The sequence below is a fragment of the Chiloscyllium punctatum genome, chromosome 31 (genome assembly GCF_047496795.1).
Source record: "Chiloscyllium punctatum isolate Juve2018m chromosome 31, sChiPun1.3, whole genome shotgun sequence".
Taxonomy (NCBI): Eukaryota; Metazoa; Chordata; class Chondrichthyes; order Orectolobiformes; family Hemiscylliidae; genus Chiloscyllium; species Chiloscyllium punctatum.
Window position 1 is genome coordinate 40,596,390 of NC_092769.1, and position 72,089 is coordinate 40,668,478.

Below are 72,089 nucleotides of genomic sequence, written 5' to 3' on the forward strand. Positions count from 1 at the left end.
GGTGAAACAGGGGAGAGGTGAGTGGGGTGTGAGAGAGTGGGGAGGGGATGAGAGACAGAGGGAGGGGTGCGAGAGAGAAAAGGAGGGGTGAGCAAGAGGGGGGAGGGGGCAAGAGAGAAAGGTGGGGTTAAAAGAGAGATGGGGCGAGAATGAGAGGGAGGCTGAGAGAGAGATGGAGGGTGTGAGAGTGAGAGGGAGGGGGTGAGAGAGAGACAGGGGGAGGGTGCGAGAGAGAGAGAGAGAGAGGGAGGGCGAGAAAGAAAGGGGGAGTGAGGCCAGAGAGAGACGGATGAGGCGAGAGAAAAAGAGGGAGGGGGCAAGAGAGAGAGGGAGGGGGACAGAGAGAAGGAGGGGCTAGAGGGAGGGGGTGAGAGAGCGAGACGGAGGGGGCGAGAGAGCGAGAGGGAGGGGGCGAGAGAGAGGGAGGGGGCGAGAGAGAGAGAGAGAGGGAGGGGGCGAGAGAGAGAGGGGGCGAGAGAGAGAAAGAGAGGGAGGGGGCGAGAGAGAGAGAGAGGGAAGGGGCGAGAGAGATAGAGAGGGAGGGGGCGAGAGAGAGAGTGGGAGGGGGCGAGAGAGAGAGAGAGAGAGAAGGGTGGAGGTGAGAGAGAGAGGGAGGGGGCGAGAGAGAGGGCGAGGTGTTGAGAGAAAGAGAAAGGGGGCGAGAGTGAGTGGGAGAGAGGCGAGAGAGAGAGGGAGAGAGGGGGTCAGAGAGGGAGAGAGTGGGAGGTGGCGAGGGAGAGGGATGGCTGCAAGAGAGAGAGGGGGAACGGGCGAGGGAGAGGGGGAGGTCGACTAGAGGCGGGGGCGAGAGAGAGAGAGAGGGAGGGGTCGAGATAGAGGGCGGGGGCGAGAGAGAGGCGGAGGGAGCGAGAGCGAGAGAGGGAGGGGGTGAGATTGTGAGAGGGAGGGGGCGAGAGCGCGAGAAGGAGGGGGTCAGAGATGGGGAGAGAGAGAGAGGGAGGGATGGCGAGAGTGAGAGACACGGGCCAAAAGAGAGAGGGAGGGGGTGAGAGAGAGAGAGAGGGAGGGTGCGAGAGCGAGAGTGGGAGGTGGCAAGAGAGAGAGTGGGGGGTGAGACAGGGGAGAGGTGAGCGGGGTGTGAGAGAGAGAGAAGGAGGGGACGAGAGAGAGAGGGAGGGGTGCGAAAGAGAAAAGGAGGGGGTGAGAGAGAGCGGGGGAGGGGCGAGAGAGAAAGGTGGGGGGTAAGAGAGATAGGGGGCGAGAATGAGAGGGGGGCTGAGAGAGAGATGGAGGGAGCGAGAGAGAGTGGGAGGGGGTGTGAGAGAGGGAGGAGGCAATACAGATTGCAGGAGGTGGCGAGAGAGAGAGGGAGGGGGTGAGAGAGAGGGAAGTGGGTGAGAGAGGGGGGATGGAGGGGGCAAGAGAGAGGGAAGGTGCGAGAGAGAGAGGGAGTGAGGTGAGGGAGAGAGTGAGGGTGTGAGAGAGAGAGACAGAGAGAGACAGAGAGAGACAGAGACAGAGAGAGAGAGAGGTGTTTAAAGAAAGAGAAAGGGGGCGAGAGTGAGTGAGTGGGGGACGAGAGAGATGAGGGGAGGAGGGGCGAGAGAGAGACAGAGAGAGAGGGGCAAAAGAGAGAGGGAGGGGGCGAGAGAGCGAGAGGAAGGGGTGAGAGAGATGAGGGGAGGAGGGGCGAGAGAGAGATAGAGAGAGGGGGCAAAAGAGAGAGGGAGGGGGCGAGAGAGCGAGAGGGAGAGGGAGAGAGAGAGGGAGTGAGGCGAGAGAGACAGGGATGAGGCGAGAGAAAGAGGGAGACAGTGAGAGAAAGAGGGAGGGAGCAAGAGAGAGAGGGAAGGGGGAGAGATAGAGTGAGGGGTGAGAGAGAGGGAGGGGGCAAGAGAGCGAGAGGAAGGGGGTGAGAGAGAGAGGGAGGGTGAGAGAGTGAGAGAGGGAGGGTGCGAGAGAGAGAGAGATGCAGGGGGCGAGAGAGAGAGAAAGGGAGGGGATGAGAGAGAGAGGGGGAGTGGGTGAGAGATAGAGGGGGAGGGGGCAAGAAAGAGAGGGAGGGGGCAAGAGAAAGAGAGGGAGCGGGTGTGAGAGGGAGAAGGAGGGGGTGAGAGAGAGAGAGGGAGGGAAGCGAGAGAGAGAGGGAGGTGACGAGAGAGAGACAGGGAGGGGGCGAGAGAGAGAGAGAGAGGGAGGTGACGAGAGAGAGACAGGGAGGGGGCGAGAGAGAGAGAGGGGGAGGGGGCGAGAGAGAGAGGGGGAGGGGCGAGAGAGAAAGGTGGGGGTGAGAGAGAGAGAGTGGGGGTGAGAATGACAGGTGGGGTAAGAGAGAGAGGGAGGGGGTCGAGAGAGAGATGGAGGGTGCGAGTCTCAGAGGGAGGGGGTGAGAGAGAGACGGGGGAGGGTGCGAGAGAGAGAGAGAGAGAGGGAGGGCGAGAAAGAGAGGGGGAGTGAGGCTAGAGAGAGACTGATGAGGCGAGAGAAAAAGAGGGAGGGGGCAAGAGAGAGAGGGAGGGGGACAGAGAGAAGGAGGGGCTAGAGGGAGGGGGCGAGAGAGTGAGAGAGAGGGAGGGGCCGAGAGAGAGGGAGGGGGCGAGAGAGAGGGAGGGGGCGAGAGAGAGAGAGAGGGAGGGGCCGAGAGAGAGAGAGAGGGGGCGAGAGAGAGAAAGAGAGGGAGGGGGCGAGAGAGAGTGAGAGGGAGGGGGCGAGAGAGATAGAGAGGGAGGGGGCGAGAGAGAGAGAGGGAGGGGGGCGAGAGGGACAGAGTCGGGCCGAGAGACAGAGAAGGGATGGATTGAGAGAGAGAGGGAGTGGGTGAGGGAGAGAAAGTGTGAGGGAGTGAGGGGCGAGAGAGAGGGTGAGGGGGCTAGAGAGAGAGGGAGGTGGCAAGAGAGAGGGCATGGGGGCTAGAGAGAGAGGGAGGTGGCAAGAGGGGGGCAGGGGTGGTGAGAAAGAGAGAGGAGGGGTGAGAGAGGGGGCAGGAGGAGGCGAGAGAGAGAGAGAGATGGAGGGGGCGAGAGAGAGAGAGATGGAGGTGGAGGGAGAGAGAGAGAGATGGAGGGGGCGAGAGAGAGAGAGAGATGGAGGGGGCGAGAGAGAGAGAGAGAGATGGAGGGGGCGGGGCGAGAGAGAGAGAGAGATGGAGGGGGCGAGAGAGAGCGAGAGAGAGGGAGGGGGCGAGAGAGAGAGAGAGATGGAGGGGGCGAGAGAGAGAGAGAGAGATGGAGGGGGCGAGAGAGAGAGAGAGAGAGAGATGGAGGTGGCGAGAGAGAGATCGAGGTGGCGAGAGAGAGATAAATGGAGGGGGCAAGAGAGAGAGAGATGGAGGGGGTGAGAGAGAGAGAGATGGAGGGGGCAAGAGAGAGAGAGATGGAGGCGGCGAGAGAGAGAGAGATGAAGGGGGCGAGAGAGAGAGATGGGGGGGGCGAGAGAGAGAGAGATGGAGGGGGCGAGAGAGAGAGAGAGATGGAGGGGGCGAGAGAGAGAGAGATGGAGGGGGCGAGAGAGAGAGAGAGATGGAGGGGGCGAGAGAGAGAGAGAGAGATGGAGGGGGCGAGAGAGAGAGAGATGGAGTGGGCGAGAGAGAGAGAGATGGAGGGGGCGAGAGAGAGAGAGATGGAGGGGGCGAGAGAGGGGGGATGGTGGCGCCAAGAGAGAGGGACTGTGCAAGAGAGAGAGGGAGTGAGGCGAGAGAGAGAGGGACGGTGCGAGAGAGAGAGAGAAAGACAGACAGACTGAAAGAGAGAAAGAGAGAGAGAAAGAGAGAGAGAAAGAGAGAAAGAAAGAGAGAAAGAGAGAAAGAAAGAAAGAGAGAAAGAGAGAAAGAAAGAAAGAGAGAAAGAGAGAAAGAAAGAAAGAAAGAAAGAAAGAGAGAGAGAGAAAGAACGAAAGAAAGGAAGAAAGGAAGAAAGAAAGAAAGAAAGAAAGAACGAAAGAAAAAAAGAAAGAAAGAAAGAAAGAAAGAAAGAAAGAAAGAAAGAAAGAAAGAAAGAAAGAAAGAAAGAAAAGAAAGAAAGAGCTAGAGAGAGAGGGAAGGGGGGCGAGAGGGACAGAGTCGGGCCGAGAGACAGAGAAGGGAGGGATGGAGAGAGAGAGGGAGTGGGTGAGAGAGAGAGAGTGTGAGGGGGTGAGGGGGCTAGAGAGAGGGTGAGGGGGCTAGAGAGAGAGGGAGGTGGCAAGAGAGAGGGGCAGGGGGTCTAGAGTGAGAGGGAGGTGGCAAGAGGGGGGCAGGGGGGGTGAGAGAGAGAGAGGAGGGTCGAGAGAGGGGGCAGGAGGGGGCGAGAGAGAGAGAGATGGAGGGGGCTAGAGAGAGAGATTGAGGGGTCGAGAGAGAGAGAGATGGAGGGGGTGTGAGAGAGAGAGAGAGAGAGAGATGGAGGGGGTGAGAGAGAGAGATGAAGGGGATGAGAGAGAGAGAGATGGAGGGGGCGAGAGAGAGAGAGAGAGAGAGAGAAAGATGGAGGGGGCGAGAGAGAGAAAGAGAGAAAGATGGAGGGTGCGAGAGAGAGAGAGGGATACAGGGGGGCGAGAGAGAGAGAGATGGAGGGGGCGAGAGAGAGAGAGAGAGATGGAGGGGGCGAGAGAGAGAGAGAGAGATGGAGGTGGCGAGAGAGAGAGAGATGGAGGGGGCGAGAGAGAGAGAGAGAGATGGAGGGGGCGAGAGAGAGAGAGAGAGAGATGGAGGGGGCGAGAGAGAGAGAGAGAGATGGAGGGGACGAGAGAGAGAGAGAGGGAGAGGGAGAGGGCGAGAGAGAGAGAGAGAGAGAGATGGAGGGGGCGAGAGAGAGAGAGAGATGGAGGGGGCAAGAGAGAGAGATGGAGGGGGCGAGAGAGAGAGAGAGAGATGGAGGGGGCGAGAGAGAGAGAGAGAGATGGAGGGGGCGAGAGAGAGAGAAATGGAGGGGGCAAGAGAGAGAGAGAAAGATGGAGGGGGCGAGAGAGAGAGAGATGGAGGAGGCGAAAGAGAGAGAGAGAGAAAGATGGAGGGGGCGAGAGAGAGAGAGACAGAAAGATGGAGGGAGTGAGAGAGAGAGAGATGGAGGGGGCGGGAGAGAGAGAGAGAGATGGAGGGGGTGAGAGAGAGAGAGATGGAGGTGGCGAGAGAGAGAGATGGAGGGGGCGAGAGAGAGAGAGAGAGAGAGAAAGATGGAGGGGCGAGAGAGAGAGAGAGAGAAAGATGGAGGGGGCGAGAGAGAGAGAGATGGAGGGGGCGAGAGAGAGAGAGATGGAGGGGGTGAGAGAGAGAGAGAAAGATGGAGGGGGCGAGAGAGAGAGAGATGGAGGAGGCGAAAGAGAGAGAGAGAGAAAAATGGAGGGGGCGAGAGAGAGAGAGACAGAAAGATGGAGGGAGCGAGAGAGAGAGAGATGGAGGGGGCGGAAGAGAGGGAGAGAGATGGAGGGGGTGAGAGAGAGAGAGATGGAGGGGGCGAGAGAGAGAGAGAGAGAGAGAGAAAGATGGAGGGGGCGAGAGAGAGAGAGAGAAAGATGGAGGGGGCGAGAGAGAGAGAGAGAGATGGAGGGGGCGAGAGAGAGAGAGATGGAGGGGGTGAGAGAGAGAGAGGGAGAGAGGGAGGGGGCGAGAGAGAGAGAGAGCGATGGAGGGGGCGAGAGAGAGAGAGAGATGGAGGGGCGAGAGAGAGAGAGATGGAGGGGGCGATAGAGAGAGAGATGGAGGGGGCGAGAGAGAGAGAGAGCTGGAGGGCGCGAGAGAGAGAGAATGAAAGATGGAGGGGGCTAGAGAGAGAGAGAGATGGAGGGGGCGAGAGAGAGAGAGAGATGGAGGGAGCGAGAGAGAGAGAGATGGAGGGGGCGAGAGAGAGAGAGAGAGATGAAGGGGGTGAGAGAGAGAGAGAGATGGAGGGGGTGAGAGAGAGAGAGATGGAGGGGGCGAGAGAGAGAGAGAGATGGAGGAGGTGAGAGAGGGGGGATGGTGGGGGCAAGAGAGAGAGACGGTGCAAGAGAGAGAGGGAGTGAGGCGAGGGAGAGAGGGAGGGTGCGAGAGAGGGAGAGAGATGGAGGGGGCGAGAGAGAGAGATGAAGAGGGCGAGAGAGAGAGAAATGGAGGGGGCGAGAGAGAGAGAGAGATGGAGGTGGCGAGAGAGAAAGAGAGAGATGGAGGAGGTGAGAGAGAGAGAGAGAGATAGAGGGGGTGAGAGAGAGAGAGAGATGGAGGGGGCGAGAGAGAGAGAGAGATGGAGGGGGCGAGAGAGAGAGAGATGGAGGGGGCGAGAGAGAGAGAGAGAGAGAGAGAGGGAGGGGGCGAGAGGGGGAGGGGGAGGGGGAGGGGGCGAGAGATCGAGAGGGAGTGGGCGAGAGAGAGAGAGCGGGTCGGGGCGAGAGAGAGAGGGAGGGTGCGAGGGAGAGAAGGATGGGGCGAGAGAGAGAGAGGGAGGGGGCGAGAGAGAGGCTGTGAGAGAGGGGGGCGAGAGAGTGAGAGGGAGAGGCGGGCGAGAAAGAGACAGGGAGTGGGCGAGAGAGAGAGGGTGTGGGCAAGAGAGAAAGAGAAAGTGGGAGAGAGACGGAGGAGGCGAGACAGAGTGGGAGGCGGCGAGAGAGAGAGAGGGAGGGGGTGGCGAAAAGAGAGAGGGGGTGTTGAGAGAGAGGAGGGCGAGTGAGATGAGGGCGACTGAGGGTGCCAGCGAGACAGAGCAAGAGACACAGAGAGATGAGCAAAGGGGGCGAGCAAGAGAGAGAGTGGGAGAACGAGGTGGCGAGAGAGAGAGAGAGAGAGAGGTGCCAGAGAGACAGAGAGAGGTGGCAAGAGAGAGAGTGAGAGACAGCGAGAGTGCACGCGCGCGCGAGAGAGAGGATTGGTATAGAGAGAGAGAGAGAGAGAGAGAGAAAGGGGCAGGATAGAGAGAGAGGGCTACAAAGAAAGAGAGGGGAGTGTGAGAATGAGAGAGAGAGCGGGAGCGAGAGAGAAGCGATAGCGAGATGGAGAGACGGGACGAGCGAAAGGTAGAGCAATGAGAGAGGAGGCGAGAGACAGAGGGAAGGCCCAGAGAGGCAAAGACAGAGAGGTGAGAGAGGAAGAGAGGATGCAAGAGCAATGAGGCAAGAGCGAATGAGGGAGAGAGGTGGTGAGAGAGAGAGAGAGAGAGAGAGAGAGGTGCCAAAGAAAGAGAGGGGCAAGAGAGAGAGAGGGGCGGGAGAGAGAGGGATAGAGTGGGGAGAGAGAGAAAGGAGTGAGACGGAGAGGGGGAGAGAGAGAGAGAGAGAGGTGTCAAAGAAAGAGTGGGGCAAGTGAGAGAGAGGGGCGGGAGAGTGAGGGATAGAGTGGGGAGAGAGAGAAAGGAGTGAGACGGAGAGGGGGAGAGAGAGAGAGACATGGGGGGGGCGTGATATAGAGAGAGGGAGAGAGTGACCGAGAGTGAGTGAGACAGAGAGAACGAGCGAGAGAGATTGAGAGAAAGAGGGAGAGAGTTGCACGAAAGAGGGAAAGAGGGGGCAAATATGAGAGAGAGAGAGTGAGAGAGCGAGGGTAAGAGAGAGGGAGAGAGGGTGTGGGAGAGAGGGTGGGGGAGAGAGTGATTGAGAAAGAGCAAGGGAGGGGTTATAGAGGGGCGACAGAGAGAGCGAGAGAGAGTGAAAGGAGCGAGACGGAGAGGTGATAGAGAGAAGGATAGAGAGAGAGCGAGAGAGGTGAGTGATGGTGAAGGGGGAACAAAGAGAGAGAAATAGAGAGAGACAGGGGTGAAAGTGGGTGTAAGAGAGAGAGGGCGACAGTGATGGGGTGAGTGAGAAGAGAAAGGGGGTGTGGGGGGGAAGGAGAGCGAGAGAGAGAAGGAATGAGAGAGAGAGAGAGATGGGGAGAGCGAGAGGGCAAGAGAAAGAGGGGGCGAGTGAGAGACAGAGGGATGAGAGACAGAGGGATGAGAGACAGAGGGTGTGAGAGAGGGAGGGATGGAACGGTGGCCCGGGGGGGAGGGCCGGGGTGGCGGAGTGAGAGGGGGTGAATGGGAGGGAAGGGTGGCCCGGGGGGAGCAAGGTGGGGGGTGAGGGAGGGTGTGGGGGGGTGCGAGAGGGGGGTGGGGGGCGAGGGGGGCGAGAGGGGTGGGAGAGGGTTTGGGGTTAAGAGGGGTTTGCTGGGGGCGCGCGAGAGGATGGGGGAGGGGGTGGGAGGGGAGGAGTGAGTGGGAAAGGGGGGAGAGAGGGAAGGAGAGTGCTGGCTGTGTCATTTCATCAGCTATGAAACACATTAAGACCGGCGAAGGCCCTCATCCTGATGATTTTCTGTTCAGGACTCCAGTCACTAACTTGCTGCCAGGTTCTGATAATAACCAAAAACACAACAGGAATTACACTTGCAGAGAATAAGGGTGCCGTGGTTGCATCAACATCAGAGCACAAGGAGGCTATTTAGCTCCGTGAGCCTATTCCACCATTCACCCAAATCATGGTAATCTTCCTCATCATAACACATCCCTGTCTTTGTCCCATAATCCTTCAGCATTTTCATTCAAAATCTACCAATCTCAGATTTAAAATTTGCAAATGATTTCCAATCAATCGCTGTTTGTGGAACTTTATCAAACTTTATCCATTTCTGTGAAGAAAAGTGTTCCCTGATATCACACCTCAATGATCTGACTCTAACAGTTTATCTGTTTAATCTTTCTTCTTAAATTAAGCCTTGGAATCCAAGTATCACATCAGTAAATCTACACTGCACTTCCACTCAGAGTGATACTCTCGTTAAGCCGTGGTGCCCAGCCCTGACAGCTTGGTCTAACTAGGTTCGGATTTGCTGAAGCATGACTTCTAATCCTTTGGTATCTCGTCTTCTGTCGAGATCAATGTCAACATTCTACCAGCCCCTTGGTCACGTTTCTGAACCTGTTTGTGACATTTTCATGAACGAAACAGCTGGATCAATCCCATCAAGTTTCTTTGGAGTCCACTGTCTCTATTTTCACAATCAAGAAATATCCTATTTTGATCCAACCTCTCACTTGACGACACAAACTTATCTGTCGTTTTTTTTCATTTACTGAATCTATCAATATTACTTTATAATGCTATGCTTCCATCTACCTACACGTGGAATCGCAGTAATCTGCAGAGTGGCCCCAAATTTTGAATGTGGCTTTCCTTTCATTATAAATAGTGAATAATTAGGGCTCCAACATCGATCCGTGCAGGATATCACTAAACATATCCTTCCAATGAGAATATCTCTTATTATCTGCACAAATGTCTCTTGTTCAAATCAAGTTCCTCTGCAAGGTCATCTTTTGCATCTTATTACCTTTAATGGAGAGTAGAAAGGTGTAAATTTAGGGACATTCTTTGCAGTCAAATTTGCCTTGTGTTTATCTGATTGGGGGAGCAATGAATCCCATTAAATTTTAATCTTTGTCTTCATGACATGGTAACTCAATCACAAAGATTAATAATGTTAAATACTTATTCTCCTTCCTGATTGATAAACTCTGGGCACATTGTTACCAAGTGGTACTCGCTTTTTTTTTCAAAAACACAGGCCCCTGCCAACTGTTGGCTCACACCCGTTACACCATATGGTCCTCGTCCTCTCCATCTGAATCTCATGGCAAGGTACCTCGAACATGGAGAGGAGCAACTATTCCAAGCACTGAGCTCCCAGTAATTGGTACCACCATTCACCCTAATCCATAGGAGAAGCCGATTGGTCCCGCACTATGTCCTCATCTGAATCATCCTGCTGGCTGTGTTTCTTCCCCATATTAAAGTGGTGATGGCTCTCTGATGGCAGAAGGGAATGGACGGATTTCTCTTCAATCTCATCTTTCGTCATTGACTTGTCGAACTCATGGGAGTACTCAGTGGCAACAGAAGCAGAGTCTGGAGGGACAATAAATGATTGACATTGTTCTTTGTTATTTTCCATTGCTCACTGAAAGGTTTAGAACTTGAACTTGAAGTTAGGGGCTGAGCTAGAATCCTTGGATTAATTATCTGCTCAAGGAGCAGAGTTGGGTTACAATAATTGATTCAACACAACTTCGATATTGAATCAGACATTGTTTAAGTTTCCTTATGCACAACCACAGATCCAAGGGAAACACAAGGAAGTTGGATTGAATAGCTTAAGCACATGACTGAATAAAGGAATCTTGAAATTAATCAGTGCAGGACATGTGCCTATTTGACCCACATATCCTTTGGGTAGGGAAGGAGTGCTCACGTCGCAAAAGGTTTGATTGATTCAAATCATCTAACTGAAGAGACACATTTCCCTGCTTAAGTCATGACATCAGTGGAAGGACAAAACAATATTTCTGCTTAAAGAATTCACCTTTCTCACCAGGTAATGAAGGCACACTGTCTCTGCGGATCGAGTCGTTGGTCACTGTTTGAACCACCTCCTCAATAGAGCTATTTCCCTTTTGTGTGACCAGAGGTTCTGCTTTTCTCCAAGAATGGTAAGGGTGAGCTGCCTTGTTTACTGCTGCCACTGCTGCTCCTATAGAAATGTCACAGAACAACACAGATGCATAGTTTCAGGACACAAAAACAGGTTCTCAGTATTTGTGATTTACACAGACTTCCTTCTCAACCTAAACCCATCAACATAGTTTTCTTCGATTTCTTAAATTCCAAGCTCCTCCTTGAATTCATCTCTTATTTGCTTCAATTATTCCTGATGAAGTAAGTTCTACATTCAAACCCCTTTTTGGTAAAGACTTTGTCGCCCTCTGCAAATGCCCCATTAGATTTAATAGTGATTACAATTATATCCCCAGATCCATGGATTCTGTCATTCACAAGCAGAAACATCTTTTCCATGTCTACTCGATCAAACGTAACTGGACCATGTCACTCTTTTTCAATGAGACAAGACTGCCCAATCTTACTTGATGAATTCAAACTCAGTTTGGATATAATTCCAGTAACTATTCTTTACCTTCCCAGATCCGAACTGTGTGCAGTGCTCCAAGGGTGACCTGTCCATGGTCCTACACATATCGAACACATTTCCATTCTGTCGCCCCAGAAATAAACCCATGACCTACTTCTCCATCTAACCTCACAAACCGGTGCCATTTGCTGCCAGTGACTCATTCCTATCTCCAGATCCCTCTGCCCTATTTAAGGTCATATTTCCAAAGAGGAAGTTGTCTCTTTAGTCTTTTGACCACAGTGTACTACCTCACACATGGGTGGAGGTTAATCTTCCACAGCTTTGACTGCAATATTCCCTTAACCAAATCTTCCCAACAGTAAATCTTCCTAAAAACAAAACTCCAATATATTAATGTACTTAATCTCATCAACTATTTCTTATTTGAAAAGCACTAATGTCCAGCTCAGTTTTGAACCAACATCCTCTGCCACAGTTATTAAAATGTCACAAGCTGAACTACAACCACTATTTTCATTCATATTCATTGCAGCCCAAGAATCAGAGGTGGTATCATTGAGGGTCTATAAAATGGTCAAGGGATTGACCAAGTAGATGCAGAGAAGATGATTCAATCTAAAATGAGTTGTCGTAAGTTTACAATAAAAGGAAAGTTGGAGGAAATACTTCTGTCAGAGGATGGTGAATCTTGAGAACTCACTTCCTCAGAACAATGTGGATTCTGGGACATGAAGTAAATTTAAATAAGAGACACACAGGTTTTTAATTAGTAATGGGTTGAAGAGTTAAGGAGAGCTGGCAGGAAAGTGATGTTCAGGCCAAGATTAGATTAACCATGTCTGTATCAAATGGCAGAGCAGGTACAAGGGGCTGGATTAATAATCCTGCTCCTAATTATGATGCTCTAATGTTCTTATTTCAAAAGGAGGAAGTAAGAGGAATGGACTAATACAAGGTGTTTAATGGGCATGGTATTGGAAAGACTGTGGTGAGAGGCTGTTTGATTTGGTGAGGTGAGGCACAATATCTCTACTGTAGTGTCAGCAGACCAGCTGGGCCCAGCACAGAGTAAAGACCGTGAAGCCTCCTTTGCAGCATCTTTCCCCACCTATCCGTTTCTAGCCTCTACCTTATTCCACCCTCCCTAGCTTTCAGCCTGAAGCTCCTTCACTAAAAACCTTGCAGCCTCTTTCTTCAAACCCACCATCACCGAATCCCCCACCATCAACATTCTGGGGGTTTACTATTGACTAGAAATTGAAGTGGACTTTCCATATAACTACGGTAAGTAAACCACCCTCCAAATCTCTGAAGCCTGTCCACCATCTACAAGAATCAACTCAGGAGTGCAATAGGATATTCACTACTTGGCTAGGTTTGGGTGCAGCTCCAAGAACACTCAAGAAGCTTGACAGTGTCAAGGAAAAGCAGACTGCTTGATTGGAACCACATTCACTCCCTCCTCCACTGATGCCCAGAGCAGCACTATGTACTATCGACACGATACATTACATCAATTCATAACACTTCAATAGCATCTTCTAAACCTATGACCAATACCAAATAAAAGGAAAAGGGAAGCAGTTTCATGGGAACATCACCTCTTGCAGGTTCCCTTCCAAGCCACTACCATCTGGAGTTGAAAATCTTTCAGCAGTCTGAAGTGTCATTGAGCCAAAATTCTGGAATTCCCTCCCAACAGCACTACCAATAGGTCTACAACCCACACGGACTGCAGTGATTCAAAAAGGGAGCTCACAACCATCTTCTCAAGGGCATTAGAATGAGGCAATAAATGTTCGCACAGCCAGTGACATCCACATTCCATAAATTCATTAATTCCTTAATGCCTCCTCCTTCCTTCCACAACACCCCACCCATAGACAGCTGCGCTGTGCAAACACAAAGCCTTGAGGAGCATGTGGTTACCCACAAGGAGGCCCAAGCTACATTCAAGCTGTGCTCAGACAGGGGTGGTCCTGAACGAACAATCATCCCCAGTGATTCACACACCGTAGTCAACAGTGAAACTATCAGTTGCCAACGTTTTCACAAAGAGATTGGTTGGGACATGGGATGAACGGCCAGAGGAAGTGGTAGATGCAAGTACAATTACAACATTTTAAAGACATTTGGAGAGGTACATGAATAGGAAAGGTTGAGGAATATGAGCCAAATGCAGGCAAACTGCACTGGCATAGTTTGGGAAATTTGGTTGACATGGATGAGTTGGACCGAAGGGTTCATTTCCATGTTGATGACTATGATTCTATTCTTTTCAACCACAGTGGCATTTTGCAATTGTCCGAAACTATGGTGTAATTGAAAAAGTTAATGGAGGCTTTAGACACCAGGGCCACAGTACTCTGTAGGTAAGGTGCTGAGTAGTAGCTGCAATTTAGTGGACATTTAATAAACAACATAATGAAGAAGTATAGAAGGAAATAACAACAGATGGTGGAATCTGTCCTGAAAACAGCAAATGCTGGAGCTGACAGCAGGTCAGAAAGCATCCATGGAGACCAAGCAAGTTAACGATGTGTCTCAATGACTCGATCAGAGATCTGATGAAGAGTCATCTGGACTCAAAATGTTAGCTTGCTCTCTCCAGCAATTTTTTTAAAAAGAACTTCATGGGATGAGGATGTCATTGGCTCAGCAGCATTCATTGTTCATCTCTAATTGCCCAATGGGCTGTTAACAGTCAAGCTCATTGCTGTGTGTCTGGAGTCACATGTAGGACAAGCTAGGTAAGGATGGTAGCTTCTTACTTCAAGCACGTTAGTGAACCAGATGGGTTTTCCGTAACCCGACAAAGGATTCATGGTCATGAGATTCTTAATTCCAGATATTCACTGAATTCAAATTCCACCATTTCATGTGACATAATTCGAACCTGGTTCTCCAGAATGTTACCTGGATCTTTGGATAAACAGTCTAGCAGTAATACCACTCAGCCATCGGCTCCCTCCTGTGATCTTCAGTATTTGTTGTTTTCAGTTCTGAAGAAATAGGTTATGCATTAATTTTGAACTCTGTAAAAGCATCCACAGTGAACACAAAAAGCCCATCTCCAGTCATGATGTTTGAGTCTGGATGACTCAGTCAGACTGGCTAATGAAGCGGAGTTACGCATTTTAATATCTGGCAGTTTCTCCACAGGTCCGTCTGGCGTTGGGCTGCTCTCATTCCTTCTGCGATGAAACAAACAAAGAAATGACATTCGATACTCTCCACTAAGTGTCGAAATTCAATTGCACCGCAACCAAAGTAATTTATTTTAATTCAAAAATATTTCAGTGAAAGAAATTCCAGCAAGCTCACCACCTCCTGTCTCAGTTTAATGGGAAATGGGATCAATTCTGTAGCGCCTACTGTCCCAGTGGAAAAGGCCACTAGTTTAAGCCCCTGAACAGGTTATCAGCTGATCTGAGTTTTCAATCTTGTTCTTTGACAGATTGCAACATGTTTTGCACAAGGGGGCATGCAGATAGGACAAACTTCAATTATATTCAACACAAGAAAAGGCAATTCCATTTAAATGAGGCAGATTAATTGAGATCAGGCCTCAGGTGAGGATACAAAACAGTCATGTTTGGAATTTCCAGAGACCATCAACATTGTCCATTCAACTACTGAAGTTTGTCTCAGTATTGCTTTCGCAATCAACCTATTTCAATGCATTATGACACCTCTGGAACAGGTGGGACAGTTCCAGGCCTTCTGGCTCAAAGTTGGAGACACTACCACAGCATCACAAGAACACTGTGTTTTAGGCTGAGTAACTGGTGGGTTAATTTGTCCAATTATCTTACTAATCAGAAGATACTGTTACAATCCTAATGCTGGAAAATAAGCAAGGTATTAATGGGAGCAAAGATGTTACAACAGTCTCTCTGACAAGGGACAAAATATCTTCCATCTGTTGTTTTGTTCATCCTTCGATAGTTTGAAATTTTTAAACCTTCTGGTCTACCATCATCTTTGCAGTTTTGTACATCTTTTCTTTCAATTTGATTTCACTCATAATTCCCTCAGCTATGCACCACTGTTCATCGTGCATTTCTTTGACAAGTTAATATATATTGTTGAGAATAATAAAATAACTGAATATATTCTTCTGCTTTAACATTCTAACTATAGTCCCATTCCAGTTGAGGGAACTACTACCTTATCCCCTTGTGACTGCCTTTAAGTTTAGATACTAAATGAAGAACCAAATTCCTCACCCTAAAGCTAAATTCTATCATGCTGTATTGCATCTGACCAGAAAGGTCTTTTACTCTGAGCTCATTAATCAATCATATTATCAGGTCTAAAATAGCTGTTCCATGATTGGTTCCAGAGCATCTGTTCTGTAAAATTGCACAGAGCAGTCGACCTCAAACTGCTTCAGAAGGTAATGTTAGCTGAGTGTACAATACTATTTTAACTAACAGAGAACCCTCTGAATACCAGGAATCTGTTCGATCCCCAAAATCCCTACGTTGTGGAAACAGGCCCTTCAGCCGAACAAATCCACACCAACCCTCCAAAGAGTATCCCAACCAAACCTATTCCTCAATGTTTACCCCTGATTAATGCACCGAAACTGTGCATCGCTGGACACTATGTCAATTTAGCATGACCAATTCACCTAACCTGCAGTTCTTCGGATTGTGGGTTTGCAGCCCTGGTTCGCAGTTGCTTCGTGAAGTCTGAATGTTGTTGCCTCTATTAGTCCAACAGCACTGTCACTGACACAGGAGCTGTTCCCCCAGATCGGTTTGTAGCAGTCAGAGATCCTGCTACAACCTGCACACATGCCAACCCAGTCATCTCAATCAGAAAGAATTAGTACAGCGCAGATTGGAAGACAACTTGGATCACATTGTGCTTTTGAAATCGGAGGCCCCTCTTCAACCCATCACAACTGTGCTACCTTTTTAAAATAGGTATTTGGCTAGATCCCTGCTCTCACAATAATACAAACAATTTCTTTTTGCAAGTATTCAAATTAATTTTGGAAATTAACAGCGAATCAGCTGTCACTTCCTTTGCAGCTGATCTCAGATCTTCTTTGAAACAGCAAAACCCAATGAGAACATTAAGGCATCCAATGTTTAAAAAAAATCACATGCTCAGTCACTGTAATATGATGAGTTTTGTTTTACATAATTCTTAGCAAAAGTTAATTTGAAGCAAAAAGGAGAACGCGAAGAGAAAGGTGAACCGCCCGTGGGTAACAAAGGCAGTCAAGAGCAGTACCCACAAGGAAAAGAATGACATAGCCGCGGATGACTAAAAAGGGAGAAAACTGATCATGTAATTAAATTGACAAGAAACAAAAATGAATGACAAGAGTTGTACAGGTATATAAAAATTGAGTATCTAACGTCAGCATCGAACCCTTGGAGGTTCTGACTGTGGAATTGATCATGGGTACAAGGAAACAGCAGATAATTTAAACCTATATTTTACATTGATCTTCATGAAGGAGGATACCGTTATCATCCTAAAGGTAGCAAATAAGCAAGTTAATCATGAGTAGAAAAATGTTATAACAGTTTTGTCACAGGGGACAAAGTATTGACCAACTAATAGGACTAATGGCAGACAGGACCTAATGGCCTGGATCAAACACTTTTAGGGCAACTGACTGCAGAGATATTCAAGGCATCAATTGGAATATTCCAGAATCAGGGGATACAGGAAAAATCCAGTGGATTGATGCACCTGTTCAAGAAGGGAAGGGAGACAGAAATCAGGAAACTATAGTTAGTTTAATGTCTGTGTTTGTAATATGGCAGAGTCGAATATTAAAGTAATAAATAGCAGGACATTTAGAAAAGCTTATCATTTAACATTGTAGACTGGGTTTTGTGAAAGAGACACTATGACAAATTTGCAACAGTTCATTTAGGAGATAACAAGCAGGGCTGATAAAGGGCAATCCAATGATGTTCTGTATTTGGGTTTTAAAAAATGCATATGATAAGGTGCTACAGCAAAGTTAATTGCATAATACAGGAGCTCACTGTGTCAGGGGTAACCTATTTGCATGGAGTGAGGATTGGTTAACCACACTGGCTGTTGCTGAGACCTCACTTGGAGTACTGTACACAATGTTAGTTCCCATATTTAATAAGGGATAAACCAGTATTGGAGACAATTCAAAAAAAATTCAGCTAGCCGCTTCAAGGATGAAAAGGTTGACCTATCAAGAATAGCTAAACAGGTTAGGTCATTATTCAATAGAATCTCGACAAACAGATTACATACAGTGTGGAAACAGGCACTTTGGCCCAACAAGTCCACACCGATCTGACGAAGCACAACCCACCCAGATCCATTCCCCAACATTCACCCCTTCACCTAACACTACAGGCAATTTAGCATTGCCAATTCACCTAACCTGCACTTTTTTTGGATTGTGGGAGGATACCGGAGCACCCGGAGGAAACCCACGCAGACAACGTGCAAACTCCACATAGAGAGTCACCTGAGGCAGGAATTAAACCCAGGTCTTTGGCACTGTGAGATATCAGTGCTAACCACTGTGCCACCCACATAATATAAGGGGTGATCTTATGGAAACAAGGTTCTGAGGAGCTTGACAGGGTAGATGTTGACTCGATCTTCTAGCACCAATGAAGTCTCAAACTAAACATTACATAAGGGAACATTCATTTTGTAAAAAATGTAAAGAATTTTTTTCTCTCAGTGAATGGCTAGAATTTTCTAGCCCAAAAAATTGTGAAAGTTAAATGTGGAAGGGGAATGGATCTGGTTGGGTTAGTCATGAGGGTCAGTGTGACTTGTTGGGCTGAAGGGCCTGTTTCCACACAGTAGGGAATTTATGATTCTGTCTCAAATTATTCTAAAAGAGGCCAGATAGATTTTTGAAATATTGAGCAGTTGAGGGATATGCGGATCAAGCATAAAAGAGGTGTTGAGGTCTGGGTTGGCCCAGCCATGATCTGATAGAATGGGGGAACAAGCCGAAGGGAATGAATGCCCTATTCCTGTTCTGATTCCTTGAGGCTCCATTTCATGCTTTTTTTATCTCCAAAGAAGAGTGTGATACAATGTGCTGAAGATCTCAGATGTTGTGAAAATGGTGTGTTTATGTACTGGTTCAGATGGCATTGACTCATCAATCACAGCTATACAGTCATGAGTAGGAAGGGAATTCCCTCCATGAATAAAGGAAATCTACTGCAGAGCTCACACAAAGGGATCCTTCCCCTCAGTAAACTCTCCATCACATTACCCAACATATCAGCGAAAGCAGGACGCACAGTGCATGCTCCAGCCAACAAAGGGACCAGGGGTGATTGATGTCAGCACCGGACCAATGAAAGGACGGTGGGCGGAACTGGAGGACCAGGGGAGGTTGGTCCTCCAACCAATCAAAGTGAACTAGGGGCAGAACTAGACTAAACCACGTGGTTACCCTCGCGCGCAGCGGAGAGTCGCTGTGATGAATTTTCCGGAAGTTATGGAGCGAAAGGATACGGTAAGGAAAGAAACAAATAAACAGAGGGAAACGGGAGAAAAACTGTATTGCTATGAGGGGAGAGGTTTTACAAGCATGTTGTGCACGTCGGAAAACACAAATTTGAACTTCCCAGTCCCGTGTTTGTAGTAAAAGGGAAATTGCCTCAGCGCGGCTGCAGGCCTGAGTGAGCACCGCCATCTTTATTCGGGGCAACGATTCACTGGACACGTGCGCAGCCGCCATCTTTGTAGGGGGCAAGGTGCAGCCAGGCGCATGTGCAGCCTTTCTCTGGTACAGAGTCATTGGGCAGGATTTACACAGAGTACATTCAAACTCAGAGTAATGAATGTTTATTTCTGGATTTGTTTCGTCATTCATTTAAAGGACTTGCTATTGTAACTGAGTTTGCAGGTCAATCAAAATTGGAGGTATTGTGCATAGGGAAGAAGGTTACCTCAGGTTACAGTGAAATATTGATCAGATATGGATTAATTTAGATTAATGTGAGGTGCTGCATTTTGGAAAAGCAAGTCAAGGCAGGACTTATACTCTAGGGGAAAGTGAAGACTGCAGATGCTGGAGATCAGAGCTCAAAAATGTGTTGCTGGAAAATCACAGCAGGTCAAGCAGCATCTAAAGATCAGGAGAATCGACATTGCGGGCATGAGCCCTTCTTCAGGATTCCTGAAGAATGGCTCATGCCCGAAATGTCGATTATCCCGATCTTTGGATGCTACCTGACCTGCTGTGCTTTTCCAGCAATACGTTTTTCAGCCCAGGACTTATGCACTGAATGGAAAGGCCCTGGAGACGTTTGCAGAACAAAGAGACCTTGGACTGCAGGTTCACAGTACTTCCAAGTCAAGTTGCAGGTAGATAGGATGATGAAGAAGGTGTTCAGTGTATTTTCCTTTATTGGCTAGAGCATTGAATATAGGATGTGGGAGGTCATGTTGCTGTACAGGACATTCATTAGGCCACTTTTGGAATATTGTGTGCAATTCTGGCCTGCCTCCTATCAGAAGGGTGCTGTGAAACTTGAAAGGTTTCAAAAAAGACTTACAAGGATGTTGTTAGGGTTGGAGGATTTGAGCTACAGGATGAGGCATAAAAGGCTGGGGCTGTTTTTCCTGGAGTGCCATAGGCTGAGCGGTGATGTTATGGAGATTTATACAATCATGAGGAGCATGAACAAGGTAAATGAACAAGGTGTTTTCCCTGGAGTAGTGGTGTCCAAAAGTAGAGGACATTGCTTTAGGGTTAACGGGGCAAAAATTCAAAGGGGGCTAAAGAACAACTCTTTCATGCAGTGGGTGGAATGAGCTGCCAGAGGAAGTGGTGGAGGCTAGTACAATTAAAACTTGTTGAAGGCATCTAAATAGACACATGATATGATTAGGAAGCGTTTACAGGGATATGGGCCAAGTGCTGGCAAATGGGAATAGACTCGGTTCGGATACCGGGTTGGCATGAATGAGTTAAACCGAAGGGTCTGTGTCGGTGCAATACGTCTCTATGACTGTGGGATCATAACAGCTTCTACAGCTCTACTTCATCTCTGGGCTCCCTTATGAGCACTTTGTCAATATCTAGCTTGCTCAGTATCAAACAATGGGTGTATTTTTGGTCTGTTTCGTATTTTAAGATTACTTTTACAGACATTTTTGTAAGTTAATTTTTCTCTGCCGCCCAGCCCCTGACCATGTGCTGCTTATTAATTTTCTTTCTGGAAAATCTTTGACACTCAAGAATTCTTTTTTCCAATAAGCAAGTGTATTTTCCTTCCATTTCGGACTATCAAATTCTGCACCATTTTCATTCCCTGTAATCTGTTTTGCACTGCCTGAAACATCAACTGTGTTTCTCCTTCCACAGATACCAGTGATTAATGCCAAAGTCCTGTTGCTTGTGGAGAGGGTGATGTTTGACTTTCTTGTACAGCTGCAGTTTGTGTGGTGAAGGTACTCCCACAATGTGGTTAGGTAAGAGATATTACAGAGTATTCATTACAGCAACAGTGATGATTTGAAGGTAATGTCCAAATCAAGAACAGTTTGTAGTTTTATCATCATGCTTATAATTTCACAAAAATATTATTGGGAACTTTAGACATAAGGTCAGAGACTGATGGTATTAGGTCAGGTGACCAAAAGCATTGCCAAATAAGCAGGCTTTGAGGAATGTCTTAAAGGAGGAAAGCAGACCTGTGAGGTTTTGGCTGCGAATTTCAGAAAATGATGCTTTGGCAACTGTAAAAGCAGCCACACAGGTGAAGTAATGAATTAATAGATCATTGGGAGTCTCGAACAGAATGGGTTGTCGAGGTCTTCACGGAGGTCTGATGCGGCAAGCTAGGGATGATCACAATCAGGAATTAAATCAAGGGTCAGAATTTTAAATTGAGGGATGTGGGCCGGATGCTGGCAGGTGGGACGGAATTGGGTTGGAATATCTGGTTGGCATGGACGGGTTGGATTGAAGGGTCTGATTCCATTCTGTACATCTCTGTGGCTCTATGTTGTTGATTATGAATAGGAGCCTTGTGATGGATCAACAAGTTTTGGTACGAGGGAGTACTTGGGCAGCAGAGATTTAGTTTTTCTTAAGATTACAGGGAGATTGAATGTGGGAAGCTGGCCAGGAGTGTGTTTGGATACTGACGTCTGGAGATAACACAAGGTGGATGACAGTATATGAGCTGAGACAAGGGTAGAATCAGCTAGAAATAGTGATCTTGGAGTGGGACTGGGCTGTCACCCTCACCTCACCTCTGGGATTCAGCTGGTTGTCAGGTTGTGAATCAGGGCCGTAACACAATCGGGAGCTGAGTGACCCTGGTGGAGCCTAAAATGAGTGTCACTCAGCTGGCTATTGCTGTGCAGATGCTGCTTGATACCCCTTTTGATGACATCTTCCATCACTTTACTGCTGATCGAGTGTGGACTGATAGATGGAAATTGCTTGGGTTGCATTGCCCTGTGTTTTTGTGCTGAACATCCCTGGGCAAGGTTCCACATTGTCGCTAGATGCCAGGGCTGGAGCGGTCCTTAGCTTGGTGGGTGGCAAGTTCTGGAGCTCAAACCATCAGTATTATTGCCAGAATATTGGTAGGGCCCGTAGCCTTTGCACTACTTAACCATTTCTTGATGTTATTCACACTGAATCAAACTGGCTTAAAACTCACATCTGTGATGTTGGAAATCACTGGAGAAGGCTGAGATGGATCATCCCACTTTGCACTTCTGGCTGAAGATTGCTGCAAATGCTGTCATCTTATCTGGTGCGTGGGCGTGTGAGACCCCTTCACCAGTAAGGGTGGGGATATCTGTGATGTTTCCTCCAGTGAGTTGTTTAATTGTCCATCACCGTTCACAACTGGGTGTGGCAGAACTGCAGAGCTCCGATCTGATCTATTGGTTGTGGGATCGTTTAGCTCTGTTGCTTGCTGCTGATGCTGTTTGACATGAAATAGCTTCAGGAAATGGTTTAAGTAGAATCCAAAGAGATCAAACAAATATATCACAGACAAAAGATTAACTGGACCAGAGAATAGGACCCCTTAAAGATTAACGAGGCTGTCTATGGAACCACCAGGGGTGGGAAAGATATGGAAATATTTCACGTCATTTTTACTGGAGAAAGATATGGAAGCTCGAGAGTTTGGAGAAATAAACAGAGAGAACTTGAAAAGTATCCATGTTACAGTGGAGGTGTTACTGGATGTCTTGAATCGCATCAAGTTGAATAAAGCCCTGGGACCTGATCAGATGTATCCCGGAACTTTCTGGAAATCTAGGGAAGTGATTGTTGGGCCTCTCCTGAGGTATTTGTATCATTGATAGCGACAGATGAGGTGCCATTATTTTAAAAAGGTGGTAAGGAGAGGCCATGGAACAAGAAAATAGTGAGCCTGAAGTCAGTGGCAGGCAAGTTGTTGGAAAGGATTCTGAGGGACAGGATATCCATCTATCTGGAAAAGTAAGGAATAATCATTGACTGTTCTCAATGTGGCTTTGTACGTGCACAATAGTGTCTCACTAACTTGACTGAATGTTTTGAAGTGACAAAGAAAATTGATTAAACCAGGCTGTGAACGTTGTTTATATGGACATTCGACAAGGTTCCACAAAGCAGACTGGTTAGCAGGGTTACATAACATGGAATGAAGGGGAACAAGCCATTTGGGTACGAAACTGGCTTGATGGTAGGAGACAGAGGGTGATGATGGAGATTTGCTTTGTGGACTGGAGGACTGTGAGCAGCAGTGTGCTACAAGGATCAATTATTGGGTCCTTATATAAATGACTTGGATGTGAATATATGAGATATGGTTAGTAGCTTTACACAAGACACCAAAATTGGAGGTGTAGTGGACAGCGAAGAAGGTTAGTTCAGAATACAACAGGATCTTGATCAGATGGGCCAGTGGAGCAAGGAATGGCAGATAGAGTTCAATTGAGATAAATGTTAGCTGTTGGATTTTGGAAAGACAAATCAGGGCAGGACCTATACACTTACTGGTAAGGTCCTGGGAAGTGTTGCTGAACAAAGAGACCTTGGAGTGCAGGTTCATAGTTCCTTGAAAGTAGAGTCACAGGTAGGTAAGGGAGTGAATGCAGCGTTTGTTATGCTCTCCGTCATGTTGTTGCTGTACAGGACATTGATTAAGGCTCTTCTGGAATTCTGTTTTCAGTTCCAATCTCCCTGTTCCAGGAATGATGTTGTGAAACTTGAAACATTTCAGAAAATGTTTGCAAGGACTTTGCCAGAGTTGGACAGTTTGAGGGCAGTGCATGTTTGGAGTGAGCTGCCAAGGGAAGGAGAGTACAATTACAACATTTAAAATACATTGATTAAGCCACTTCTCGAATTCTGTTTTCAGTTTGATTTTCCCTGTTCTGGGAAGGATGTTGTGAAACGTGAAAAGGTTCGGACAAGATTTACAAAAACGTTGCCAGGTTTGGAGGATTTGGGCTACAGGGAGAGGCTGAATAGGTTGGGGTTAATTTCCCTGGAGAGTCCAAGACTGAGAGGTGACTTCATGGAGATTTATAAAATCACGAGGGGCATGGATAAGGTGAGCAGACGGGGTTCTTTTTCCTGAGGTTAGATGGGTCCAAAACTGGAGCACATGGTTGAGAGGGCAACGATTAAAAGGAATCTAAGGGCAACGTTTGCAAGCTGAGTGTGGTGTGTGTATGGAATGAGCTGCCAGATGAAGTAGTGGAGGCTGATAAAATCACAACATTTAAAAGGCATCCGATTGGGTACGTGAACAGGAAGGGTTTTGATGGATACAGGCCAATAGCTGGCAAATGGGACTCCAGTAGTTTAGGATTCCTAGTTGGCATGGATGAATTGGACCGAAGTTCTGTTTCTGTGCTGTATATGTCTATGACATTAATAAACTAAGATGCATTCCTCTTTTGTGGAGAGCAAGCTGAAGCACAGATAATTGTCCTTGGAGCTGAGAAGGTGAAGCAGTGATTTTGACCTGGTGCAGATTTGGTTCCAAGGTCTTGAATTTGAGGAGAGAGAGGAATTGTTAACACTGTCATAACTTTTAGTAACTACTTTCAAGTAATTGTCAAATAATACAAAGTGAAAATGTGAACATTATTGTACTCAGTAAGTTCTAAGCATCTGGAACAGTCTGAATGACACAGATTCAGCAGGTATTCTGAAAGAGACTTGGAATTTTAATTTTTAAGGAAAGATTTGGGGGGCTGTGGGCAAATAGGAGGGGATTTGGGACAGATTTGCAGCATCTCCAGAGGGAGAGAGTACAGCCCCAATGGGCTGAATAGCCCCCAGGCCCTGTGCTCTGTGGTACTGCCCCATTCACTGTGAATGATGAAGCTCATCCCAGGGCAGAGAGAGGGATTAGCCCTCCACTCTCATCACAATGGGGCCCGGCTGATTGACGGCAGCTCCAGACCAATGGGAGGAGAGTCTGTGTGGTCCTGCAGCCAATGGGAGTGAATGAGGGGTGTGGCCAGCAAGATGACACAGGTCCATGAGCTGTGCAGGTGCCGTGTCACTGGGTGGGGTTGGGAGAGACAGCAGAGACTGGGACAGAGGCTGTTGGACCTGAATTACAAACTCCCGGTAAATTAAAACCAAAAAACTGTGGAAGATGTAAATCAGAAAAAACAACCAGGAGGTTCTGGAAAAGCTCAGCAGGTCTGGCAGTATCTGTGATGAGAAATCAGAGTTAACATTTCAGATCCGGTGTCCCTTCCTCAGAACTGATACTGAGAGAAAAAAATGTTGGTTTATATGCAGAGGGAAGGGTTTAGGGGAGGATGTAAGGATTAAAGGATAGGTGGGAATAGAGCGAGAAGAAGGGTTGGATAAAGGAGTGGATAACGATCTAGCTGGGGGAGGGCTACTAGCTGTTAGTGGCTAACCATAGGTAGTGTGTAATGACAGGCTGTGAGAACAAGGACTGGTGTGTGGGGTAGGGGGGCTAGGACATGGGGTTGCTAAACTACTGTTAGCCACTAACTGTCTCCGTCGTAAGCTGTTCTCCACAGACATCACTCCATGATTGGAGCTGCAGAGGACAGAGTTGCAGATGGGCGGCACGGTGGCATTGTGGTTAGCACTGCTGCCTCACAGCGCCAGATACCCGGGTTCTATTCCCACCTCAGGCAACTGTCTGTGTCGAGTTTGCACATTCTCCCAGTGTCTGCGTGGGTTTCCTCCGGGTGCTCCGGTTTCCTCCCACAGTCCAAAAATGTACAGGTTGGTGAATTGGCCATGCTAAATTGCCCGTCGTGTTAGATGTAGGGGAATTGGTCTGGTTGGGTTGCTCTTTAGACGGTTTGTCTGATCTAAAAATCTCTTAAATATCCTTCCCAACCCCCTCTATACTCCTCAAAGATGTATCTTAAAGTTGTTCTCTTTAATCAACATTTCCAGCATTCGTGAAGCACTTTAGGAGATTTGTCAGTGTGAAAGGCTCCATACAATGCAGGTCGTTGTTGTTAATGTCTGACATTAGGAGAAACAGGAATGAACACTCTCTCTCTTATACCTGATAAACAGCAGCAAAAGCAGGAAGCACTGAGCATGCTCCAGCCCACAAAGGGCCTCTGGTGATTGATCTCAGTGCAGGACCAATAAAAGGATGGGGACGGGGCTGAAAGACAAGGTAGTGCCGGTTGGTCTGAGTGAATGAGGGGCGTGGCTACACTCAACCACGTGATAAGCCTCTCGATTAGTGGTGCTGGAAGAGCACAGCAGTTCAGGCAGCATCCAAGGAGCAGCAAAATCGACGTTTCGGGCAAAAGCCCTTCATCAGGAATAAAGTGATACCACGTGATAAGCTTCACTGGCAGCACTGTGATGTTGTGATCAAGGCATTGGAAATGTGTGAAGGTGCAGGGCATGGTTAAGGAAAGACATATTGATCAGGAAGAGAAGGAAATTTTAATGGAACGGGCTGAGACGTTTTACAGAACTTAGTGCACATCGGAAAACACAAATTTGAAAATCCCAGGCCTGTGTTTGTGGCAAACGGGAAAATGCTTCAAATGGTGAAAGGTGTGAGTGATCGCCGCCATCTTTATTGGGGGCAGTGATCCACGGGACATGTGTGTGGCTGCCAACTTTGAGAGGGGCAAGCTGTAGGGGGACGCATGCACAGCCTTCCTTGGCAGGGAGTGATAGGGCAGGATTTACACAGTGTCAGAGTCAGGATGTTTTCAATGTCAAAGAGTGTGATGCTAGAAAAGCACAGCAGGTCAGGCAGCAGCCGATTGGTGGGAAGGAAGTTGGAAACGTAGGACAGGTCAAAAGGGCAGTGCCGAGTTGGAAGGCTGGATCTGGGATAAGGTGGGTGGAGTGGAAATGAGGAAACTGGTGAATTCCACATTGATCCCATGTGATTGGAGGATCTGAACACAGATGATGAGGCGTTCTTCATCCAGGCATCAGATGCCTGGGATTTGGCGGTGGAGGTGGCCCAGGACCTGCATATCTTTGGTGGAGCGGGAAGGGAGTTAAAGTCTTTGGGCACAGGCTGTTTGGCTTGTTTAGTGTTTTACTGTTACTTTCACAGACCTTTTGTAAGTTAATTTTCCTCTGCTGCCCAACCCCTGACAATGTGCTGCTCTCTCAACGGACTAAATTTTCCACAGTATCTTTGCCAGTGAATAAATCTTTTTTTCAACAAAAGAGTGCATTTTCCTTCCATTTCTGACCATCAAATTCTGCAACATTCTCACTTCCTGTAATGCATTTAGCACTCCCTGAAATATCAACTATGTGTTTCTCTCTCCACAGACACCAGTGATTAATGCCAAAGCCCCATTGCCTGTGGAGAGGGTGATGTTTGACTTCCTTGTACAGCTGCAGTTGGTGTGGTGACTTGGGTAAGAGATGTTACAGATTATTCACTCAGTGACAGTGAAGAGTTGACAATGTGTGTGCAAATCAACAACGGTTTGTATTTTTATCATTTTTATAATTTCACAGAAATTGAGAATTTCTGACATAAGGCCACAGATGGGGATATTAGGTCAGGTGATCAAAAGTATTGCCAAATAAGCAGGTTTTCAGGAATAGATTAAAGGAGGAAAGCAAGTCTGAGAGGGTCAGGGTGCGAATTCCAGACTTTGTTCCCTTGACCGTGTCGAAACAGCCAGACTGGTGAAGCAATACATAAATGCATCTTTGGGAGTCTGAAAGAAAATGAGTTGTCGAGGTCTCTCAGGTTGTGTGGTTCAGGGAGACAGGGATGTTCACAGCCAGGAATTACATCAAGGGTGAGAATTTTAAATTGTTGCTTGGAAGGAGCCTTTTGATGAATCAACAAGTTTTGGTACAAGTGAGCACTCGGGCAGGAGGGTTTTCGATACTCTTGAGATTATATGTAAGTTGAATGTGGGAGGCTGGCCAGGACTGTGTTTGGATAACGTAGTCTGGAGATAACACAAGGATGGACGAGTATTTCAGTAAATGAGCTGAGACTAGGGTGGAGTTGGGTGATGTCACTGATGTAGAAATAGCAGTTTTGGAGTCGGGCCCCTCCTCATCACTCCCCCTCCCCAATTCACAAATATTGTTCGTTGTCCTGTCTGTCTTTTCTGGTTATGTCCTTCTCTCCAATTCTGCTAAGAACTAATACTTGACCTCAAGGTTGTTGGAAAATCCTGCTCCATCTCCATACTCCCTTTCCTTTCTGAATTCCTCATATGTGGTGTCCATCCAGGATCTATCTTTGTCCCCTCCTGTATCTCACCTACATACTGCCAGGAGGTGACATCGTATCGGTTTCCCATGTACACTGACGATGCCCAGCTCTCTCTCCCTATCATCCCTCTCCATTGCTCCTCTGTTACTCATTCATCAAACTGCTTACCACTCGATTGGCTGCAATTTCCTCCACTGAAACACTGCAATGGTTAAACCCATTGCCTTCAGTTGCTATTACAAATTCCCTTCCCTTACTGCTCAGCCCCTCCCTCTCACTGGGAAATGCCTGAGGCAGAACTTAACAATATTGCTCTCATGTTCTGACCCCAAGGTAACCTTCTGATCAGACATCTACACAATTGCAAACACCTGGAACTCCAATCTCTAAAATGTTGCTTTTCTCCACCTCACCCCAGCTCCATTGCTACTGAAACCCCTTACCCATGTCTGTGTTGCATTAAAGTTGACAAATCTAAAACAGAACCCTTGATTCTGCAACTGACCCAGAATCTGGTTCTAGGTTCCCTCATGATGGGACACATCCTCTCAGTATTTACCCTGACATACCCCTTAATAAGCCTATGTTTCAATAAGATCGCCTCTCATTCTCCCCCAAATCCAATGAGTCCAGTCCCAACTTCTTCAGCCTTTTCTTAAAAGATAGTCCCTGCAAACCAGGGATCATCCCAGTAAATCTTCTCTGAATGCTTCTGATGAAGTGATGTATTTCCTTAAATAAAGGGACCAAAATTTCTCTCATTACTCCATATGTGGTCTCACTCGCATATATAAAGTGGCTCTCAGGTATATACTCCAAACTCTTATACTGCAAATCCCCTGAAATCAGGAATAATATTCCATTCCCCTTCCTGATGACCTGTTGTAACTGTGTGCTAGCTTTCTGTGTTTCCTGCACAGTTACCCCCTGGGTCCCTTTTGTGTTGCAGCTTTCTACAGTTTCCACCATTTAAATAGTCCTCTGTTCTTTTATTACCTCCTCCAAAATGAACAACTTCACATTATCCCAAGTTATGCTCCATTTACCAACTTGTCCACTTCTCCGAATCCATCTCTGTAAACCGTTTATAATCCTTTTGGAATTTTACTGTTCTACATTTTCTAGGAGACTCCCCCCTCATTCTTCTAAACCTTTCCAGGGAGCACCAGGCAGTGGGAAGCATGCTGAGTTGCTGTCTTTTCAGAGAGACTCTTTGGAATGACTGGGAGGATCTTGCTGCCCTTTGGTCAGAATGGAGACAACTTGCCCATCGAGCTGCATGAGCCTTTCACCCCCCCCCCCCCCCCCCCCCATGTCTTATTGATGAGGCACAGCGGCAGAACGGAAGGAAAGAAAAGGAAGGAAATCCTGCTCTCCAAATCTCACTGACTCTTGGAACATTCTGTCCCATGTGTCAAAGATCTGCCCTGTTCAGTCACATGAAGTCCCAAGTTGGAAAATCATAGAAACCCACACAGATTTCCCCCTGAACTGACTACTGACCTCCACTAGGGGTAATATGTACAGTCATCCTGGACCAGGAGGAGGGGATGGTGTGAGTTTCTAACCTGAACTGACAGTGACAGATTTTATAAATTTGTATTACAGGATACTACAGGTGGATATTCAGATGGCAATCTCAGTAACTGTAATGCCAAACTCTGATTGAATTACTCCATTCATCAGGACCTCAGGACCTGGATATTTGCACTGTGTGTGAGTATTTTGTTCCAGCTCAATTCCATTTTCTGCATAAAAATTCTCCTTTGAATCAAACCGTCCTGTCAATAGATCTCCCCAAAATCTTAAATATGTGTCCAGTAATCCTTTTATGATGAGTTGATGAGTGCAAGGTTTAACATCCTGTTGTATATGTTTTGTAAGCACTTGTCTCTCAGCTCCCCTCAATTTCCTTTGCTACAACGAGAACACCTCAGTTTCCCCAAACCCCTGATTCCCCAGTGTCTGTTTGCTCTCTATAAGGTACACATCAGGATCATGTTGGAACATTCTCCACTTGCCTTCATCAGTGCAGCCCTCAACAGTATTAAAGAAAGCGAACATCCTCCAGGACAAAGCACTGTGCCTGAGTGGTGTCCCATCCACCACCTTCAGCATTCCCTCTCTCCACCTCCGATGCACAGTGGCATCACTGTGTAAAAGGTAAAGTCAGCATTGTCCTACCAGACCATAGGGCTGCTCTCTCATTAGGGAGAGATGTCTGGTGGTGGTTTAACCTGAAGGTTACCACAGCCCAGGCAAGGGGAGAGGTTGAGAACAAGAGTCCATCTATTGTAGATGGATATTCTTGATATGTATTAACAACACCCATGTCCCTGCAACTAAAATCCCCCATTCCTTGAACCATCCTGGTAACTCTCCTGTGCCCCCTCTCAGGGACCCTGCCATCCTTCCCAATGTGTGGGCGACCTCTGGTTTGCACAGACCCAGCTGCTCTGTGTTCCTGTGGGTGATGTCATCATCGAGCAACACTTGCACTAAACCTCACTGTCTGTGAGGGTGGGAGACACAAATCCCGAAATCATTTGAGATGTATTTAGTGTGCACTTGCTATGCCATGATAGATGACACTTTTCCACATGTACTGGAAAATAGAGGAGGATAATAGTATGGTGGTAGTTTTCAGTCGTAGTTTTCTTTCTCTCAGATTCGATGGACCACCAGAGCGTTTTTCTGTTCTGTAGACCGCTGAGATGTTTATTATAGGAATATGACAGGCTCCATTGGACATCAGGTCAGAAACGGTGATACTAGAATAGATGACACATGATTGGTCGATTTTCTTGGGAGGAAAGTGAGACGCAGAGATTTAAGAGGAAATTCAGAAGCTCAGCGCAGGAATTGTAAAGGGCAATCATCAAGTGAGAAATAAACATTGGGCATCCTGAAAGCTGGAAATAAAGAAAGGCACATATAGCAGAGCTTTGAGAGACTGGAGGGGATTAGACAGGGGGAGGATAATGAAGCTGGAGGAGATGCAAGTTGGAAAGGATTGTGAGGATGGAGGATGTTACAGAGATAGAGATATTTGTGATAGAGGTTTTTGAATTTTGAGGCTGGAGTGGAATTATAGAGATGAGGAATATTTGTAAGGCTGGATGAGATGGCACTGATAGGGAGAGTTCCAAACATAGAGGAATTTACAGAGGTAATGAGTCATAAAGTTACACAGCATCGACACAGAACATGTGGTCCAACCAATCCGTGTCGACCATAAATTCGAACTGAACTAATCGCACCTGCCTCCACTTGGTCCAAGTCCATCCTAGCATTCCCTGTTGATATACGGGTCCAAATGTTTTTTTCCTATTAGAATCCCATTCCCCTACCCTTTTGCTCTACATTTACCCCGACTAATTCACTCAACCGAATCATTCCTGAACACTATGGGCAATTGAGCACGGTCAGGTCACCTCCCCTGTACATCTGTGGATTGTGGGAGGAAACGGCAGCACCTGGAGGAACCCACACTGTCATGGGGAAGAATATGCAAACTCCACATGGACAGTCACCCAATACAGGAATTGAGCCTGTGTCCCTGGTGTTGAGAGGTAGCAGTGCTAACCGTTGAGCCACTGTGCCACCCTGAAATTGTAATTGCATTCACATCTACCACGTCCTCTGCAAGTTTATTCCACATGTGAACCACTCTTGTGCAAAAACAAAAAATAACATCGGAACTTCTTTTTAAAGCCTTACTTTTTAATTTGAGAAAAGGATGTCCCCAATCTTGAATCGCAACCCCTCCTGGAAAGGGCACCTGCTGTTCACATTACCAAAACTCTTCAGGATTTTATAAACCTCTAATAAGTTCACCCCTCAGCCTCCTGTGCTCCAGTGAAAAAGGACCCAACCTATCCAGACTCTGCTTATAATTCAATCCCTCCGTTCCCATCACCATCCTGGTAAATCTCTTCTGAACCTGCTCCGATTTAATAATATCCTTCCTATAACAGCACAAGCAGAACTGGGCACAGTATTCCAGAAGAGGCCTCCCCAACATCCTGTACAACCTCAACATAATGTCCCAACGCCTATATTCAAAGATCTGAGCAATGAAGGCAAATGTGCTAAACCCCTTCTGAACCACCCTGTCTGCATGTGACACATAGTTCAAAGATCTGAACCCCTCGGTCTCTTTGTTCCATATCACTATCCGAGGCCCAACTTTTAATCAGTCTAAGTCCAGCCTTCGTTTGTTTTACCAAGATGTAATATTTTGCATTTATTCCAATCCAAAAATCACAAACATCCTTCGAGTATAGAGGCAAGAATGTTACAGAGATGTTACAGGTGCATGGTTCTCTGAAAGTTGATTCACAGGTAGACAGGACAATGACGAAAGCTTTTGACACACTGGCCTTCAGCAGTGCATATCACTGAGTATCGAAATCAGGGAATTACGTTACAGTTAATAGGATGCTGGTGAGGCCATACTGGTAGCGTAATGTTCAGTTTTCCTTTCAATTTGCTATAGGAAGTGTGTTATTAAATTGGAAAGACGGCTGAAGACATATACAAGGATGTTACTGTCTCAATAGTCTGAGTTATAGGGAGAGTTTGGACAAGCTGGGATATTTTACTTTAGCCTGTATGAGGTTGAGGGGGATCTGACAGAAGTGTATAAGATCATGACAGGCATGGACCGAATGAATGTACTCAGTCTTTTTTCCCAGGGTTTGGCAATCACAGACTAGAGGGCATCAGTTTAAGGACAGAGGGGAAAGAGGGGAAAATCAGGAAGGCAAAAAGGGGACAGGAGACCGCTTTGGCGAATAGGGAAAGGGTTTTTACAAATACATTAAGAGCAAATGGGTCACTAGAGAGAGAATAGGCCACCTCAAAGATCAGCAAGGCAGCCTCTGTGTGAAGACACAGGAGATGGAGTTGTTGGGGGGGATACTAAACAAGGGGCATCAGTGTTTACTGTGGAGAAGGACAGATTTGTGGGGGTTGTCAAGATTAGAGATCGTGAGGGTGGGTGATGAGATGGGAGGCAATTGGAGGATGTTACAGAGATGCTTGTGATACCACAGATAGTGATGGTTCTGAGGCGAGAGAGGATTTCTAGAGATAAGGAAGAGTTTAGTCTGGATGAGGTGACAGTGATCTGGGGAGTTGTGAGCATGGAGGAATTCAGAGATAGCGAGAGTTTGAGTCCTAAAATGATACAGAACAGAGACAGACCCTGTGGTTAAACCAGTCCGTGTTGACCATAATTCCCAACTAATCTAATCGCACCTGCCTCCGCTTGGTCCACATTCATCCAAATATTTCCTATTTATGGACTTGTCTAAATGTCTTTTAAACATTGTAATTGTATTCACAGCTGCCTCTTTTTCTGGGAGTTCACTTCACACATGTAAAGGTAAAAATAAATCACCAATTTATTTTTTAAACCTTTCTCCTCTATTTTCAAATTGTATGCACCCAGGTCTTGAATCCCCCCCTCCCCCTTATCTACACGCTTCATGGTTTTATAATCCTTTAAGGTCATCCCTCAACCTCCTACGCTGTAGTGAAAAAACATCCCAGCCTATCCAGCTTCTCCTTGTGACACAATCCCTCCATTCATGGCAACATCCCGGTTAGTCTCTTCCGAATCCGCTCCAATTTAATAATATCCTTCCTATCACAGCACAACCAGAACTGGACACAGTATTCTAGAAGAGGCCTCCCCAGCATCCTGTACAGCCTCAACCTAAATTCCCAACTCTGGTACTCAGAGGTCTGAGCAATGGAGATAAGTGTGCTAACCACCTTCTTAACCACCCTGTCTACATGTGACACAGACTAAGAAGACCTGTACCTCTCAGTCTCTTTGTTCCATATCACTACTCAAAGCCTTACTTTTAATTAGTGTAAGTCCTGCCCTCGTTTGTTTTATCAAGATGCAATATTTTGCATCAGTATTTACTGTGGAGAAGGACACGGGAGATGTAGAATGTGGGGAAATAAATGGTGACATCTTGAAAAATGTCCATACTACAGAGTACGGGATGTCTGGAAACGCATAAAGGATGGATCAATCCCCAGGCTTTGATCAGTTGTACCCTAAAATTCTGTGGGAAGCGAGGGAAGTGATTTCTGGGCCTCTTGCTGAGATTTTTGTATTATTGATAGTCACAGCTGAGGTGCCAGAAGACTGCGGGTTGGTTAATACGGCGCTACTATTTAACGAAGGCAGTTTGGACAAGCCCAGGAACTACAGATGCTGTGCTAGACTAGGTGTTGGAGGGAGCCCTGAGCGACAGGATTTGCGTGTATTTGGAAAAGCACAGACTGATTAGGGATAGTCAGCATAACTTTCTGCATGGGAAATCATGTGTCACATACTCGATCTGGTTTTTAAGAAGTAACAAAGAGGATTGATGAGAGAAGAGTAGTAGATGCGATCTATATGGACTTCAGTAAGGTGTTCGACAAGGTTCCCCATGGGAGACTGGTTATCAAGGTTAGATCTCACGGAAGTAGCCATTTGGATATAGAACTGGCTCAAAGGCAGAAGACAGAGGGTGGTGGTGATGGATGATTATTTTTCAGACTGGAGGCCTGTGACTAGTGGAGTGCCACAAGGATCGTGCTGGGTCCACTACTTCTCATCATTTATATAAATGAATTAGATGTGAACACGGGAGGTATAGATAGTAAGTTTGTAGATGGCACCAAACTTGGAGGTGTAGAGGACAGTGAAGAAGGTTACCTCAGATTTCAATGGGATTTTGATCAAATAGGCAAATGGGCTGAGGAGTGGCAGATGGAGTTCAATTCAGATCAGTGCGAGGTGCTGCATTTTGGAAAAGCAAAGCTTAGTAGGACTGATACACATCATGGTCAGGTCCTGGGGAGTGTTGCTGAACAAAGAGACCTTGTTGTGCAGGTTCATAGCTCCTTGAAAGTAAAGGCGCAAGTAGATAGGATAGTGAAGGTGTTTGGTATGATTTCGTTGATTAGTCAGAGTATTGACTAAGAGAGTTGGGAGGTCATGTTGCGGCTGTTCAGGACATTGGTTTGGCCACTCTTGCAATATTGTGCGCAATTCTGTTCTCCACCTATCACAAAGATGTTGTGTAACTTGAAAGGTTCACAAAAGATTTATAAGGATGTTGCTAGGGTTGGAGAATTTGAGATATAGGGATAGGCTGTACAGGCTGGGGCTGTTTTCCCTGGAGCGTCAGAGGCTGAGGAGTGATCTCAGAGGTTTATAAAATCATGAGCATGGATCAGATAGATAGACAAGGGATTTTCACTGGAGTGGGGGAGTCTAGAACTGGAGGGTATAGATTTAGCGTGAGGGAAAAGATATAAAAGGGACCTAAGGGGCAACTTTTTCATGCGACGGTGTTGTGTTTATGGAATGAGCTGCCAGAGGGAGTTGTGAAGGCTGGTACAATTGCAACATTTATTCGGCATCTGGATGAGTATATGAATAGGAAGGGTTTAGAGGGATATTGACCAAGTGCTGGCAAATGGGACGAGATTAGGTTCGGAAAACTGGTCGGTATGGACGAGTTTGACTGAAGGGTCTGTTTCCATGCTGTATGTCTGTGACTCACAGCCGGGGATCAGCTCAGTGGGTTTCAGTCTCTTCAAAGGTAAATCTTACTCTGTTTTACTTTTTCAAATCTGCAACATTCAGTAGGGTGAGTGTTTACTAGTTTAAGTGCCTCTGTTATGATCTTTTGGTTGAATGTTTTAAATGTAAAATACAGGTACTAATGTATTCGAGAGTAGTCTTTTGTAAAGCTGTAAGACTCTGCCTTTTTCTGGGTCTACAGATTAAGGTGCAGAGATGGCCATTCGTACAGTGATGTGCACTTCCTGGAGGAGAGTAGGGGGAGTTTGAATGATCCTGAGGATAGCCTACAGGAAGTGATGCAAATCCTCTTGGATCACATGGATCAGATGGAGCGGTGCTTAATGGTAATGAAGAATTTACAAAAGTCAGGATGTGTGATAGGTGGCAGTTTCAGGCCGAAAAACTGCCGATACAGTCAGGTAGATGGGTTACCTCTCGGAAAGGTAGGAGAGGGAGGTAGGTAGAGAAGGAGTCTCCTGTGGCTATCCCCATCTGAAACAAGTATACTATTATGGATAATGTAGGTGGTCATAGACTCTCAGGGGAATTTTGCACTGACAGCCAAGTTACTGCTACTGAGACTGGCTCAACTATAATGAGAGGTATATCAGATTCCAAACGCTCAAGGATGATAAGGGACTCTGTAGTTGGGCACAGACTGCCCTTTCTGTAGCTGACAGACATCAGAATGGGGTGGTACCTCCCTGGTGCCAGGATCAAGGATGTTTAGGACAGGTAGCAGAATATTCTCAAAGGGAAGAATGACCAGTGAGAGGTCATTGTACATTGGTACCAATGACATAGGAAGGGGAAGAGATGAAGTCCTGATGAGAGAATATAGCAAATTAGCCTGGAATATAAAAAAGTAGGTCCTCGACCATAATATCTGCATTACTTCTGGTGCTACATGCTAGTGAGAGTAGGAATAGCAGGATGGAGGAGATGAATGATTGGCTATGGAGCTGGTGTAGGGCAGAAGGATTCACATCTTTTGATCATCGTAAGCTCCTCTGGAGTAGAGTTGACCTGCATAAGAAGGATGGATTGTACCTGAATTAGAAAGTGTCTAATATCCAGGCAGGGAGATTTGCTCGTGCTACTCAGGTGGCATTAATCCAGTGAGGGTAAACCCAAAGAGATAGTGAGAAAAGAGGTAAGTCTGAGGCTGGTACAGTTCAGAAGTCAGACAGTCAAGACAGGCAAGGGCAAGGCACAGAACCAGGTGGAACTGACAAGTTACACTGCATTTACTTCAATGCAAGAGGCCTGACAGGGAAGGCAGATGGGCTCAGGGTATGGTTTTGAATGTGGCACTGGGATATCATGAGTATTACAGAAACGTTGCTCAGAGATGGGTAGGACTGGCAGTGTAATGTTCCAGGGTATCGATGCAAGAGGAAGGATAGAAAGGGGGACATGAGAGGAGGCGGAGTGGCCTTTTTGTTTAGAGGTAGCATTACAGTTGTGCTGAGGGAGGATATTCCTGGGAGTACGTCCAGTGAAGTTATTTTGGTGGAACTGGGAAATAAGAAAGGGATCATCACCTTGTTGTTACTATCTGCGTGGGTTTCGTCTATTTGCTCTGGTTTCCTCCCATTATCTAAAGATATGCAGGTTGTGTGGATATTCCAGGCTGAATTGCCCATATTGTTCAGGGATGTGCACGCTAGGTGGATTAGCCATGGGGAATGCAGTGGTAAGGTAGGAGTCTCTGAGGGTCCGTGTGGTTGTGATGAGCTGAATGGCCTACTTCCACGCTGTCAGGGTTCTTTGATAATTCTACTAGTTTTAAAATAGTTACAGAAAATAATAGACCAGATCTAAATGGTGTTCTAAATTGGACAAAGGCGAATTTTGACAGTACAAGACAGTACAAGGTATTCCTTTGCTATTCCCAGGCTGGAAAGTGGGAACATAAGAACATAAAGAGGAGCAGGAGTAGGCTACATGGCCCCTCAAGCCTGCTCTTCCATTTAATAAGATCAGGGCTGATCTTTTCATGGCCTCTGCTCCACTTTCCTGTTCTCTCACCATAACCCTTAATTCCTTTCCTGTTCACAAATCTACCTTTTGACCTAACGATAGTCAAGTCGATAACCTAAACTGCTGCACTCAGCAGCAAATTCCACAGATTCACAGATTTAGCTGAAGAAGTCCATCCTGAACTCAGTCCTAAATCTGATACCCCCTTATTTTGATGCTCTGCTCCCTAGTTTAAGCGACCCCTAGCGGAAATCACCTCCCTGCTTCTATCTTATCTACTCCGTTCATAATTTTATTTTTTTTCCCATCCAACCTCCCATATTTCGAAATTCCAATGAGCATACTACCAGTTTCCTCAATCTCTCTGCATACGCCAACCCTCTGAAATCCTGACTGAAACTAGTGACCCTCCTCTACACTCCCTCCTGTGTCAGTACATCTTTGCTAATGTAAGGGGACCAAACCTGTACACAGTACTCCAGGTGTAGCCTCCCCAGCACCCTGTACAGCTGCAGCATAACCATCCCTCTAGCAATGAAGGACAATATTCCCTTCACTGTCTTAATTACCTGCTGTACCTGAAAACCAACTTGCTGTGATTCGTGCATAAGGACACCCAGCTCCCTCTGCACAGCAGCATGCTGCAAGTTTTCACCATTTCATCATCAGTTTGCTGTTAGTCTGACCAAAATGGATGACTTCACGTTTCCCAATCTTGTCCTTCATCTGCCAGATCCTTACCCACTCACATAGCCTATCTGTATCCCTGTGCAGACTTACAGTGGCCTCGGCACACATTGCTCTACCACTCATCTTAGTGAAGTCTACCTTTCATGAATCGATGCTGTGTCTGCTCAATGAGATAATTTCTATCCACATAGCTCACTATTTCTTCCTTAAGAGATCGGGCATTTTCCCCACCAAAGAAGTTATGCTAACAGGTCCATTTTAAAATATTCGCATCACATTTGTAGCTTGCCAATCTGTCAGATCTGTCCCAGAGTCCAGCAAATTTTAGTGAATTATCACGAGTGCATTTGCTATTTACCCACTGCCATCTGTTAACGTCCCCTGGGATGCACTCCATCACGGCTAGGAGACCCATCTACCTTTCGGCTGTTATCTTTCCCAACACCACCTCTTTACTGAGAATGATTGCTTCTTTGTCCTCATCTGCCATTGCGTCCATAGGCCTGCAACAACGAGAGTACACAGACAGTATGTTCCTGTTAAGGCCTTAATAGGTAGTGTAGGGAATGCTGCCTGTCGAGAGAAATTGAGAGTCTCGTCAAGAAAATGAAGGAGCGATACGGCAGGTGCAGACAGCTGGGTTTGTGTAAATTCCTGGAGGAGTATAGGGGCAGTCGGAGTCTCCTCGAGGGAAACCAGGAGAGCAAAAACGGGACATGAGAGAGCTTTGGGAAATAGGTTCCCAGAGAATCCAGAGATTCCAGAAATACACTAAGGATAAACGAGTAACCAGGCAGAGAATAGGGACCCTCAAAGATCAAGAAAAAGGTCCTATTTGTCCGAGATAAGTATATACCTGTCAGGCAGGGCGGAAGCTGTAGAGTGCAGGAGCTGTGGTTTACAAAGGAAATGGAATCTCTCTTCAAAAGGAAGAAGGCGGCTTATGTTAGGATGAGATGTGAAGCGTCTGTTAGGGCGCTTGAGGGTTACAAAATAGCCAGCAAAGTCCTAAAGAAAGAGCTCAGAAGTGCCAGGAGGACACATGAGAAATTGTTGGCGGATAGAAACAGGGTAAACCCTAAGGCTTTCTATAGGTATTTAAAGAATGACGAATAAGATTAGGGCCAATCAAGGATAGTAGTGGGGAGTTGTGTGTAGAGTCAGAGGAGATAGGGGAAGCACTAAATGAATATTTTTCAACAGTATTCCCTTTAGAAAATGACAATGTTGTTGAGATTACTGAGATACAGGCTACTAGACTAGGTGGGATTAAGGCTCATGAGGAAGAGGTATTAGAAATCTTGCAGAGTGTGAAAATAGATAAAACCCATTTGGCCCAGTGAACTTATCCCAGGATCCTCTGGGAAGCCAAGGTAGAGATTGCCGAGCCTTGGCATTGATCTTTAAATCATCATTGTCTACAGGAATAGTGCCAGAAGACTGGAGGATAGCACATGTGGTTCCCCTGTTCAAGAAGGGGAGTAGAGACAACCCTGGTAATTATAGACTAGTGAGCCTTACATCAGTTGTTGGTAAAGTGTTGGAAAAGGTTATAAGAGATATGATCCAGAAAAGAATAATTTGATTAGGGATAGTCAGCACGGTTTTGTGAAGGGTAGGTCGTGCCTCACAAACCTTATTGAGTTCTTTGAGAAGGTGACCAAACAGATAGGTGAGAGTAAACCGGTTGATGTGGTGTATATGGATTTCAGCAACGCGTTCGATAAGGTTCCCCACAGTAGACTATTGTACAAAATGCGGAAGGATGGGATTGTGGGAGATAAAGCAGTTTGGATCAGTAATTGGCTCGCTGAAAGCAGACAGTGGTGATTGATGGGAAACGTTCATCCTGGAGTCCAGTTGCCAGTAGTGTACCGCAAGGGTCGGCGTTGGGTCCACTGTTGTTCGTCATTTTCATAAACTACCTGGATGAGGGCGTAGAAGGATGGATTAGTAAATTTGCAGACAACACGAAGGTTGGTGGAGTTGTGGATAGTGACGAAGGATGTTGTACGTTACAGAGAGACTTAGATAAGCTGCAGAACTGGGCTGAGAGGTGGCAAATGGAGTTTAATGCGGACAAGTGTGAGGTGATTCACTTTGGTCAGAGTAACTGGAATGCAAAGTACTGGGCTAATGGTATGATTCTTGGTAGTGTAGATGAGCAGAGAGATCTCAGTGTCCAGGTACACATTTCCTTGAAAGTTGCCACCAGGTTGACGGGGTTGTTTAGAAGGCATACAGGGTTTTAGCTGTTATTAACAGGGGGATCGAAATCCGGAACCATGATGTTATGCTACAGCTGTACAAAACTCTAGTGAGGCTGCACGGTATTGTGTACAGTTCTGTTCCCCACATTATAAGGAGGATGTGGAAGCTTTGAAAGGGTGCAGAGGAGATTTACTAGGATGTTGCCTGGTATGGTGGGAAGGTCTTACAAGGAAAGGCTGAGGGACTTGAGGCTGTTTTCGTTAGAGAAGAAGGTTGATACGTTACTTAATAGAGACATACAAGATAATCAGATGGTTAGATAGGGTGGACAGGGAGAGCCTTTTTCCAAGAATGGTGACGGCGAGCACGAGGAGATATAGCTTTAAATTGAGGGGTGATAGATATAGGACAGATGTCAGAGGTAATTTCTTTACTCAGAGAGTAGTCCGTGTATGGAATGCTTTGCCTGCAACGGTAGTAGATTCACCAACTTTAAGTACATTTAAGTCGTTATTGGGCAAGCAAATGGACGTACATGGAATAGTGTTGGTTAAATGGGCTTCAGATTGGTATGACAGGTCGGCGCGACATTGAGGGCCGAAGAGCCTGTACTGTGTTTTAATGTTCTATGTTCTATGAGCAATATGCTGTAAGGATCGTTTCTGGGTCCACTGCTTTTCTTCATTTATGTAAATGTTTTCTATGTGAATATAGGAGGCATGGTCAGTGACTTTACATAGATACCAAAATTGGAGGTGCAGTGAACAGGGAAGAAGGTTACCTCAGATTACAATGGGACTTCAAACAAATGGGCTTTGGAGTGGCAGATGGAGTTTAATTCAGAAAAATGTGAGATGCTCCATTTTGGAAAATCAAATCAGGGCAGGACTAATACACTTAATGGAAAGGTCCTGAGGAGCGTTGCTGAACAAAGATCTTGGAGTGCAGGTTCATAGTTCCTGAAAGTGGAGTCATAGATAGGCAGGGTAGTGAAGAAGGCGTTTAGTATCCTTGCCTTTACTGGTTAGTGGATTGAGTACACGAGTTGTGACGGCGTTTTGTGGCTGTTCAGCACATTGATTCAGCCACTTCTTTAATTTTGCTTTCAGTCCTGGTTTCCCCGCTATCGGAATGATATTGTGAAACTTGAAAGGGTTCAGAAAAGATGTGCAAAGATGTTACTAGGGTTGAGGGTTTCAGCTATATAGGGATGGGCTGAATAGGCTGGGGCTGTTTTCCCTGGAGCATCGGATGCTGACAGATGACCTCAGTGGTTGATACAATTGTGAGGGACATGGATAGGGTGATCAACCAGGATCTTATTCACAGGTTAGGTGTGTCCAAATCTATGGGGCACAGGCTTAAGGAGTGAGGAAAACAATTTATAAGGGATCTGAGGGGCATTGTTTTCAAGCTGAACGTGCTATGTGTATGGAATGAGCTGCCAGAGAAAGTGTGGTGGCTGGAACAATTGCAACATTTAAAAGGCAACATTTAAAAGATTGGGTAAGTGATTAGGAAAGGTTTAGAAGGTTATGGGCCAAGTGTTGTCAAATGGGACGAGATTAATTTAGAATATCTGATCGGCATGGACAAGTTGGACCAAACGGTTGGTTTCTGTGCTGTACATCTCGATAACACTGAAACATTAAAATAAGATACGTTTCTCTATGTGGAGAGTTAGCAGAAGGTCGGATAATTCTCCTTGGAACTCAGAAAGTTAAGCAGTGATTTCAACTAGGAGCAGATTTCTTACAGGCAAATGGGAGGTGAGTTGGGACAGACTGGCACCATCTCCAGAGAGAGAGAGTACAGCCCCAATGGGCTGAATAGCCCCCAGTCCCTCTACTCTGTGATACTGCCCCCTTTCACTGAATGTTGAAGCTCATGCCAGTGCAGAGCCATAGAGATATACAGCATGAAAACAGCCCTTTTGGTCAAACTAGTCCATGCTGACCAGATATCCGAACTTAATCTCGTCCCATTTGCCAACACTTGGCACACATCCCACTACACCCTTCCAATACATACACCCATCCAGATGCCAAATGGTCTAGTTTTACCAACTTCCACCACTTCCCCTGACAGAAGATTCCATACACACACCACCTGCTGTGAAAAAAGTTGACCCTCTGATCCCTTTTATATATTTCCCCTCGCACATTGAACCTATGCCCGCTAGTTCTGGACACCCCCACCCCAGGGCAAGGACCTTGTCTATTTATCCTATCCATGCCCCTCATGATTTGATAAACCTCTATAAGGTCACCCTTCAGCCTCCAATACTCCTGGGAGGAGCGCACAACTCGTGTCACAATGGGGCCGGTGAGATTGATGGCAGCTTCAGACCAATAGGAGAGTTGATGTGATCCTCCAGACAATGGGAGTGAATGAGGGGTGGGTCCAGTGGGCCAACATGTGACCATAAACTGTGCAGGTGCACTGTCACTATGGTGCGGGTGTACTCCGTGAGTGTGAAGGGAATGAGAGAGACAGCAGAGATTGGGAGAGAAATTGAGTTTGTATGGACTGGGAGTGTTGATAAACACACGGTTTTAGGTGGCTAGACCTGAATTAGAAATTCCTGGTAAATTAGAACCAAAAGAGCTGCGGATGCTGTAAATCTCACAATAACCAAAAGGTACTGGAAAAGCTCAGCAGGTCTGGCAGCATCTGAGAAGAGAAATCAGAATTAACATTTTGGATTCGCTGAGCCTTCCTCAGAGCCGATGTGACTGAAAAGAAATGTCACTTTTTATGCAGAAGGTAGGGGTTAAGGAGTACATGATAGGTGGGGATAGAGTCCAAAGAAAGAGATGGGAGCAGTTGGACAACGGAGTGGATAACGAACTGGCTGGGGGAGGGTGAATAGCTGTTTATGAGGACTGTTAGTGGCGAACCATAGGTAGTGTGTAATGGCATGCTCTATGATAACAAGGACTGGTGTGTGGGTTAAGAGGCTAGGGCGCTAGGACATTGGAGAGTTCAGGGCCTAAAATTATTGAATTTGATAGAGGTGTTCAGGATGTCCAAGTAGAAAATGAGGTGTTGTTCTTCCAGCTTGTGTTAAAGTGTGGCGCTGGAAAAGCACAGCAGGTCAGGTAGCTGACCTTCAGCACTTGATCACCCTGAAGCTCTACTTTCCAGGGACTGTACACTTGTTCTGAGCCCTTCAGAGGGATTGAAGGGGATAGGGAGAGAACAGGAACAGGGTTGTGTTGTAATCTACAAAATAACGGTCACCCTCCCCCTCTCGGTGTCTCCCCTCTGTCTCCCATCCCCCATCATGCCTCCTCCCCACCGCAGGGAAAAGATCTTGTGTATTTTCCCTATCCATGCCCCTACTGATTTGATAAACCTCTATAAGGTCACCCATCAGCATCTGACGCTCCAGGGAAAACAGTGTATTCATCCGCTCCCTTTGGTTCAAATCCTCCAACCCTAGCAACATGCTTGTAATACTTTGCTGACCCCTTTCAAGTTTCACAATATTGTTTTGATAGGAAAGAGATCAGAATTGCATGCAATATTCCAAGCATGACCTAACCAAGGCCCTGTACAGCCGCAATATGACTTCCCACCTCCTATACTCAGTGCTCTGACCAATAAAGGAAAATATACTAAACACCTTCTTAACTATCCTATCTACCTGTGATTCTGCATTTCAAGGAGCTATGAACCTGTACTCCAAAGTCTCTTTCTCAGCAGCAATCCCGAGGACCTTATCATTAAGTGTATTCACCCTGCTAATATTTGCTTTTCCAAAATGCAGCACCTCACATTTATCTAAATTAAACTCCATCTGCCAGTCCTCAGCACATTCAACCATCTGATCAAGATCCCATTATAATCTGAGGTAATCCTGTTCACTGTCCACTACACCTCCAATTTTGGGGTCATCTTACGAACATTACTTCCTATATTCACATCCAAATCATTTATATAAATTATGAACATTTCAGGATCCAGCACCGATACATTGTGACATCCCACTGGTCACAGGTCTCCAATCTGAAAAGCAACCTTCCACCACCACCCTCTGTCTTCTCCCTTTGAACAAGTTTTGTATCCAAATGGCTAGTTGTCTCTGTATTCCATGAGATCTAACCTTGCTAACCAGTCTCCCATGGGGAACCTTGTTGAATGCCTTACTGAAGTCCATGTAGATTATTTCTACCGCTTTGCCGTCATCAATCCTCTTTGTTATTACTTCAAAAAAATTGAATCAAGTTCATGAGACGTGATTTCTCACACACAAAGCCGTTATTAATATCCCGGACTTAACTCTGTACATTGGGGTCTGCGTCACCCAGTTATGGGTGTTAATATTCTGGATAAATTTCACATACACCAACTTTGTGTTGGTGACTGTGTACTGAGTCTTGTTAATAACACCAACACAGATGAGTTCCTTTTGAAAGGCAGTCCCTATATCCCTAACCCCCTTCCAGTTGCTCTGTCTCCTCCATTCCCACCGTAGACAGTAAGTGGGAGGAGCTCATGGAGTTTCCATGTGAGTGAGATTGAGAAAATCTTCCCTTCTTTCCACTAGCCCACCAAGAAATGGCGGTAGTGTCCTTACCTCTGGACCAAGAGAATCGGGTTCAGAGTTTGGTAACAGCGGCTTTGAAGAGGCTGATTGGAAATCATGCCCAAGCCACCAGGCCATACTGTCTCCCAGCTGTCCCTGCCTGAGCCTCCAAACAGAACCATCCTGTCGTTTCTCTCCTGTCAGACTCTCCCATTGCTCAGTTTGTCCAGGATCCCCTCCTGCTGCTGCACTGCTCCTGTCCCTCACTGACCTGTCCATCCCCCAGTGTCCTCCACATTCATTCATTGTTTACAATCCCATTGTTCCAGTCCTGCAGCCCCGCCCCATCCACCCTATTGGGCACAGCTGCTGTCAATCACCCAGGCACCTGTGTGATCTGGAGCATGCTCTGTAGGAGGGGAGACCTGTGCACGGGCGCAGTGCTGGCCAATTGTTGGCGTATGTGCAGTATGGGTCAGTGCCAGCGAGGGAGGCTTTGGATGTGTGGGATTATTCTGTCATTGGCTGCTCCCTCCCTTCCTCCCTCTGAGAACAGGACCCAGGGGACTGGTCCCTGCCCTGGTATCGTGACAAGTGGTCGGCGTATCGGTGGGGGGAGCATTTTGCAGAAAGTTATCAGAACTCAGGTGAAGATTCAGGAATGTTATGGAAAGGAACAAAGGTAGGCCTGCAATTAAAGTTCTAATTTGGTTCATTTTAGTTCAACCAGATGTGATTTGTCCAGTGTGTGCAGGATGGTTCTTATCAGAGGGTTGGTGTGGAGGAAATAAATAAGAGGTTCCAGATTGGAAAAAAAAAATCAATGTTGGTCTGACTAGGAAACCTTGGGAGGTGGGGGGAGGATTCACCAACACCCAGGAGACTCCGAGTCAGATTCATTGATTTGATTAGATTAGACTTCCTGCAGTGTGGAAACATGCCCTTCGGCCCAGCCAGTCCACACCGACCCTCGGAAGTGTAGCCCACCCAGACCCATTTCCCTCTGACTAATGCACATAACACTATGGGCAATTTAGCCTAGCCGATTCACCTGACCAATGCATCTTTGGATTGTGGGAGAAAACCGGCGCACCCGGAGAAAACCCACGCAGACACGGAGAGAACATGCAAATTCCACACGGACGCTGTGGGGCAGCAGTGCCATCGTGCCACACCTTTGTTTTGGTCCTTAGTCTGCAGGCAGGAGCTAAGAAGCTGAATTCAACGAGAGGAGAGAGCATTAGAACTGGGTGTGGAGGAAAGGGGTGAGGAGATTGGTTTGGATTTCAGTTCACAGAAGGGAGAAATTGTGAGACTGAGAATTAAAGCTTTGGGGGAACAAAGAAACTACAATTTAATACTATAATTGTCTTATGAATTTCCATCCTGTGTTAATGGTGGTGACTTGTTTTCTCTGTTGTAGGGTACTGAAAGGGCAGATTTGTGAATGAGAAATTCAGATTGAACTTCATGTTCAGTTTTGACAGTTACTTAATCCGTGCCGATCTGAATATCATTGGCCTTTTCATGTGGAAAGAAAGGTGTGTATTCTGTCCGTGGGCGAATATTTCAAGTGTCAATGTGACTGGAAAAATTACTGAGACACAGCCAAGTCCATGTCAGCGTGGTGAATGTGGAGAGAGCTTTCATTTGTTTTTAAAAGTCTGAAAATACATGTCACATTTCCCAGGAATAATGAAGTTACAGATTTGTTTTGTATGAGGACAAGTTTTTAATTAACCATGCAACCAGAAAGACAGAAGGATACCTGCACCATGGAAAATACAATGAAAACGGGATTGTTGTAATGGGGTTAATTTTCGATCATGGCTTGTAATCCGTTGGCGATGTCACGTCTGTTCCAGCGCCGTGGGGAGACACTGGAAATGTGATGAATGCAGTGAAGATTTCGGTTATTCAACTGGATAAGGTGCAGAAGAAATGGGCTCAGGGGTCTGAGTTAGAGGGAGAGGTTGGACAAGCGAGGATTCTTTTTTGTTTAGAGCAGAGGAAACAGAGGGGAGATCTATTTCTGGCAGTGTATAATATTGTGACAGGCTTGGGTAAGGTGAATGCACTCAGTCTTTTTCCCAGGAAATCAAGGAGTAGAGGGCATCAGTTTAAGGTGAGAGGAGAAATTATGAAAGGGAACCTGAGGGGCAACTGTTTTACATAGAAGGTGGTATGTATATGGACTGAGCTGCCAGTGGAAGTGGTTGAGGTGGGTACATTAACAACATGTAAAAGACATTTGGACAAATACATGGATAGCAAAGGGTCAGATGCAGATGGGCCAAGTGCAGGGAAATGGGTTCGCGTGGATGGACATATTGGCCGGCATGGGCCAGATTGGGCCAAAGGGCCTGTCTCTGCTGTAGGACTCTGACTCCAAATATATTTTCTATTTCTCCCGCCACCTCTGGTAGTACCCTGGGATGTATTCCATCCTGGCAAAGAGACATGTCTACCTTTAGCTCCATTAGCTTGCCCAGCTCTAACACTTTCGTGATAATGGTTGTTCCTTGGTCTTCACCTTCCTCAGTCTCCTTATCAATTACTGGCATGTTCTTCGTATCCTCCACTGTGAAGACTGACTGCTGTGTACTCATATTCCTGAACCCTGCTGGATAGGAATAACTGGGCACAGAACTCTGAGAGGTCTTCTTTGAGTCTTTATTGATGAGACATGGCAGTTACCTGGATAGTGTACATGCAGAACACCTCCAGGCAGCATCAGGTAACTCCCCGCCTGTCCGATGTGCCGCTCCCATTCTTATACCTTTGTGGTTTGTGTTTTGAATGGACGCTGTCTCTCAATATTATCTCCATGGCAATGGCAGTTAAAAAAGTCGAGTTCAGCTCAGCACTTTGTGGTTAAACCACATACCCCTCCCTCACGGCCCTGTGGCTCAGTCAGGTATCTGACAGGCACTTCAGTTTCCGTGGGGCTGTCTATCAGGATTCTGATGTGGAAGAACTGGTGTTGGAGTGGGGTGGGCAAAGTTAAAAGCCACACATCACCAAGTTATAGTCCAACAGGTTTATTTGGAAGTACAAGCTTTTGGAGTGTGCTGAGATTTTGCACTTGATCAGGATTATCTCTATGGTAACAGTTAAGTGCTTCAACAATTACAGAGGCCATATGTTCCCCAAATAATAGGTTCCCCTCTAACAGTGTAAACTGCTATTCCAGCCCTGGGGATAGCTACTCATCACTTTTCTCCCCCAATCCCATCCAGCTTTCTGTTGATCTTTAAAGTTTTTCTAATCTCCTAGTTTCTTCTTGGTCTTTGCCAATTTGAATGCTTTCTATTTCAGTTTGATAGACTCCCTTATTTCCTTATCCACCCACGGCAGATTATTCCATTTCCTACAGTCCTCCCTTTTCACTGATATATAATTTTGCTGAGCAGTTTGAAAGATTATTTGATATTCCTCCACTGTCTGTCAACTGTCCCACCCTAAAGTCTTTGCTTCCAGTCTACATTAGCCAACTCCTGCCTCATCCTATTGTAGTCTCCTTTGTTTAAACACAGGATCTTGGGATTGGATTTAATCTTCCCGCTTTCCAACTGTATTCTAAATTCAACCAGATTTATCACAAGTCTTTTATCAGATTACGAGGTGAGGCCATGTTACCTGGATGTTTTGGTTTTCATTGTCAGAGACCTTGGCTTTGTAATAAAGTACAGGATAGATGTTCAAAACAGAGTATTCTGGACGGTGTGAATGTACTGAACAGTCTAAAACCATAAATCACTGTCTCCCCTCAGTTTACATGATCTGGAGATGCCGGTGTTGGACTGGGGTGTACAAAGTTAAAAATCTCACAACACCAGGTTATAGTCCCTCAGGTTTAATTGGAAGCACACTGGATTTCGGAGCGTTGCTCCTTCATCATGATCCAATTAAATAAGTTGGACTATAACCGGTCTAACTCACCTCAGTTTAAAATTGAAAAATCATTTTCTCCCACATGCTTCCTTACTTTCGAAGTTTGAAACGCTAATCCACCTGACTATCCTGCTTTTTCCAAAAATCTCCTTTGGTGAAGGTGGTGAGTTTTGGATTCAGCTTTTCCGTTATTACCGCAAGAAGATAAGCACTGGGCACAGGAGAGGCAATGCAGCTCCACCATTTAATACCATGCTGATTGAGCTCACCTCGGTCTCAGCTGGATTTTCCTGCCTGCTCTCTCTTACCCTTCAATTCATTGCAAATTCAACATCTGTATTTCTTCAGTAAATTTGCTCATTGTCCTAGCATCTACCGCATTTTGAATAGGGAATTCCACAGATACACAGCACATTGAGATAGGTACATTCTTCTATATGAGAATGGAATAGGAGCCCTACCGTGCAGAAATAGGGTAATCGTCCATGGAGTCCACGCCAACCCTATCATGAGCATCCCATTCACATTCACCCATTCCCTGTATTTCCCATGGTTAATGGCTTAACCTGCACAGGTATGGGCACTGGGAATTTCGCATAGCCAATCCACTTAACCTGCACATCTTTGGACTGTGGGGTGAAACTCGAGCACCCAGAGGAAACCCGCAGTGACGCAGGGAGCACGTGTAAACTCCACACAGTTGCCTAAGGCTGTAACCAAATCCAGGTCTCTGACGCTGTGAGTCAGCAATGCTAACCATTGAGTCACCTCTGCTTAAAATCTCCTGCTCCTATTATTCTCGCCACACCCCAGTTGGCTGAATCTATATTCCTTACATCAGAAAATCAGGTTGTGGAAGCAGATGTTTCAATAAAACCCAGTGACAATCCAAATGTTATGTGTGTCTGAATGGGGATCAGATACACAACACCCTCCAGTCTACACTTTTCGTTGACTTTCCAGAGACAGGGCTCCAATGGCGTCATGGGGACTACAACTCCCACAATCCCTGAGGCAGGGACCACACGTGTGTGGGGAAACACGGCACTGTACATGTACAAAATGTGTGCGGGTTTTGGAGCATGTGCTTTGGGTAAATATGCTTTGCGGAAAGTTTTTCACACTGTGATTGGCTGGAGGAGGAACGTATTTACTCATAGTATTGATCTGTTGGGGGAGGGGGTCAAAGTATCACTACATCCATGGAGGACCACTCTCCATCCCCAATTCATTGTTATGGTCGGAAACAACTAATGGGGAACGAAGAAGGATCTGATCCATTCTCCCAGATTGAAGGTTCCTCTTCTGTCCAGGATCTGCCACCTCCCTTTCTTTCCTTTTGTTTCATTCTGCTGTTACATTATTCACTTGCAGCAACTGAAGGGAAAGGAAGTGAACCCAGAAAGGGTGCAGAGTCTAACCAGGGACGGGAAGTGGTGGCATGGATCTGTTTATCAGTAACTCCATGGGAATGGGGAGGGTGTACATTAGGGGGTAGCAGAGTCAGAATGGTGGGAGAGAGTAAGTGGGCTGGAGGGTTACAGCTTTGAGGGAAGAAAGGGAAAAAGAGTAAGTAGAATTGTCTGCTCTGAATTTCTAACATGTACATATTCCTTTATACAGGGTGCTAGATGGTGAAGATTTGCAGACTGAAATCTCAAAGTCATGTGCAGATCATGATTAAGTTAACCAGCATTTGAAGAAGCAAAGACAGAGAATCACTCAGCCAAAATCCTGCAACACTCTCATCGCAGCATTTTCGATCTCTCTGCACCAAATGGACTGTGAATTGTACAAGACAGCAGCTCCCTACCATCTTCTCAAGGGTAACTAGAGATGGGGAATAAATGCTGGCTGAGCCAGTGATGCCCATATCCTGGAAATGGTTTCTATCTCTAGTTGCTGAACCCCAGTTGATGTTCCTGCAGGATGATGAGGGACGCTGAGTGCATCCTCCAGGAGGTAGCACCATCACATTACCCCTGCCTACACCCACACAGTAACACAGCAACATCACTGGAACAAAAGGCAGTGAAGCCAAAGGAGGACTTAGATATAGTTCTTCAAGGTAAAGTCATGAAAAGGGATTGGAACACAGCAGGAGACTGAGCTGGATGGTCAGCTGTTTCCCATTGAATGGTGGAGCAGGATTGAAAGGCTGAATGGTCTCCTCCTGCTGCTATTCCCCCAGGTCTGTATATAGTCATGGAGCCTGGGCAGGAAGGAGTTCGCAGGGATTCTCCAGGAGATTGCACTTCCACAACAGTTTTCAGTGAGGGATGGTTTGATGGATTTTATTTAACATTTATCTTTCACAAAAGGTTTGTAAATTTTGGTTTTAAAATGTTGTAAAAGTTATTTTGCACAGCAAATAAAATTAAAGAAAATAACGTAAACTGTCTGAATATAACAGTTTTAAAACTTTCAACCCTTGTAAAACAAAATCCTGTCTATTCCTGGACACAATCACTTTCCAGCTACTCAAACTCCAGGGAAATATTCCCTCCCTGTCTGAACCTTTGGTTTGATTTAACTGCTTTTCAGTTCTCGTTCTGTTAGCTGTGAAGCATTCTTTTTCCCCATTTCTCCGACCCAGAAATGTGAGCACAGCAATCTACCCACCATCAAAATCATCAGTACGCCATTTTGCTTTTGGTTAACATATAATCACCAGCAGTGCAAATGTGAGGACTGCAGATGCTGGAAACAAGAGCCTAGATTAGAGGGATGCTGGAAAAGGCCTTTTGCTGAAATGTTGATTTTCCGGCTCCTCAGATCTTGCCTGACCTGCTGTGCTTTTCCAACACCACTCTAATCTAGACATATAATCACCAGCAGTCAACCATTTGTGTAACCAATTGAATATTTCCAAACAAAGCCCATTTCGGGCCAAGCAAACCATTACAAGTGTCAGAATGAGAAGGGACTAAATCAAAGTAGAGTTGTGGGGAGGGGGCAGCGATGGAGATAAAGCACTATATCCCCTGCGGTGCCCACTTCTATCTAAAGGCATCGAGAGCATTGATGCACACCACATGCTCCTTCTCCAAGGACACCCTGCTGTGTAGCCTTTATCCTCAATCATAGAATAAAATCCCTACAGTGTGGGAGGAGAGCATTGGCCCATCAAACCCCACCGACCATCCAAAGAACATCACGCCCAGAGCACTCCATCACTGTAACACTGCATTTCCCATGGCTGATCCACCTAGTCTGTACAATTCTGGATCCTGTGGACAATTTAGCACGACTGATCCACCTAACCTGCACATCTTTGGACTGTGGGAGGAAACCAGAACACCTGGAGGGGACCCACACTATCATGGAGAGAATGTGGGAACTCCACACAGGCCGTTGGACAAGGCTGGACTCCAACTTTGTACCTGATGCTGTGAAGCAGCTGTGCTACAATCACAATTTAAATCAAAACAGATGATCCCTGCTCATTGTCACATTGCTGTTTGTGGGGACTTACTGCCCAGAGAGACATCCTGAGGTTCAGAAAGTGGCAATGTAAGTTCAGTCACCTCCAGCCCAGTTAATGTGGTTAACAACAACATCAATACTCCAACAGTGTCATCATGTACAAGGTCCACTCCTGACTCTGATGGACAGTAACATCAGAATCAGAGTCCTGCAGTCCACATGGAGCAGGGGGATGACCACTTCCCTGTGAGCACTCACTGGGCTCTCAATCGTGTTGAAGACGCAGCAAATCTCTTGTCACACAGAGGGGTGAACAGCTCCTACCCAGTGTGAACACGCTGGAGTCTCAGGGGGTGGGATGAATAACTGAATCCCTTCTCTTCACTGAGCATCTGAATGAGATCTGCCTCAGTAGATTGTGAGGTCGAGTAAATCCCTTCTCATACGTGGGGCAGGTGAAATGCCTCTCTGCAGTGTGACTGTGTCGGTGAGTGTCCCACTGTTCGGGTGAAGTGAATTCCTTATTCTGATTGAGCCCGTCCTCCTATTTCTCTCAGTTATCATTGACAATCTCACACCAGAACTTGTTCCAGAGAGTGTTCCAGAACAGGCAGAATGGTCAGCTGCGGCTGGTCACCTGACTTGTCACTGGTCCTGAAAGGTTCACTCTCCACAAATGCTGCCAGATCTGCTGAATTTTTCCAGCAATTTCTTTTATTTTTTTCAGTTTTTCCCAGCATGTGCAGATGTTTAGTTTTCCAATTCTCATCTTGTCTGTTGCAGAGGAGTTTATTGATGAAATTAGAGGGTTTTGAAAATTGTACGTTATGTCACACATCAGCTATGATCATCATGAATGGCAGAGCAAAGTCGAGGGGCTGAATGGCCTCCTCCTGTTCCAAGGAAAGTTTTCCATTGTCAGCTTGTGGTAACATTTCCCATCACTGCTCAATTCACCTCCATGTCGAACACATTGTTACTGACTGAACAAACCTCCTGTGTTTGAAATAAACTTACTAATGCCCAGTGGCTCCCTCTCCTGCCACCCGGGTTTAACTCTCATCATGGAATACTGTCGTGTATTACTGCAGGAATGCCCACAAAGACTAATCCTGGAGTCTGTATCCCCTAGGATCCACAATCACCTTTTATTTCCTTCTTCCTATTTCTATCAGGCTATTGAACTCTTGGTTTCAATCCAATCTCCTGTCATGCTCTTCAACATGTCCACATGGGTGGACTAGAGGTAGCTGGGATTTAATGAAGGGAAGTGGGGATTAAGCGGAAGCATGAGGAGCGGTGACAGCAAAGACAGTTCTCATTGTAACGGCAGAGTTTCTCCATGGCCTAGTGAGTGGTGAGGCAGCTGAGTTTGTGGGCGGAGACAGTTTCAATCAGGGATTTGGTAAGACACTCAGACATTGACCTGTCCAACTGATTGTTAACTCAGACAGATAGAAAGAAAGATGCACATTTAGATATCACCTTTGATGATCTGGGGCAATGAAACATGCTTCCAACCCAAAGATTTCAACCTCAAAACTCTGAAAACACAGACACAATGCTTTCTGTTTGTACCAGGCTGTCTCTGAGGCTCCTCTTTTCTTGTGAAAAGCGTTTCGACCTGTTCAGCCTTTCCTGGTGATTATAATCGCTATGTTCCTGTGAGATTTGTGACTGAACCTTTATTTTCCTCTTCCTTGTGAGTGATGAAAGTAGCAGAAACAGTTCCTGACCTGTGAGGGGTTTTGATTGGAGTATTTATATTTACAAATCCATTCCCACCCTCACATACAGTGTGAAATTGATGTAAAACTGAAGGAAATGAGTGAGTGAGCACCCACAGAATCATAAAGGAATCATATGTATCTGAGTTGAATGAACAACAATCAAAACTAGTTAGAATCACAGAATCCCGTGGGTGCAGAAAGAGTTTATTCTGCCCATCGAGTCTGCAATGACCTGCTCACCCACCCTACCCGCATAACCCCACATTAACCATGGCTAGCCCAACCCACCTAAATTGCACACTGCGACCATGTTAGCATGGCCAATCCAGTGACGTTACACATCTGTGGGAAGGTCACAAATTACATACAAATGCTGAGAATTGTGGAAGATGGCTCACAAATACTAGACTCTGACACAAATGCTCTGCTTTTCAAAATAAAATCTGGGGGACACTGCAACCGGAAAAAGTTCTGATTTTCTTAGGAGGAAGAGAATTCAAAACTCACGCCACTGACCCAGGGGGCGCAGTGAAAGTTACAGAGGTCTCGGAACCATCAGAAATGTAAGAGGTTGTGAGCAAGGTGGGGGTGAGACAAGGACACAAAGACAGTCTGTCACACGGGGGAAGGCAGGAGAGGTTCAACAGCAGAAATGGTCGTCCCTCAAGGCCATGGAGAATGGAGTTAGAGCTGGGAAAGAAACAAGGAAATAAGGTGTGCAGCTGCCAAAGGAATATGTTAAAAAACAGATTATAAAAGCATAGAGGGCAGAGTTCAGTCTGAAATCTTTGCTCTCAATGATGAGTAAAAAAGCTGTAACGCCTGGGGAGTTGTATTTCAGCCAACACTTACCCAGGATTGGCCAAGTGTGCTGTCATTTTCTGATAATTTTTTTTCTGGCATTTGTAGTTCAAGTCTGATGACGCTAGTAACTTTTCAATTTGGACTGGAGTTTAAATTTCTGGAGAAATGTCAAATAAATCACATTGATCACATTCTGCACATCTTAGTCCATTACCCTGCATGTTCCAGTATTTCAGTGACATCCATGTCCTGCCGGTGGGACAGGACATACAGGGATGGTGACGATGGTGTCTAGGACATTGTAAGCTATGATTCTGTGCGTATGACTGTGTCGGCTTGTTGCTTGACTTGTCTGCGTTCCAGCTCACCCAAGAAGATGTTGGCAGGGTGAGACAGTACAGTTGGAGATCCTCTGCTCGCCAATTCCTTTCCTTTTTGTTTTTTTAGAATTTCATTCTCTCTCACTCTCCCCTTTGCAGACTCTGACAATCATGACAATTTTTTTTTTAAAAAACATGTCTCTATTAGAAAACCAATCGAGGAAAATATATTATTCTTGCATCAACTGCATTTTTAAACAAAATCCATTGTGTTCAATAAACACTGTCTCATTTTTTCCTTCAATTCTATCAAGTGAGCTATTATATTTTGTCCCTCAGTTTACCGATCTTAATAAATATCCAATCAATTTCAGAGCAACATGCTGACAAAGTATTGAAACAATTTATCTGTTTAGGTTTTAGCATTAGTTATAACGTCATTACAATTACAACAATTGCAGAATAATTGGTCTGGGTAACAAGTATACTGAGGTTTACAATTTAATTTATTGATTGTTTGAAAATTGGTACAATATATCCTTTTTTCAGGATTCTAACAGTAATTGTTAAGGCATTTGTACGACAATAATTATAGTATGCTTTAGTTTAGTTTTGCTAACAACTACAGTGATGTTTATATTTGAATTTAATCCAATCTTCCATAGTACCTATATAGTAATATAAAACTCCATTTTATTTCCAATCAACACACCTACAAAAGAATCCATTATTTCTGATGCAATGCGCACTGTTCAAAATATGACTTTTGCTCATTTGAATGATCTGTGTAATCCCAGCCTTATAAATTTAGAAAATCCTATTTACTTTTCCCTGCAACAATTCCTGTTCATTTTTTGCAGATAGCACAGTCAAATAGCAAGATGAAATTTATCATTATTCTTAAGTATGCCAGTAGAATTTTGAAAATCTCTATGTTGCTAATATATAATAATTGTTCATTTCAATCCATAGACTATAGAACAGTACAGCACAGCCCTTTGGCCACGATGTAGTTCAGACCTTTTATCATACTCTAAGATCAAACTAACCAACATGCCCTTCATTTACTATCATCCATGTGCCTATCCAAGAGTCGCTTAGATGTCCCTGATGAATCTGAACGTACTACCACCACTGGCAGTGCATTCCACACACTCACCACTATCTATAAAGAAACTATCTCTGACATCTCCCCACAACTTCCCCCATTCATCTTAAAATTATGCCACTTTGTGGGGAAACGTCTTTCATTATCCACTCTATCTATGCCTCTCATCATCTTACACAAATCTATCAAGTAAACTATCATCCTCTTTCATTGCAATGACCAAAGCCCCAGCTCTGTCAATCTTTATTCATGAGACATGCCTTCCAGTCCAGGCAACATCTTGATAAATATCATCTGCACCTTCTCTAAAGCTTCCGCATCCTATGTCTTATGAGGTGATCAGAACAGAACACAATATTCCAAGTGTAGTCTCATCAGGGATCCACGGAGCTGCAGCATAACCTCGTGGCTATTAAACTCAATCTCGCCACTAATGAAAGCCAACACCCTATGCACCGTCATAATAACCCTATCACCTTGGATGTCAGCTATGAGGGATGTATGGACGTGCACCCCACGATCCCTCTGTTCCTCCACATTGTCAAAAATCCTGCAAATAATCTGAAAATTTGCATTCAAATTTGAAATTCGAAAATGAATAACTTCACATTTTCCCAGGTTGAACTCCATCTGCCACTTCTCAGCCCAGTTCTGCATAGTCAATGTCCTCCAGCAACGTACAAAAGCCTTCCACACTATCCACAACTCCAGCAACCCTCGTGTCATTGGCAAACTTCCGAACACACCCTTCCACTTCCTCATCCAAGTCATTTGTAAAAATCACGAAGAGGAGAGATCCCAGAACTAATTCCTTCAGAACACCATTGGTCACCGTGCTCCAAGCTGAAAACTATCTATGCAATCTCACCCTGTCTTCTATGGGTCAGCCAATTTATTATCTAACCAGGCAGGTTTCCCTATATCCCATGCCTCATTACTTTCTAAATGAGCCTACCATGGGGTACCTTATCAAACACCTTGCTAAAATCCTTATACACCACACCCACTACTCTGTCCTCACCAATGTGTTTGCCACAACATCAAATAATTCAATGAGCCTTGTGAGGCATAACCTGCCACTCACAAAGCCATGCTGACTATCTCTAATCAATCTAAGCTTTTCCAAAGAATCATAATCCTGTCTCTCTGAATTCTCTCCATATATTTGCCCACAACTGATGTAAGACTGACTCATCAATCATTCCCAGGATTATCTCAATTTCCTTTCTTGAATAAGGGAATAACGTTTCCCACCCTCCAATCATCTGTTATGACTCCAGTGGACAGTGAGGATGCAAAGATCATTGCCAAAACACAGCAATCACTTGCCTCCCTTCTCATAACAAACTATGGCCCAGGGGACGTATCTATCCCCATTATTTTTAAATGTTTTCAGCACATTCTCTGTCTTTACATCAACCTGTTCGACCATATCAGCCTGTTTCATGTTGTCCTCACAAGGAAAAAGGTCCCACTCACTCGTGAATACAGAAGCAAAGTACTCATTAAAGACCTCACCAACCTGCTCAGACTCCTGGCACAAGTTTGCTTCACTATGATGCGTATAAATGTGGAATTATGTCTCAGCACTGAATTACTGTAAAGATATTGCAGTGTACAATCACTCGACTACTTTGAATATTGAACGGTATTTTAACTGAGAAAACACAGTTGAATTCATTTGATTATATTTCACTTCATGCTAACATTTATTGCATTTAGGACAACAATAAGAGTTTCCTTTTTACATATATGAAACTTACTTAAATTAATCACACGTTTATGTGAAGAAAATAGAATTAACATCTCCTTGTTCCTTCCTTTATCAATGACTGTTCATTTTGAAATTGTGGAAGTTGTACATTGTTGAAAGGAAGGGAACTTGTCGTCAGCTGAATATTCACATTGAATGACTGATGTATATTTAAAATTAAAGTACAATGATCATGCAGTTTTGTCAATTTGTCTTTCAAAGAATTGCCATGAGATTCCTCTTTATTTAAGACTATCATTCATTTATTCTATTGTTATTGTAAAATATTGTTTAATTTCCAGTCCATTACACACAGAAACCAACGAATTAATTCCCAATCGAATTACTACAATAAACAGCTGATTAGTTTTCATTTGTGTAACCACATTAAACATAATATTGCAGTTCTGACCGTCCTGAGTGGGAACATTATGAAAGGAGCCTGTGGAGCTGTGGCAGTGTCTCTATTACTAGACCCGAGGGAAGGTTTCAAATCACACCTTCAACACAAATATATCAAGAGCTATCTGAATGGAGATTAGAGAGTACCTAAGCACAGATTGAACTGCTTTTCAATCCAACATTAGATCTGCTTTTATCTATTATATCAATAATCACAAAATCTGATACTTATTTGAGTCAGGTTACCAAGAAATATGTGTTGGAAAATTCGTTTTAGCCACTTTGCTTTTACAAAAGACTTACATCTGTCCCTGTTTTCTCTAACTGAAATAAATCTGAAGAGGATTTTCACTTTTACGAAAAAAGGGGAGGTGTTTCCCATATAAATTAATGCTTCTTCGATTTACCCCTTTTCAGTTTATGTAAGGTTTCATAATAACGCTCGACTTTCGGATAGTGGGGATACCTGTATCTAATTCTGTTGCTTATAAGTTCCTGGAGAGTATTTGAAAATGCTGCAGAATTAAAGATTACGATGTCTAAGTAATGAGATTGATCTTTTTTTGTTGCAAAGGGGCAAGTCCAAACAATTGAAACACTTTAAACATTATTCTCTTGTGCTATAAATTTGAAATAAAGTTGATATCTTCTTCAGTAAACTAACGAATGCTACCACCTATTACTTGTCAGTCAGCTGATTATCTACTTTGTAACTAAATGTTGTGATTCATCTAAATATTACTCTGTCCTTTGATGAAAGTGAATTTGTAACTGTTGTTCAGTTTATGAATTGTCAGAAACTTGTTTTTATTTTCCCATTCACCTGTTCATTTTGACCGTAAGATTGAAATGCTTTGAAAATATTGGAGTTTGTTCATTTAAAAATAAGGTTTGCACATCTCTCACATATCTCACTTCTTTTATTATGATTCAAGAATGTTTTCTGGTGGAATTCTAGTAAAGACCAAACATTTGTTGGCTTCAAATAAGGTCTTTAACATCCAGTTATCCATCTGTTGTTAATGTTTCAGCTGTTACATTGACATTGATTAGGTACTCATTCAGAAAGATCAACTGACAATTATAAACTACTTGCAGGATTATTGAATTGAGAAAAAGATACAGACGTGGAAACATTTTTTAGAAGGAATTGCTTTTTCATTCAAATGTGTAGGCTGTTCAAGCATTCTTTCACGCCTTCCATTGGTTTTGTTGTCGAGAATGTAAATTTATAATTCATGTGAATTTTAATGTGTTCTGTATTTTAAAATTTGTATCAGATTTAAGAAGAAAAAGAGGTGCAATTAACATGAAAACTTCAGTGAATAGAAAGCACAGTAAATTAAATTGACAGAGGTAACTTTTAGTATTGTCTCTGAATATTCAGTCAAATATTTCTAATGGCACGAGCATTGTGCCGGTAAAGCACAGCAGGTCAGGCAGCATTCAAGGAGAAGCAGAATCGACGTTTTGGGCATAAGTCCTTCATCAGGAATCTTTTCGATACACTGAATAATCCTGCTCTTTGAATGTGCCTGCACTTTTCCAACACCACAGCTTTCCTCACTTTCTCCAAATATGCTTAATGAACATGAACTGAAAATGTTAGCATCAGCAGTTGAACAAGACCAAATAAATGCAAATTTTTTTACAATATTTATCGTGAAAACTTGTTTGAGAACATGCAACAAATCAGGTCGAACAACATCTCTTGCCGTTAGAACCCTTGGCCATTCATAATAAAGAATAACCATGCTTTGAACAACCAGTATGGTGTATAACGACTGAACTGAAATACCAGAGGACAACTACTACATTTATTGAAGGGAATGATAACCAGATCCTTACTGTGATAGTGGGGATTGATCTCAGTAACAATAAAATTTTACTGTGATTATTCCACTGAACAGTAATTAGATGGTCGTGAAGATCTTTGTGTGGCTTTATGTGCAGTGTTTTGTTTGAACATTGATTTCAGTAACAGTGAGATATTTTACAAGATTGACAAGTGACAGTTAAAGATAAGTTTTAAATGCAACATTTCAAAAAATTGTCAGTTTTGTTTAGCAAAACACAATTCTAATTATATGGAATCCCTACTGTGTGGAAACAGGCCATTTGGCCCAACAAGTCTACACTGACGTTCCAAAGAATAATCCACTCAGCACCATTCTGCTCTCAGATTACTGGACATTTACCCCTGACTAATGTACCTAACCTACACATCCCTGAACAGAATGTGCAGCTTAGCATGGCCAATGTACCTAACCTGCATATCTTTGGATTGTGGGAGAAAACCAGAACATGCAAACTCCACGCAAACATGTGGCCGAGGATGGAATCAAACCCAAGTGCATAACACTGTAAGACAGGCGTACTAACCACTGATCCTCTGTTCTCAATGCCCAACCCCATGCAAGAAGTGAGTTAAGTGAGAGACGTGCAAAGTCAAATTTCAAATGAACACTCTCTGATGTTGCCAAAGCATATCAATCTTGCATTCAATATGAATAGGTGAATGGAAAACAAAAAATAAAAACCCCTGACAAAGCATTAATGTACAATAATGAGAAAATTAATGTGATCAACGGGCACAACAATATTTACGTGAATTGCATTGTTTAATTAAAAATTTGGGAATTAGCTAACTTAGAATAATGGAAATTGACATTTGTTTATTTCACTGATGATTAAATTTACTTGCTTTTCATCTTTGTAACACTGCAGAATAGAAATTGATGTGCCTGAAATGTTTGAATTAGCTTTTTCCAATTAAAAAAATCAATAAAATCAATCAAAGAATTTGGAACAATATCAAATACTTTCCAGGAATTTAGAACCAGCAGAATTAATTAATTTGGTTGCTTGGGAACTCGAAGAGAATAAACAGCAGATTCTGTGAATTAGTCATTCAATGTTATTATTCAGCTGAAGGCAATATCCCTTCTTTGCAAAAATGCTCAACTTCGAAAAATGCAAAATGCATTGTCATTGCTAATGAAACAAAATAGAAATGTTAATTCTTTTTCATTTGACTTAACAAAACGCAGGAATTTTACATGATATTGTGTCATGAAAAATACTTAAATCTTATTATGGTTAGAAATATAGTAAATGTTCGCATCAAAGTGAAATATATTTAAATGAATTCAGCTATGTTTCCGCAGGTAAAATAAGAATTAATATTAACAATGATTGAGAGATTGCACCTTACAATAGTTATTCATGTAAAGAACCATAATTCCACATTCATAGCATGTACTGGATTGAATAATGTTTAGGTTTGAGCAACAACTGAATTATAAAATTCGACAAATGAATTTAGAAACAATGAGAAATCTCGTTTTGCTATGTGACTGAGGAATATGTGCAAACAAACTGGAATTATTGCAATGAAAAGTAATTGCAGGTTTGTGAATTTAAAGTCTGTGGTTACGGAGATCATTCAAATAAGCAAACATTAGGCATTCACAATTAATGTTGGATGAGAAGTCATTGGATCCATTGTGGGAAACCTGACCTGAAAATAAAGTTTCATATTGCAGTGTTGGTACTTAGAAACAATTGGTCAAATTAAAATGTGAATCTCACTTTACTTGTTCAAAAGATTTTCTCAAACAATTGTGCAATTATTATTATGACAATGACTTGATAATGTTGTTATATGAGCAATTAAAATGATTCATTATATCAAAAACACTTTGCTGTTATGTTGATAGGATATTTATTAAAATTGGTAAATTGTGGAATTAAATATAGTAACTAGCTTTATGAATTGAAGAAAAAATGAGCCATTCAATGATTATGGAAACTTTTTTTCTTTCATTGCTAAAAAATGAAGGTAACACAAGAAATATGAATTTCTATCAAATGGTTTCATCATACAGACATATTATTTTAATTTAGATGATTAATGTTATGATCAGAGTTCAGACATTTGTGTTAGAATTTGGAAGCAAGTTAATAGATAATGAAAGTGAGCATGAAAGTGAACAAATGATGCAGTCAATGACATTTGGTACATAAAGGAATTATCATAATTGTTCATTATTGTACAGTGATGAATAGTGTTGGTATAGAAAAGACAAAAAGAATCGACATGTTCAAAACAGTTATTTTCTTACAATTAAATGAAACCAATAATCATTTTGCAGAGCGCGTGATTTGGAAAAAAAAACTGTTATTTAATGTGTTATATAAACTGAAAACTACTTCCGTTTTGCAAAAATGAAGACTTTCCCAAATTCAAATTTAGGATTGCTGAATTATGCAACAACAATGGTTGTAATTTGAAATATCTCTTGCAAACAAATTTAAAATAAGTAAACTTAAAGATTTTTAGAATGACAAACGTTTGTTGTTTGCATGATTGTATTACAGTCAATATCCGTAATAAAGTAGAAGCATTGTTTTAAGCAACATAAATCATCTTTAACTACTGAACTGAAATAGAAGATATCAATTGCACTTGTTGCATGGAATAGTAAACAAATGTTTACTGTTGTCATTGGTTTCAGGAGCAATAAGGTACTTACTCAGGTTATTCTACTGAAAAATAATCAGATGGCGATGGAAGTCTTTGTGTTGCTTTGTGTGTATTGTATAGTGTTAACATTGGGTTCGATAAAATTGAGGTATTTGTATGAATTAAGAACAAAGTGATAATTGGGTGCAAATGATCTGATTTAAAATCAGACAGTTTTTGATTTTTTCGAGGATTGCTGAGTGAAACGTTCTTAAACCATCATGCAATCAACGGGATAAGTGAGAGATATGCAAATTGAACTTTCAAATGAACAAACCCTGATATTTTCTCACCATTTCAATATCACATTCAATGTAAATAGATGACTGGAAAACTAAAATTAAATCTCACACAATTCATAAACTGACCAATAATTATTAATTGATAAATAATAGCAAGTGACATTTGTTTACTTTACTGATATGTAAGTGATCTTTTCTCATATTTATAGCACTGGAACATAAAATTCTGTGTTGTTTTAACTAAGATCTACAGAACAAGAGAAAATTAATGACTATCGTGACTTTGTATATTTCAGCTTTATGACCACAACATTCTCAAATATTTTCTGAGGCATATTGATTGAGTGGAATTAGATACATTTTGCTATGAGTGACCAGAAGAAAGAATATAGCAGATACTGTGATTATTGGAATGGACGATGATACCTCCAAATAATCTACTGATATTGTGATTGTATATACAGTAAGTGTCAGCATCGAAATAAATTATAATCAAATCATTTAAAAAATGTTTGCAAGTTTAAAATAAATACAATTTTCACAATGATTGAGAGATTGTACTTTGTAATGACCTTGCAGTATTTATTGTACTGAAGCATAATTCCACATTTGTAGCCCTTACTGGATTGCACAATTATTAGATATAAGATATATTAGCAACAAACGGATTTTAAAAATCATATTCGTGAATTTGAGAATAATGAGATATCCCATCTTGATATTAGACTGAGTAATATGTAGAAATGAAGAGTAATATTGCAGGGAAAAGCAATTGGAGCTCTCTGAATTTCAAAAGCTGAGATAATTGTTATATTTCACCTGAGCAAAAATCAGACATTTACAAAGAATTTTGCAAGGGATATTATTGGTCGTTTGGTATGTGTATGGGCCTGAACATATTGGTATTAATAAAAAATAATGAATGAAATTTTTTAAAAAACTGCATTTTTACAAAGTCTATGTTAAATTTCTGTGCAATTATTGTAATTGATAAATTGATTTTAGAATCCTGACAGATAAATTGACTTAATATTTTGAAAACACTTTGATTTGATGTTGATTGGATATTCATTAAGATTAAGAAACTGAAAATTAAAGCATAACACTTAGCTGTATGATGTAAAAAAATCATTCAGCAACAATTGAAAAAAAATGATTTTATTTAAAAATGCAGGCAATGCAAGATTTATATGCTTCCAATGGTTTTCTTGAAGAGTCATGCCAATTTTGTTGATGTAATTTTTACCACAATAAATGCTTCGATATTTATTTCAGAATTAGGAGGAAAAGAATTAGGCCATAAAAGTGACTATTATTGTGAACAAAATATAGAGTCACTGACATTTGATACAGAAAGGAATTCTCATAATTTTGTGATTATTGTTCACTGACACCTAATATGGGAGGAAAAGGAAAATTGTCAACAATTGTCCAAGCAATTTTTTCTTATAATGAAAATAAAAATCATTTTGGAGGGCACATTGTTTGAAAAAAGGAAACAGTCATTTCATATGACATTTGAGCTGAAGACTCGTTCCCGTTTCCCCCATTGTAGTCTTTACAATAATTTAAAACTTAGTGTTGGTTGAACAAAAGAACAAATGGATATAATCAAAACGTTTTCTTGTACACCAAACAAAGTAAATGTAAAGCAATTTTATCATGAAAATTAAATCACTCTGAATGTAATCATTTCACACACAATAAAAGTTTGTATTGAATTGAAATGTCATCATAGTGTAGAAGTGCTTTCCCTGACAGAGAATGAGGACTCAGGAGGCAGGCTGAGCTCAGGCATGTGGAAGATGTTTACTCATGCAGCAACTAGTTAATGAAGGGATCATCCCCCGAGGCCAATCTCGGAAGGGAGATCCATAACACACTGTAACATGCACAGTAAAAAAGCAGCATTTTTATGCACTTTCTGCATCACAAAGGCCACATGCAATGTGGTTACAGCCCTTCTCTCCTCATCCAGCCACCCAATTGAAATACATAATCGCAGATGGGCATTCTAATGGACATCCCCAGATTCCTATTGGGATCTTTCTATGCATCTTATTAACTTAGATTCCAAAGTTATTCCTGAACTCCCTCGCGCCTCTCAGGATACCTTATCAGTTGGGACATTTTGAATTCTGCTATTCATCATATTTTATTTTATGAAAGCCAATTACTCCTCATATTGTTCACTGTCTTAATTATATATGTACAAACAAATAGAAAAGACAGTTAATTTTAGCTTACTTGCCATAAGATTAGTAATATGACTTATGTTATAAAGTTCGTTATATTGTGCAAAATTATACAGCTACTCTTTCTGTCAGGACTTTATAATTAATGGGCAGTCAACATCATACCGTGAAGTTAATTCCTAAAACTAGCTAACTTCAAATCTCAGTCTAAATGCTTTTCTATAATGTTTTTAGTAGGCATTGGTTACATGTATCAAACTTATGTTGCAAATTTCCCCTATTATACTCAAAAATCTGTAATTAGAACCTTTGTTTAATATTCTGAGTAACTGTAAAATAATAACTATATCTGACAAATGAACTCTTCTGTTGTCATGATAGCTGCTTAGTGAGGTAACTGGGCTGCACCCTGCAGCTGCTGTGTATTCATTTCCTGCGACAATAATCCTTTCATTTATGAAGATCAGGATTGGTCATTTGTCTGCATGTCGGCATGCTCTTATTAAGAAATGTCTGGAATGCTGTTGTCCTGGCGTTGGAGTAGGTCAATTGGTAGTGTGCTTTCTTTTAATTTAAGGCTGGAACAGAATGTTAGTCGAGTTTATCATCCCCTGACACCTTGTATTTTAGTTCTAAGGTAGGCTGCCTGTTTTTGATTGTCAGGCATTTTGTATGAGCCAATATGGACCATTCTATTCCAGGTTGGGGCAAGCCATGCCCAGGACAGCAAATTAACTAAGATTCAAGTATTGAAATAAAAATCACCATTCGCTATCATTGGTTTCTGTACAATGCAATACGTTTACGTTACTGAGCCTTAATTTCACACTTAAAGCTGGATATACTGGAATTGATCAATTCTTAAATATTAGATATAAGCAACAATTAATCTTAGAAACATTTCATAGCAAACTTAAAAATGATTAGAAATCTCATATAGCTGCCCGTCATGTGTAAAAATGAACAGCATTTGTTGGAGTGTAAAATAATCAGACGTCTCAATATGTAAGGACGAATATTAATCCAATAATTTCTGTGAACATTCAAATGAGAAGGGACCAGATATTATCTTTGAGTGTTGGATAGGGAATCATTAATTAGGTTGTGTTTGTGTTATCCTGGAATAAGGGAACTACTATCCTTTTTTTAAATATTAACACTAAGAAATACTGGAATAAATTAAAATGTGAATTTGACGATGTTTGTTACAAAACCTAAACTGAATTGCTGTGTGATTTTTGGAATGACAATGAATTGATAATTAATTTTAGAACTTTGGCAAAGTAAATGATTCAATATTGCTAAATGGATTTGCTTTGATGTTGACTAGATATTTCTTAATCTGTCAGCTGAGACTGCAAATTCTGGCATGATGATATGGAAAGACATTAGACATTCAGTGGATGTTGATCAGAAATGGTTTGTCATTCAAAATTCTCAGATCTTCAAGATTTCTATACTTGGTTTCTCTACTTTTCTTCTGGAGAAATACAATATATAACAAGAACAAATTCTGCATTGTATTTAATTCATGCAATTTTTCATATCATCAATATTTAGACATTTGAGTCAGAATTATAAAGAAAATAAGTCAATAAGGAAGGTTTATTTTCACAGAAACATACAGTCAACAGCATTTATCAACGTATTTGTTTCAATAGTGTCTCTGAATAAACAGATAAATACGTTTAATGGGAATCTGTTGACAATGAATGAGCCACAATTACATTGTTATCATAAGTTTTGGATTGGAAATCTATCAGAAAAAAAATCCTATATTCAGGACTAGCTTCATCTCGATAAATGTTACTCGTAGTATCCTCAGTCAGAAGAAATAAGGTGTCATCATGGGTCTGGAAAAGATCTAGTGTTTAAATTATAATAAGGTTTCTCTTACATATCTTTGGATCTGGTGAGACTGTGATGTTTGCTGTGATAATTAAACCTGAGAACAATTAGACACGTACAAAGTGTTTTTCACCGAACAGTAATTAGGTGGTCTTGAAGACCATTAGGAGTACTTTGACTTCAATAATGTTGAGCTGATTCCCATGATCAGGGAAATGTTTCACAACATTTTACCAAAATTCTGGATTCTAAGCATTCAATGGGTTTCGTACAAAACACCCTTCACTTGTCATAATTTTCAAGCGAGGTGTATAACGCTCAGACATTGGATGCAAGTCAAGGTGCCAGGAAGTCTGCTTCAAACTCTCCAAAGCACAACTCTCGGGCTGGTTGTGATTGGATCTCTCGAACCTTTGTGACCTCTTTGACTGGGCTTTCCACAGTTTTCTAGACCTGATTATTTTGTCTAATGTTTGATTTAGTTTGGCCTTTTTAGCTCCGATTTCTCCAGCTGTAGGAATATTTAGAATGTTCAATTATGGGCGATAGGTCACTTGACCTTAGTGGACAGGTAAAATATGGTTCACTTATTGTTTTAATAACGAATTGAGAATGAATCTTTTCATTTTAACAAATAAAAGTTTCAATTTTTTCGGTGGTTTGCAATGACATTGATTAGATACTCATTAAGAGAGATCAATTGACAATTATAAGCTATTTGCAGGATTAATGAATTGAAAAAGGATACAGACATCCAAAGATTTTTTTGAAAGGCATTGCTTTTTCATTCAAATATCTCGGATGTTCAAGAGGTCAATATAGCTGTTTATTGGTTCTCTTGCCCAGATAATAATTTATAATTCATATCGCTTTTATTGTGCCTGGAATTTTGAGATTTGTCTCAAAGTTAAGAAGAAAACGAGGAGCATTTAATATGAGAACTTGAGTGAATAGAAAGCACAGTAAAGTTAAATTACAGAGTGTGAGAAACACAGCTCACTCACTTCAATAATTTCAGTCCAAGACCAGATCTGAAGCAATCAGTATGTTTATTGGACGCTTGCAAGCGTGGTGCCTGGAATAAGGCACACAGTGTTTAGCAAATACATATCTTGTATAGGATTGACTACTCCAAATCGGGTGCCCATTACTATTGTTTCTCGCTTGCCTTATCCGGCCTTGTGCATAACAATGTACAAGTTTTATTTCGCCATTTCACCGGATCCTGCTGCGGCCCACTGTTAAGTATATCCTCCATCACCTCTATCTAAATCCATCACTTGTGACATTTCCTCCCTTTTCCCAACCATATTGATCCTTATGACCATTTAATTGGGGTTTGCTTTTGTGTTTTTGCAAAAGTGGGCAACAGATGCTTATAACTACTGCTTGTACAAGCATATTTGGCTTAACCTACATCCCACCAGCACCTTATCTCGTTGTCTGTAATATCTACCATTGTTTGCAGGCACGTTTCATTCTTGTATGCACATTTTAGCTAATACTAAAACAATTATATATTTCCTCCACATAATTTTCATTCTTGTTGATTCAGCTCTTGGTTGAAACAATTATACACTGGTGTGAGTGCATTTACCTTGCATAAATAATTATGATTGCAGAAGTAACACTGCTTTACCTAGATCCTACAATTTCCCCCTTTTTCTTTAATTACCATTTGTTATCTTCTGCACTTTTCTTTTAAGCATTGCCCCCAAAATTCACAAGCATCATTCCGGAGATTTCATCCATCTTGGTCTCACTCATCCCTCATTATTTAATCGACAAAGTTCCTCTGCCTGATTGCCTTTTCGGGGCATTTGTTTTATTAAAGCTGTCTCAATCAGTCTTTGGGTAAGTCCTCGTATACAGGGCATGATACAACAGCCAATGGCTACCAATACCCCGACTATTGCTATCAGGGAAGTAAGGATGGAAACCACCACCCCCTTCCATTTTCCAAACCATGATTCAATCCATCCCGTGAGAGATGTGTCTACTCCTGAACTCTCAGCCAGTTACTCTGCTAAGGCAGTCAATCCCCTTAATGCCCGAGTAATTTAACCAGCAGGTGTAGTGTTATTAGGAATAAAGTTGCAACAGCTTCCTCATGACATCACACACACACAGAGTTTTTCTGCTAAAATCATACCAAGGGCCATTCTGTTTTCCCATGCCATCCTACTTGTCACATCAAGCTGTTCTGATATTCCTTCAACTGCATCACTTGTATAATTTATAAATTTCTGTTGATTATAGAAAATGTAATTTATCCAATCTACACTTTCTGTGCCTCTCTTAACAATTCATCTAATGGTGTTTCGCTCCTCCCTTCTATCTTCAGTGTCTTTCTCTGTGTCTGGCCATACCTTTGTCACAAAATGTACTTTGAAAAGACCCACTGGGTCCTCAGGATTCATTCCAGAGTATTTCTGCATTGAGTCTCTTAATCTTTGTAAGAAAGCTAAGGGAGTCTCATCTTTCTCCTCTGTAACTTCAAAGGCTTTATTCAAATTCTGTGACTTCGGAACTGACACTCTTATACCTTTTAGCATCAGGTCTTTCAATTCCCTCGTTTCTTCCCTATGCTCTGGGTTTTTATTTTCCCACTGGGTGTCTCTGAGGGGAAACTCCGTCTCTTCCTGTCCAGTATCCCCATCCCCAATGGGAAGTTCCCTGTCCCATATTTTAATGGCTGCTCCTGGCAAAGTCCCCTTTCTTCCCCAGTAAATAGTATATTCAAAATAGACATTAACTCAGTCCACGTATACAGACAGGGCCCCAAGAATTGATCAATTTTTTCAGGCAACCTGACCGGATACTCAACCAGGACCTTCATCTCCTTTTTAAACGTTCTGACCTCCCCACTGGTGAAGGGGGCACTTACAAACCCAACCTCTTTGTACCCTATTGGTACCTCCCGTTCTTCCCCTTTTTTTTGCTTTTGTTTTTCCCCCTTAGGCTTTGGTTCAGATACTCCAGAGGCCTTCTTTACATCTACTTTATCTTCCCTTTCTTTTGCTGAGGATTGAGGGTCGGGAAAAACAACATCCCCGTCCACCGCCCCTTCGTCCTCCTCTTGAGGGTCATCCATTACCTGTCCCTGTCGGTCTGTCTCTCCTCCTCCCCCATTTTCACCTCATCTGATTTTATGGTACGTGGGGGGGCGGGGAGGGGGAGAGTGCAAGCAGGCAAATGGATCCCAGGGACTGGGTGGGGCAGAGGGGGAATCCTTTGTCTTTACTACCATCATTCCCAAACTGCCCTTCCAACAGGACACATAGTCCGCCTCCTCTTGACTAAAAGTTTGTTTTTTATTCGCATGCAAATCTAAATTCTGAAATACACAATCGTCATCCGAATATACTTTGGCCAGAAGACAGCCGGATGAAGAATTGGTTCTTTGGTCCATACTAAACAAAAATATTTAATCATTTTCTTTTTATCTTTTTCCCTTGTACAAGTCTTACTTGTCCATTCCCGCAACATCCTCCCCAACGGACTTTCAGGAGGAATGTTACCAGGGACGTTTTCTTCCTTTACTCCGTGACAGTTCGACTTACTCTGTCTACCCCCCATTTCTCGGGGCCCTCACCAGTCCCTCAGCAATTAAATACCCCTTTTCCCGGCCACCAAGGCAATACTTAAAAGTCAGTTTTCTGACGTTGTCTGTGCACAGAGTTGCCTGGCCCTTTTTTTCTCAAGTTTTTTATCGACCTCCTTTCACTGTCTGATTCAGATATCTCTCTTGTGGGATTCGTACCAGTCGCCCAAGGGAGCGGACAAAACCGGGACCAGAAACTGCTCCTCAATTGTGAATGGTGGGCATCTTCCCAGTGTCCAGGGCCAGCCACTCCTCCCGGGGATGGAAGAATATCCCGGACAATCCCCCAGTTGTGAGAAACTTCAATAATCTCAGTGCGAGACAAGATCTGAAGCAATCAGTATGTTTATTATATGCTTGCAATCGTGGTGCCTGAAATAGACACGCAGAGTTTAGCAAGTACATAGGAGTCACTACTCCAAACCCGGTGCCCATTACTATTGCTTCTCTCTTGCCTTATCCGGCGTTGTGCATAACAAAGTACAGGTTTTACTTGGCCTTTTCACCACATCCTGGCTGTGGTCAACTGTTAGGTATATCCTCATTCTCTGCGATCTATTTCACCCACTTATGACATTTCCTCCCTTTCCCCAAACATATTGAATCTTACGACTTTTTAATTGGGGTTTGTTTTCTGTTTTTGCAGAAATGGGAAACAAATGCTTGTAACTACTGCTTGTACAAGCATATCTGGCTTAACCTATATCCTCACAGCACCTTAACTATTTGTCTGTACCATCCACCATTGTTTGTAGGCACCTTTCATTCTTGTTTGCACATTTTAGCTAATATGAAAACAATTATATATTTCCTTCACATAGGTATCATTCTTGTGGACTCAGCTCTTGATTGAAACAATTGTGCACTGCTGTGAATTCATTTACCTTGCATAAGTAATTATGATTGCAGAAGTAACAATACTTCACCTGTAACGCACAGTTGGTCGTGCAGTGAACAAAGAATAACAAAGAATACAGAAAATGTGCAGCCCAGCAATAGGCCCTTTGGACGGCCAAGCCTGAGCCAATCCAAATAAACTATCTAAACATGTCGTCCAATTTCTAAGCATCCATATCCCTCTGCTCCTCACTTACTTGTGCATCTGTCCAGGCGCACCTGAAATGAATCTACCATGTCTGCCTCTACTACCTCTGCTGGCAATGCATTCCAGCACCTACCACCCTCTGTGTAAAATAATTTCCATGTCTATCTCCCTTAAACGTTTCAACTCTCTCATTGAATGCTTGACCCCTCATTATTGAATCCTTCATCTTGGGAAAAAGCTTATCTCTATCCATTCTGTCTGTGCTTATCTCTCTCACCCTTCATGATATTGTAGACCTCAATCAGGTCCCCTCAATCTCGTTTTTTCTAATGAAACAGAAGTAACCTACTCAACCTCTCTTCAGAGCTTGCATCCTCCATACCTGGCGACATCTGCGTAAACCTTCTCCGCATTCTCTCCTAAACGTCCAAATAATTTTGGTAATTTGGCGACCAGAACGGTACAGAGTATTCTAAACGCGGCCGAACCAAACTCTTGTACAATTTTAGCAGGACTTGCCTCCTCTTATACTCAATGCCCTATCCGGTGAAGGCAAGCATGCCATATGCCTTCTTGACCACTCTATCCACCTGTGTAGTCACCTTCAGGGTACAAAGGAACTGAACTCCCAGATCTTTCTTATCATCAAGTTTACCCAAGGCTCTTCCGTTTATCGTATACCTGGCTCTGGA

At 43.8% G+C, this 72,089-nt stretch overlaps 1 long non-coding RNA gene across 7 annotated transcripts; it reads left to right on the forward strand.

The window, feature by feature from the left end:
- Positions 1-18,241: 18,241 nt before the first annotated feature.
- On the forward strand, positions 18,242-50,560 carry LOC140456944 (uncharacterized). Of its 7 annotated transcripts, XR_011953248.1 has the most exons (8): positions 18,242-18,305; positions 20,163-20,269; positions 26,577-26,665; positions 29,095-29,202; positions 29,470-29,649; positions 45,058-45,183; positions 45,925-46,042; positions 50,019-50,560. It is a non-coding gene; the product is annotated as an uncharacterized lncRNA (long non-coding RNA). The 7 variants fall into 7 exon arrangements; XR_011953250.1 differs by lacking the exon at positions 45,058-45,183; XR_011953252.1 differs by lacking the exons at positions 29,470-29,649; positions 45,058-45,183 and adding an exon at positions 32,837-32,875.
- The last annotated feature ends 21,529 nt before the right edge of the window (positions 50,561-72,089 follow it).